This window comes from Magnolia sinica, chromosome 18, assembly GCF_029962835.1.
Source record: "Magnolia sinica isolate HGM2019 chromosome 18, MsV1, whole genome shotgun sequence".
Taxonomy (NCBI): domain Eukaryota; kingdom Viridiplantae; phylum Streptophyta; class Magnoliopsida; order Magnoliales; family Magnoliaceae; genus Magnolia; species Magnolia sinica.
The window spans coordinates 56,661,615-56,732,985 of record NC_080590.1 but is presented as its reverse complement, the minus strand read 5'-3'; the positions used below and the strand labels follow the sequence as shown (position 1 = coordinate 56,732,985).

At 39.6% G+C, this 71,371-nt stretch overlaps 2 protein-coding genes and 1 long non-coding RNA gene across 7 annotated transcripts in view; all 3 read left to right on the top strand.

The window, feature by feature from the left end:
* Positions 1-4,149, top strand: part of LOC131233470 (uncharacterized) — a 4,978-nt gene extending 829 nt beyond the window's left edge. For 2 of the 5 annotated variants that reach the window (XR_009165257.1, XR_009165254.1), the window contains 3 exons: positions 295-384; positions 3,269-3,410; positions 3,981-4,149. This is a non-coding gene — a long non-coding RNA (uncharacterized LOC131233470). Of the gene's footprint in view, positions 1-294; positions 385-1,724; positions 1,854-2,091; positions 2,828-2,957; positions 3,098-3,268; positions 3,411-3,980 lie in introns of those variants that run through there. The other 3 variants (XR_009165258.1, XR_009165255.1, XR_009165256.1) reach the window with 3 other exon arrangements.
* Positions 4,150-35,356: 31,207 nt separating this feature from the next.
* On the top strand, positions 35,357-36,388 carry LOC131233705 (blue copper protein 1a-like). Its single transcript, XM_058230491.1, has 2 exons — positions 35,357-35,519; positions 35,715-36,388. Exons 1-2 carry the CDS (start codon positions 35,357-35,359, stop codon positions 36,008-36,010), a joined length of 459 nt encoding a protein of 152 aa, XP_058086474.1. The 3' UTR covers positions 36,011-36,388.
* A 9,723-nt stretch (positions 36,389-46,111) lies between these two features.
* On the top strand, positions 46,112-46,950 carry LOC131233704 (blue copper protein 1a-like). Its single transcript, XM_058230490.1, has 2 exons — positions 46,112-46,274; positions 46,470-46,950. The coding sequence occupies exons 1-2, from the start codon at positions 46,112-46,114 to the stop codon at positions 46,769-46,771; spliced, it is 465 nt and encodes a 154-aa protein (XP_058086473.1). The 3' UTR covers positions 46,772-46,950.
* Positions 46,951-71,371: the final 24,421 nt, after the last annotated feature.

Below are 71,371 nucleotides of genomic sequence, written 5' to 3'. Positions count from 1 at the left end.
CCCAAAAAAAAAGAAAGAAAGAAAAAAGCAAAAAGAAAAATATGTAGATGCATGCTGCTACAAGCTCACTGTATCTAATTGACTCCGTGTCTAGAAGTCATAATGGTAGTCCAACTCTAGCCACCTTAAGGAAAAGATGTCTGTCTAAAACATTTTTGTGTCAGTTATCTTGGTGTGATTCCGCCTCGTTGCACATCTCCAAATGCAGCCTTAGTGCTTTGTTTGAAGTTTATGAATTTGAATGAATTAGAGATAGAGCTCTAGTCCGTTGGCATCTCTTCTTTTTAATTTCAGAAATGGCTGTTTTGGAAGTTGGTAAGATTGGCGAACTCGAATCAATGGGATTTCCAATGGCTTGCGCAACAAAGGCACTCCATTATTCTGGTGAGGCAATTGATAAGAATTCTCTTTTCATCTCTACTTTGCATTTTGTAATAGTAAAGATACTTCCATATAAGAACGGACAAGGCTATGATGATGAAATTCGTGTTTGTATCTCACTAAGAAGTTCAATTTCTTCTTCCCAAATCACTATTGTTGCCGTCATGAGTTTTTGTTTGATGATTCTCTGGATGTCTATGAACATATGCACTATTAAGGTTTTGAAAAGCTGGCTGTTTTTTTCCCTAAAGAACATCACGACAGTGATGTTTTTTTTTAAAAAAAATTTAAATATATCAAATATATGATAGCTTGACTAGTACAATGGCTGTGATGGTCATTATATCAGCTCATAACAGGTCCAACACTTCATTTTATTTTATTTTTTGCAGCTAATGATGTGATATATAGACTCGACCCCACCATGTAATGACTTCCCATTACCAAAATATCCAAAATCAGCACAAAATGCTAGACTCTACCTCCGCAATCTTCTCCATTCCATGATGTTTCCCATATATTCGACTGTTCCAGATGTATGTGTTTTATCCACCCAATCTATCCATTTTGACAAATCAGTTTAGGTGATGTCCAAAAAAATGAGGAAATTGGTGGACCAAGTTGTAGGATCAATTGTCTTACTTGGCCACTATTGTTGCATTAAAAAGTCCCCTTTTGATTTGACTTTCAAAGTCATTATATTGTTAAACAGTGTTGTAATGTGGCAAGTTCCTGTTTTATATTATTCCTTGATTTATAGTGGCTAGTGGGTTCCTTGTGTTGGAAAATTCTTAGAGAATGATGGTCGAGGATCTATTTGAATTAAGGATTATTTTGTTGGAACTTTTAGGTTATGATGTATGATATTTAAGGTTGTTTACTACAGGACTTTTATAGTTTTTGCTATTGAAATGATATTAGAACCTTTGGGAGTAGTTCAGATCTTGTTGATTCGTTAACTTTCTTGGTTTTCCTTTATCATCCTTTGTGTTTCTTGTTATGTACATTGGATGGATAAGAATTCATGTGACTTGTCAAATAACTTGACTATCCAAATATTGACCATTGCAAGGTTCTAATATGTACTTGTCTTACCATTCATCTCCAAGCATCTTACACATGCCATATTGTATTTATTTGATTGGCTTGTATTGGCTTTGTGGTGTAACTTTGATTTGTGCAGCTATGGTAGTGGATCATGTGGCTCTATTTTGTAGTTTGTATTTTGTGTTCACCGTAGATCTTTTTTTTTTTTTTTTCCTTTTAAAGATATATAGCTCTATATTTTTTAACCGTGTATAAGCTTTGTAACTTGATAAGCTCTTCTTCTTTGAAAATTTCAGGATTGCAATTTATTCATACAAATATAAAGAAACTACTTAAAGATGAAGATGGTCGCTATCCTCGTTGGTTTGCCATTGTTTTCCCCACCAAGATCGAGCTCGATGACAACTTGTTTCTTGTTGCTTCAAGTAAGATCCATAGCTTTTATGCTTCATGACTAGAGCAACTTCTGGATTGGATATTTTTTATTTTTGCAATTGTATGTATACTGATGCACGAATTTTATTTATCCGTGCAATATGCTTGAAGGAGCTAAAACTTTGACTTAATGAAGGACATCGGAAGGGATTTTATCCAAAAACAAGGGTTCGAGTGATTTCATTGGGTACATGTTGTTGGGCTTCTGTTCGACGAAGCTCTCTCTGCCTTTTAGAAATAGAGAAACTTTAATACTCTGGCAGAGCAAGATTATTGATACTTTATTTTTCAAAACTAAAAGAAATTAAATTCGAAATAGAATTCTTCTGAAACTTAGCTAAATGTTTTATTAATAATAAAATTAAAGTGGTGCTTAAAATCTCAAAAACTAGACCATGAAAAGTATAACTAACTAGAATATCATGAAAATTGGGAAATAAAAATACTAGTGAAACTACTGGGCAAGGTAGGTAAGGCTTTGTGGAGAATGGCTCCATTGGTGGGTCTGTGGTTACTTTGGAGAGAAAGGTAGTCGTTGCTTCAGAAATATAAGTGGGCAAATTTTGGAGGGTGCTTGAGAAGGCAAAATCAAGCATAATGGAATGGGCAAAAGCTTCAAATGTAAGTGAGCTTTAGACAGGGACTATGTTGGATATGTGTATTTGGCATGGTCACTTTAATGTGTTATGTGTTTTGTTTTTTTTTTTTTTTTCCTTTTCACATGTATTTATTGTATGGTTTATATATGAAATGGTCGTTGCTAGAATGGAATGGCGGAAAAGGATTAATGTAGCCGACCCCAATTAGTTGGGATAAGGCTTAATGATGATGATGTTGATGATTGAGATGTCTTTGTATGAGGTGATGGTTCTTACCATACAGGTTTGCCATGCACGCATTTCTACCTCTATTGCTCAACTAGGTTTGACTGAGCTTCACTTTGGACTTATTCCTGCATTAGGAGGTATTGTTGTATGAAGTATTCATTAATAAAGTTTAGTATAATGGATCTTTTTTTATTTTATTTTATTTTATTTTATAGTCGACATATTATTATAGACAGGACATATCTGTATTTGGCAATGATAGGGTATGTCAGTATATTGTTTCCATGTTCAACGCCACATATTTCAACAATGTACAATGTTTTTGTGACAGTTGAATCCATGGCCTGCATCACTTAGGTCATAACTAGGGAGCTTGGTCATTATGATTGGTAGGAGTTGTCATTAAGGTTTGCTTTTCTCCTCCTGATCAAGAGCCGCATGTTTGTTGTTTGATTTGGTTGTGCATCTAAATGTAGTCCAAGTGTTTGAATTAATGATAGTTTTTCGTTACAACTAAATATCAGCTCGCAAACTTGTTTTCTGAATGTGTTCTACATTACTATGCCTGAGTATTGCAGAGTAACTCTTTGCTCCCCATCATGCATGGTTGTATACTTGTGGAGTTCCATCCATTGACTTGACTTGCTGCATCAGTCGTGCCGGTTTCCAACTTCCTTGCTAGATGGATAAAAGGCCATTGCAAGAGCTTCAAGAAAAAAGGTATGTGCTTTGTTCTCACATCAATGCTACCATTTCATTCAGCTATTTGTTTTTTATTGGCATCAATGCTGCCATTTCATTCACTTATTGCTTAGAGCTTTTTTATGTCAAGTTTATAACTGGCGTGGTTAACCTATATTTGAAAAATCAAAATCAACAAGGAAATCTACTAGGTAGATTCAATAGAATTCAGTAAAAAAAATTTAAAAATAGGACAAGTTGGATTTTTTTAGTAATTACATTGATTTTTATTACTTTCAATTCTCAGATCCCAGTTCAATTAATTAACTCAGCTATGTATTTTATGTTCATGCAATGAAGTTAGGTTTTGTTGTACTCTATGCTACTTCTTTGTACTCTATATGCAATGATGTCTTCTTCTTCTTTTTTCTCTTTCTTTTAAGGACTGTTCAGAATTAAGTTTTGAATTAAGGGCCACAGAAGTTTTGAATTAAGCTTACATTTTTTTACCTTCATCCACACAAAATTAGTACAGTTGTTCCTCCATCTATTTACATCAATCTGGATATCAATCAAGTGTGCTAATTTTGGTTGCATGTGTTTTTTAAGGACTGCTTGGAACAGACCATATTCCTACAATTGTTAGGAAAATGGACATTCCATATTTCTTGTATGAAATGGGATTAAGTCTCCTACTAGTTGGATGAGTTGGTGAAGATTGCATAGCGTGTGTGAGCGATTCAGGGGTGCAGTTTTTGGTAGTATTGAAAGGTAAAATGTGTGTGTGTGTGTGTGTGTGGGGGGTGTGTGGGTAAAAACTGCACTTTTGATTGCATTGGCTTCCTCTAGAATTGCTATGATAAGATGATCATAACCATGTCATCTACTCAATTCCTTTTTGTAGCCAATTGGAGTTCACTAGTGCCCATTTAGTGGACTGACCCAATTTCCATCATCATTTGAGTAAGCGTCATTGCCCATCTATATTAGTTCATATTCCCATATTAGTCCAGATTAAAGAGGTGATTCATGGCACAAGGCTGACTTGACACATGTCATATTCATATTCCCATAACCATGTCTTCTCAATTGTTTTTTCTTTTTAACAAAAAATCACACCCCACCCACACACATGCACTTGTTCATACCCAGAAGTGAAATCATTTCCTATTGAAGAGTGGGTAGAAAAATCTGATTGTGCTAATTGTTTTAATTTTCTTAATCTAATTTTTAAGCTAAATTTTGTAGGTTGATTTTTATTATCTTTCATTGAATTATATATATTATTACATTATCTTCCTTATCAGATTCAACATCTCTTATAGCTCATAGACCATCTTCTAAAGAAAGAAATTCCATCTTGTAAAAATTGTGGAATTCTCTTCCCTAAAGGCTGAATTACTCTAACTAAAGTAGTTATATTTGGCCTATTAATTTACTTTATTTTTCAAAGACCTGGTACCTTTTATTGTTGTAAGTTCCTAATTAGTTTGTTTATGTATTTATGTCGGAGCTATCCAGATATTGAGCGGGAGTCCCTAGAAGGTGGGAACCACTGTTATGACCATGATAAAGTTGTCCATTTCTTATGGACATCAATATCGGTGGCCTGGCCATTTGGACAGGCCCGCGTTTATGTATTTTCTCGAAATTGATGAAGTAGATCCGGATGTGCGTTGGAGCTATCCAGATGTTGAGCGGGGGTCCCTGGCACTACAAAGTTGGTTCTTGATTATGTGAAGATCCATGCTTGTCCAAATGACTATATCTTGTACTGGAAAGAGAACGAGATGAAAACCAGTTGTCCAACTACAGATCAATGTTGCCACTACAAGGTTCAATATTGAAATGGTAAAGTTTTTAACTATTTATTTTATCTTTGAAATGGTTATTTTTTCACTCAGATGTACTCAAAATTTAGCTCTTTATTTATATTTTCGGATACATAATTTTCTAGTTGTTGCTTCTGTGTTGCAAATTGGCATTCAACTTTTACATCCAAGTAAATTTTTGTTTTATTGGTGTTGTTTATTAATCTGTCCTGCTAGTGCAGATAAAACCTTTGGTGAAGCCAACCAAAGACATAATGAAAGTTTGTCGCATTAAATATGCTTGGCATGAGTTTTTTCTTGAGGGTACTCATCTTCCTCTTGGTCCATGATATCCGGGCTTTTTGTCATTTCATTCGTATAAAATTTTTTTTTGTTCTGTCAATGCAACTAGGTACAACATTGGTGCAGTTATCTTGCTCTGGGCACTTGTAGTCTTGCTATGTCTCATTGTCCTTCAATAATTTAATATATCGAGATTTCTTTCCCATCATCATTTACATTTTTCTTCTTAATCGATACTTGGAAGTTAATATAATCATTTACTCTATTTTACAATCTTTAAAATCTTTATATGTAAATTTGTGCCCATATGCATTTTTGGAGAAACTAAAAAACTTACCCATTCTCAGATTGCATTGTGGAATATGCATCCATTATTTAAAGAAAGGGCGACATTCTAAGCACCCACACTCTCTCCTTGCTAGGTAAATTGGTGAGTCTTCTTTCCTTCATACTATATGATTCATTGATGAAGTGGCCTGGCCATTTGGACAGGACCATGTTTATATATTATCTTGAAATTGATGAAGTAGATCCAGATGTGTGTCGGAGCTATCCAGATGTTGAGGGGGGTCCCTGGAAGGTGAGAACCGCTGTTATGACCACGATGAAGCTATCCATTTCCTATGGACAACAATATGGGTGGCCTAGCCATTTAGACAGGCCCATGTTTATATATTATCTTGAAATTGATAAAACAAATCCGGATGTGTGTCGGAACTATCCGGATGTTGAACGGGGGTCCCTGAAAAGTGGGAACCACTGTTATGACCATGATGAAGTTGTCCATTTCCTATAGACAGCATTAGAAGGGTCTGGTCAATTGGAACATGCCGTATTTATATCTGTATTTGCAGGGACCATACCCTTAACCTAAACCACACCCTAAACATATAACATAAACCTAAACCTTAACCCATAACCTATAACCTGAACCTAAACCTAAACCTATAACCTATAACCTAAACCTAAACCAAACCTAAACATATAACCTATCACCTAAACCTAAACCTTAACCTAACCTAAACCTATAACCTTAACTTAAACCTAAACCTAAACCAAAACCTATAACCTTAACCTATAACCTATAACCTAAACCAAAACCAAAACCTAAAGCATAAATGTATTCTCAAATCCATAAACCTAAACCTACACCTAATCCTAATCTCAACTACTTCACCTAAACCTAAACCTAAACTTGAAAACCCAAACCTAAACCCGATCCCGAACCCGAACCTGATTTCCTAAACCTAAACCCTAACATATTCTCAATTCCCTCAAGCTATAACCTATAACCTAAACTTAAACCTAAACCTAAACCTAAACCTTAACCTTAACCTAAATTAACCTAAACCTATAACCTTAACCTAAACCAAAACCTATAACCTAAACCTTAACCTATAACCTATAACCTAAACTTATGACCGATAACCTAACCTTAACCTAAACCTAAAATCTAAACCTAAACCTATAACCTAAAACCTAAACCTAAACCTAAAACCTAAATGTATTCTCAAATCCCTAAACCTAAACCTATACCTAATCCTAATCTCAACTACTTAACTTATACCTAAACCTAAACTTGAAAACCCAAACGTATACCCGATCCCGAACCAGAACTCGATTTCCTAAACCTAAACCTTAATCTATTCCCAATTCCCTAAAGCTATAACCTATAATCTATAACCTATAACCTAAACCTACACCTAACCTAAACCTATAACCTAAACCTATAACCTTAACCTAAACCTAAAACCAAAACCTAAACCCAAACTAAAACCTATAACCTAAACCTAAACCTAAAACCTAAATGTATTCTCAAATCCCTAAACCTAAACCTATACCTAATCCTAATCTCAACTCCCTAACCTAAGCCTAAACTTGAATACCCAACCCTAAACCCGATCCCAAACCCGAACCTGATTTCCTAAACCTAAACCTTAACCTATTCTCAATTCCCTAAAGCTATAACCTATAACCTATAACCTATAACCTGCACCTAAATCTAACCTAAACCTATAACTTAACTTAAACCTAAAACCTAAATGTATTCTCAAATCCTTATACCTAAACCTGCACCTAATCCTAATCTCAACTCCTTAACTTAAACCTAAACTTGAAAACCCAAACTAAACCCAATCTCAAACCCGAACGCGATTTCCTAAACCTAAACCTTAACCTATTCTCAATTCCCTAAAGCTTTAACCTATAACCTATAACCTATAAACTAAACATTAACCTTAACCTAAACCTATAACCTAAACCTAAACCTAAACCTATAACCATAACCTAAACCTATAACCTTAACCTAAACCAAAACCTATAACCTAAACCTTAACCGATAACCTATAACCTATAACCTAAACTTATAACCGATAACCTAACCTTAACCTAAACCTAAAATCTAAACCTAAACCTATAACCTATAACCTAAACCTAAACCTAAAACCTAAATGTATTCTCAAATCCTTAAACCTAAACCTACCCCTAATCCTAATCTTAACTCCTTAACCTAAACTTAAACTTAAAAACCTAAACCTAAACCCGATTCCGAACCCGAACTTGATTTCCTAAACCTAAACCTTAACCTATTCTCAATTCCCTAAAGCTATAACCTATAACCTATAACCTATAACCTACACCTAAACCTAAACTAAACTTATAACCTTAACCTAAACTTAAACCTAAACCTAAAACCTAAATGTATTCTCAAATCCTTAAACCTAAACCTACACCTAATCCTAATCTCAACTCCTTAAACTAAACCTAAACTTAAAAACCCAAACTAAACCCGATCTCAAACCCGAACCCGATTTCCTAAACCTAAACCTTAACCTATTCTCAATTCCCTAAAGCTTTAACCTATAACCAATAACCTATAACCTAAACCTAAACCTTAACCTAAACCTAAACCTATAACCTAAACCTAAACCTTAACCTAAACCTAAACCAAAACCTATAACCTAAACCTTAACCTATAACCTATAATCTAAACTTATAACCTATAAGCTAACCTTAACCTAAACCTAAACCTATAACCTAAACCTATAACCTCAAAACCTAAACCTAAACCTAAAACCTAAATGTATTCTCAAATCCCTAAACCTAAACCTACACCTAATCCTAATCTCAACTCCCTAACGTAAACCTAAACCTACACCTAATCCTAATCTCAACTCCCTAACCTAAACCTAAACCTAAACTTGAAAACCCAAACCTAAACCCGATCCTGAACCCAAACTTGATTTCCTATAAACCTTAACCTATTCTCAATTCCCTAAAGCTATAACCTATAACCTATAACCTAAACATAAACCTAACCTAAACCTATAACCTTAACCTAAACCTAAAACCTAAACCTAAACCTATAACCTTAACCTAAACCTAGGTTTTGAGTTAAAAAGTCCATCCAAGGTTTAAACACATTACTCATGTTGGATTTTGTTATAGTTTATAAGATTTGTAGGTACATTTTTTATTTCTTCATATATAAGTATATTTTTTTTTTTTTGTCTTTCTTCCTTTTGAGATGTGTACAAAGGCATGCTTCTTTGATTGTCTGTACAAATACTGTTTTATACAGGCTGACAAGCTAAAGAAGTTAGTGGAGGATGAAATTCATTTTCTCAAGGGAAGGGTTTTAGAACTTAAAAGTGATCTTGTGCCGACGTCCACAGAAGTTACATCTGCAGTTTCAAGGAAAGAAGAATCTCTATCTTCTGCATTTGCTGAAATTGACTGTCTGAAGGAAGAAAATTGTGTAAAAATGTGAGCATTATTGAATGCGTATCGAGGGTGTTTACTGTTTTGGAGTGCATTTGTTTCTTGCACATGAGGGCACGCCTTAGTTGAAATTCTTATGATAGGTTGAGCAAAGTGAAGTATTGTTTATTTAGAAATGTGAATGTAGGATGCATTGTATGATTTGATTGCCATTTGTAATAAATGCATCGTTTTTTTTTCTGATTGCATTTTATGTACTATTTCTATCAGCGTTAAGCATAGATGAGTTATCAATCACAGCAGATTCTTGCAATGGAAACAGGTCGTATTATTATAATTTTTTAAAAAAATACCTACAAATATAATCCGTAGCTATAGCTACGACTTTTGTTCGTAGCTATTGGTATCTATTGCTATGGATATTATTGGTGCTATTACTATCTATTGCTAAAGATAAAATCCATTTTGTTACGAATATGATCCGTAGTATGTCCGTCGCTATTGGTAAGGTAGCTAAATGTATTGCTACGAATTATATCCGTAGCTATTGGTATCTATTGCTACGGATATAATCTACAGCGATTGGTATCTATTACTACGGACTATATCCGTATCTATACCTTTAGCTACCCCACCAATAGCGACGGACGTGCTACGGATCGTATCCGTAGCAAAAGGGCTTTTGCTACGGTTTTTTACCGTATCCTTTGCCCATTTTTCTTGTAGTGGAAGCAAATGACACTAACACCCTAGAACAGGTCACTGCTAGAATCAAGCGATAAGAAGATGAACTGTTATGTTATGACCATATTCTCAACACTCTCTCCGATCGGTTGTACGATCTGTACACGAGGACCACATCAGCTAAAGAAATCTGGAGCACGCTGGAATACAAATACAAGGCTGAAGAGGAAGGTACACAGAAATTCCTAATTGCCAGGTATTTCGACTTCACGATGATAGACAATATGCCGCTGTTAGCCTAAATCCATGAATTACAATTAATTGTAAACAAAACAAAGGCTTTAAAAATAGACCTACCTGAATCCTTTTAAGTCGGAGCTATTATCGCAAAATTGCCTCTAAGATGGAAAAGCTACAGGAAGAAGTTACTGCATAAATTCGAAGAATTCACCCTAGAACAAATCTAAAAGCATCTTCATATTGAAGAAGAATCTCATAACCGAGACAGGAAGGATGACGTTAATGGTGCATCCTCATCTAAGGTGAATGTAGTAGAAAGACCATCACAAAATAATAATTATAAGAAATTTGATTCCCTTAAACATAACAAAGATTAATGGAAATTTAAGAAAATCCAAAAGAAGAAAAACGGCAAACCTAATGGATCTCACTATAGGAAATTGCTCTTTTACCGATGACATAATTCGTCGTTATTTTATTTTTTTCATCGGTAATAAAAGATCGTCGCAATAAGACCGTGGGTAAGGGCTTTTCCTGACAAAATAAGATTTCGTTGGCAATGATAAAACAAATACCGATGATTAAAATCGTCGGCCAAACATGTTACTTTAGTAGGAAAAAATAAAATATTTCGTCGGTAAACACAGTTTATCTTCATCGGTAAAACTGTGGATAGACGACATTACCGACAAGTAAGTTCGTCAGCATAAGCCCAGATAAATGACATTACCGATGAGTACGTTCGTCGGTAAAACAATAATACCGACGAGTATGTTTGTCGGCATAAGCCCGCTATTACCAATGAAATAATTCGTCGATATATCTCATATATAGATCGTTGATATAAATTTTTGTATTAATTTGTACCTATGAAATATTTCGTCAGTATAAGTTTTCAACCTACTATTACCAACGAAATATTTCGTCAATAATAGTCTGTTTCTTCCTGGTTTCATTTATTTTCAAAATTCAAGAAAAAAAATCCTGATATACACCTGTTACAATACATTTTCATCATATTAACATCTATATCCATCCAAACACAAAGTACTTCCATCCAAACACAAACCACATCCATCTATACACAAAAAATCCTATCCACATCCACATACAACCCACATTCATTCACGCACAAATACACATAAGTTTAACATATAAGCGGATTGTGTGGTGTGATAGGCGACCTATTGTCGAACCTGACATCGTTCCTAGCTTTCCAAATCTCCCACAGGATGAAGGCAGGAGCTACGCGAAAGCACACCTGGCTACCATAGTGAGGGAGGGGGCGGAACCACCACCAGTGGAGACGGTTCTGGATTGAAAGACTGCCCGAAAAGAGACACACCAAAGAGCCCTGCAGCCTGTTTCCACATATAGTCAGCCAAAGCGCCCTCCAAGAAGAGGTGGGAGAGGGATTCTGCTTGCGGACAGGGAGTAGGGCCATTTGTACAGCAGTTACACATTGAAGCCAGCTGGACACCCTTCTTTTGGATGAGGGTGTCGATGGGCAAGGAGCAATTCAAGAGCTTCCATAAGAAAAGGGACATTTTTGGGGGGATTGGCGAGTGCCAGACTATCTTCGTCCTGTATTGCCGGCAAGCTAACCCTAAATAGAGGAAAAATGAAATTAGCAGATTCTTACTTGCTTTGAAGAGTCAAGTGGACAAAATTCACCTGTAAGTCGGCCTGATTAAAAAACTAAAATGCACGCAGAAAATAGCACATAGCAGAAAAACAACTAAGGTGCCCGAATCATATCCTTCATCTAGCACTACCTTGAGCCTCTTCTCCGATTTTTACACAGCCTACTTCACAACGCTCATGAAACCATAATTTTTAATTTTTTTTTTTTTTTTTAAAAAAACGAAGCAAGCATTAACATGAAGAATCAGATAAAAATGGGTGTTGCAAAAGAGGAGAGAAACCTGTTATGGAAGATAACCTACCTAAATGATTTTCTTTTAACCATCCATCATTAAATGGACGGTAGAAAGAAAATGGTCATCAATTTAAATTTCGAAAGTGCAGATCAGATGGATTAGATGGCCCATCAATGTGAAGGCACAAATGTAGAAAGCAGAATGAAGGAAAAGGAGATCAGAAGAAAAACAGTTTCCATTAAATTGGACCATATTGGCATCTATAATTACCATTTCATTCAAAATAAAGATGAGAGAAATGCAGTAACCTCAGGAGGCATGCTTTTCTTTCTTCTATCCATTTGAAGTTACCAGTAACTCATTTTGAAAGCCTTTGTTTGTACAGGCAAGAGAAATCAGTGACTCTTATGCATTTGTTTGTACATGAATAGTTACTTCAAAGATATTCACAATAAATTCACTTTTAAAAAATAAAAAACTAAGAACAAAAACTTCATAAAGAAATTTGATGAGAATCCCGCAACTAAAATAAAAGCATAGAGTTCTTATCCTCAATTTTAGCTTGGCACAAGACTACCTATGCAAGTTTTCCACGTACGAGCATATAAGATTTAGGTGATATGTTTACCTGCAATTTAGCTACTAGACAAGCTATGCTCAATTTAGCTACTAGACAAGCTATGCTATTTGGGACATTAATGGGCAATTATGAAGCAACATGAGCAGAATGTTCGGGGCGTAGGTAGGGGTGTCCTTCTAACATTTGGAGAGCCATCATTATTTGTTCAATTTAAAACTGATGGGAACATACACTTCTATTGATCTTAGAAGAAAGGTAGAACTAGACCATATCCATTTATGCATCTCTTTACTACATATTATATTGATACATATTCCAATATAGTTATAATGTCATAAATATAAGAAATAAAGAAAAAACACACTAAGACCTATCTCCACTCAAAATAAGGATCAAATGTTTTTACTCTTCTTTGATGTCAGCCTTCTGACTGGACGAATGCCCAAGGTCTATTGAGGACTATATACCCATGAAATTGTTATACATTGTCCGATTAAAAGAAAATTTGTGCCAATTAAGTATACTATTTAAAAGAGTGGCTAGGATCACCTTTTTGATATGATTCGACCCAAGCCATTTAATGGTGGGAGACCCCCTAGTTGGCTACCCTAGATTGACCAGCCCACCTGCCACACATCATATATTAGGCAAAGACCCTAGTAAAGTTCCAACATATGCATAGAGTAGCCTCAATACACCATTGTAAGTTATAGTGTTCTTAGGTTCCTTAGACATTGGACAGTCTACTGGATTAACCCAAACGGTCTATTATGTTCAGCATACAATTCATAGGCTACCACACAAAAATCACACCAATTCAATAGTAAGGATGAAACTTACATATTGAATGAATGTAGTTACACTGGATGCAAGACAATCAAATCAGAGAAGAGTATCACGAAGGAACATTGAACTAAAACCAAGATAAAACCGACCTGTGTTGTGTTAAAATTTTCAAGGGAAATTTTCCTTCCAAGTCATCTGATCTATGTTGTAGACCATGAACAATTGAAGCAAAATTCAATTGATAAGAGGCGTGTCATAGTCCATTGTAAGTTGCTGAAAATCAGCCTGAATTCAAACCGAAAACCTGTCCAATACAACTAGCAGATGGGCCATAAATGTATGGAAATAAATGGCGGACATGTCGGCCAATAGTCCGTCCATTTATTTCTATACATGTGGCCCACCTGTTGGTTGAAAGGTACGCTCTTTCCCTCTTTTCTTTTTTCTTTTTTTTTTTTGTTTGCAATGGGTGGCCCGAATACAAAATGTGTATCAATGCTGTATAGTTCCCCACCACCATTTTTAAGCTTGAAAATTCGATCGAATGAACATACGGTCTAGACGGAGTTGCAATCTCAATCCTATCAAATTAAGAAAAATGCTACTAACCCCGGCTGCTGCAATTGCATGGATCCAGACTGTAGAATCAGTGGCTAACATCTTTGATGAACCACAGATAAAAGGAATTCCTGATTGAAGTTTCATTACAGATGAATCTCTATCACCCATTTGAATGTTACAAACATTTTATATTAACGATCTAAACAAACTCCTGATTAGTTTAACATACATCCATTTGAAAGGTGGCCAATAAACTGATTGGTCTGGATCAGTAAAAGCCTACTTATTGTTTTCATTCATAGGTTTAGGTTTAGGTTTAGGGATTTGAGAATAGGTTTAGGTTTAGGTTTAGGTGTAGGTTTAGGTTTAGGAATTCAGGTTTGAGATCGGGTTTAGGTTTAAGTTATAGGTTTAGGTTTAGGGATTAGAGAATAGGTTTAGGCTTAGGGTTTAGGGATTCGGATTCGTGTTCGGGTTCGGGATCGGGTTTAGGTTTAGGTTTTCAAGTTTAGGTTTAGGTTTAGGTGTAGGTTTAGGTTTAGGAATTTAGGTTTGAGATCGGGTTTAGGTTTAAGTTATAGGTTTAGGTTTAGGGATTAGAGAATAGGTTTAGGCTTAGGGTTTAGGAATTCAGATTCGGGTTCGAGTTCGGGTTCGGGATCGGGTTTGGGTTTAGGTTTAGGTTTTCAAGTTTAGGTTTAGGTTTAGGTTAGGGAGTTGAGATTAGGATTAGGTGTAGGTTTAGGTTTAGGGATTTGGGTTCGGGTTCGGGATCAGGTTTAGGTTTAGGTTTTCAAGTTTAAGTTTAGGTTTAGGTTAGGGTTATGGGTTTAGGTTTAGGTTTAGGGATTTGAGTTTCCGTTTATGTTAGGGTTTAGGAATTCAGGTTCGGGTTCGGGTTCGGGATCGGGTTTAGGTTTAGGTTTTCGAGTTTAAGTTTAGGTTTAGGTGTAGGTTTAAGTTTAAGGATTTGAGTTTCGGTTTAGGTTTAGGTTTAGGAATTCGGGTTCGGGTTCGGGATCGGGTTTAGGTTTAGGTTTTCGAGTTTAAGTTTAGGTTTAGGTTAGGGATCTGTTTGACCTTATCAACATGTTTGATGCCAAATAAAGATTATAGTGGGCCCGACGAAGTTTTTAACGTTGGGCATTTAATCACCATTGTTTTCTTGTGGTGTGATCCACACTTGATCTTTGGATGTGCCTCAATTTGGGACATCCTCTAAAATGAGCTGCTGCAAATGCATATGGACGACATAAATGTACAACACATAGATCAAGTTGGATCCCACAGTCAAGGCCTAACCCACTAAGCTAGTTACACCTAAAATCGGATTGCGTCCTAAGTTACTCAGTACGCTCAGTTGGGCCTACTGTAAATATATGTAGTTTATCTACACCATACATTTGCTTTTCCAGATCATTTAAGTGGTTGAAACCAAAATTGAGTCACATCCAAAACTCAAGTGGTCCATACCACAAGAAACAGTGGGTATAATGATTTTCATCATTAAAACCTTTCTAGGGCATGTAGTGATGTTTATTTATCATCCAACCTATTTACACGATCACACAGACATTGATGAAGGGAAAAAATAAATATCAGCGGTTCCCACCTTCCAGGGACCCCCGCTCAACATTTGGATAGCTCCGACACACATCCGGGTCTACTCCATCAATTTCGAGTTAATACATAAACACGGGCCTCTCCAAATGGTCAAGCCACACCCATATTGTTGTCCATAGGAAATGAACAACTTCATCTTAGTCATAACAGTGGTTCCTACTTTCCAGTGACCACCACTCAACATCTGGATAGCTTCGACGCACATCCGGGTATGATCCATCAGGTGGGTTATGCTCTTTCAAAACTTAGGTGGGCTAAAGCATATAGAACAAATGGATGGACAGAAAGCATCCATTTGATTATCAGTTCACTTTTCATATTGTGGCCCACCGAGGAGTAAAACTACCTGACTTTTGAGAAAAAAACTGCCTCACAAGTCACAACTATAAACTAACAAGTTACAATAATAATCTAAGAAAAAAATGTAATACGTATTAAGCTAACTATATACAATATACAATAATGAGAAAAGCGAAGAAGCAATATAATACAATTAGTTAATTATACAATTGGTGAGATTTGGATGTCTAATTTACGGGCTTGGGGTTGGCTTCTTCATGGATTTTGAATTGTTTGAGCTGGGCCTGATGGGCCAGTCCTATTCAAAATTTTGATTTTGGCGGGCTCAAACATGGCCCATTGACAATAATTTTATCCCTAAAGCATTTGTCAAACAGATTATTGGGAGATGTTACAGTACTTTTAGATCACTATAAGTTTCAATGCTCTGAGTTGGAGTAGTACACTTCAGCAGTCTATCTATCTAGATTTTCAAGTAGGTCCAACACACATTTCAGGTACTCAGAAATTACTTAGAAATTGCATTGGCTACATATAAGTAGTTCAAATCAAACAGTCCAGTTTAGATGGATCATTCTATCCAGGGAATTGATGTTTAATACTGAGAAATTACTTACAAATTGCATATACAGCATACAAGTAGTTCAAATCAAACAGTCCATTTTAAATGGATCATTCTATCTAGGGAATTAGTGTTTAATACGGAGAAATAACTATGAAATTGCATATGCAGCATACAAGTAGTTCAAATCAAACAGTGCAGTTTAGATGCACATGTAGCAATTTTAAGTGCCTACATATCTAGCGTCATATACAATCAAATACATATCTAGCCCGCCTCTATACAATCAAATACATTGATAATAAATCAAGAACCATCTTAACTATAGAATTAAAGAGATGACACAATTGTCTCTACTCTCGTAATAGTTAGGCATACCTCTAAATGTAAATCATCCATCTTCGGTTTTGTGCAAAGGGTTCCAAGATCACATAGACCGTCCAATCCTACGGGCCTACTCATTTAGATTGTCTTTTAGTAGTATCAGAGCACCATCAAACCGGATCTTTTATTTATGTGGAAGAAATCGTGTCGAGGTGAGTGCCTACTCAAACCTCAAAATTTTATTATTTTATTAATATTTATATTTAATTAATATATAGATCCTATTTGTCTCTTTTTATCTTCTTATCAAAACCCAATACTAATAATGTGATGAAGCGATCATCATTTTGTACAAATAGTATGCCACCAATTCGATGAGAAAATTGAAACAAAAAGAGAATCGTGTAAAAAAAAAATAAGAGAATAAATGCGGGATGAGGGCTCTCGCGATTGTAATATATAGCTGGGATGAGGGCTCTCGCGATAGTAATATATAGCACCTAACAGTAGGTCTCCCTCTTTTTTTAAAATAATAATAATAATAAATGATGAAAGAAGGAGATAATATGGGGTTCAAGGATATGGGATTCTTAAAATTCTACGGAAGAAAATAAAAAAATAGAGAAGAAGATGAAAAGGGGTTTAAGGCTGACAGCCGGGCTAAATGGGGTTAAGTGTTAAACCTGGCATGCTGGCTTGTTTTAGGGCTTCAAGGAGTGGGTTTTTACAATCACAGTACAATCCAATAGATACACATAATGGGCCGAGTAAGCAAGAGAAAAATATGAAATGGATAATGGGCTTGGTTTTCTTGGCCTAGTTTATAGGGTATAAAGCATTGTCTGGATATAGGCTCATTTGAAAAGGTTTTTTTGCCAACTTTAAAGCTCTAATTTAATGTATCTGTTGGGCCTTACTCCATAAAGCCCTTGGACAACCATCATAACTGTCTAATAGTTGTCTACGTTCTCTTTTAGGACTTGCTTGTATGTGGGCCCATTTGAAAGAGATCGTGGCCAACTTTAATGGTCAAATCTAATGTATTTGTTAGGCCCTACTCTGTAAAGCACGTTGACAACCATCATAATTATCTAATAGCTGTCCACATCCTCCTTTAGCAAGTAGGCCAAATCTGGGCTCAGGCCTATTATTATTATTATTTTAATGGTTTTAGTGAAATTATCTTGTTGTTGTTGTTTTTTTTTTTGTATTTTTTTTTTTTTTTTTCATTCTTTGTGCCAAAACGTAAGGATCATTATCTGTTGTCCACATGAATTTGAAAAGCGCAAATGAGCCCCACATTGGTGTGTAAATCTTGATGGGCCCAAATGAAAGCCTAAGTTTCTTCTTAATAATATTAGTGTATCTTATTAAGGACCCTTTATTGATCATTCATGGGTTAATTTAAGCCAAGCATTGAGAAGTGACTTATGAATTTTCAGCGCTATCTAAATGATGGTGTGGTCCATTTTGATATTTAACAGTTCAAATCTCCTATGATTAGACTATACCTTGAACCTATTCAGCTCACATCGACATAATAATTGATATATGAATTAAAATAAAATACATGGAATAATTAAATTTTGAATTTAATCATCATGTTTATAGTCTTGATATTGTGATTAGGTTTTATAATATCATTTTATAAGGTTGGCCACACATTTTAAAAGTTGATAACAAAATGTGTGACTTTATGTGTTTTATAATAACAAATTGGACGAGTGTGCACATGTATGGGCACATTCCTATTGATAATCATTTAATTAATATTGATCCTTGATCCATAAGTGATAGAGTCCATTTTCAACGATGATGATCAATGTTGATAATAGGATCCATCACTAGCAGTGATCATTATCAATAATGATCAAATTTATCATCGATGGTGATAATTGGTTTGAATAGTAGAACTAGTATAAATTTTCATTGATTATTTTAATATACAATTATATCTGTCATGGTTGGCTTGATGTGCATTGAAAAATCCCCCGTTCTTTACTAAAACATTGAAAACATAATGCTAGTGATTCCCTATGATTGAAGTTGTTCATAATCAGACATGTAGGGTCCCAATTCATCAGGATGCATATATTGTCCTGATGGACCCATGTTGCTACAAATCGCATCCATCCATGGAATGGCAATCTAAATCATCAGTTTCGTGGGCTCCTGCCATGATTTGGGCCAGCATAAAAAAAATTTCCCACTCGAAAGACCAAACCATACAGAAAACATGGACAAAGATTGGACGATCATCTAATCTTGAAGGCTCTCCAGAAATGGTCCATCCACAACAATGCCCATCATATTAACAGTCTGGATCACCAAAAATGGACCCCATATCAAAAAAAAAAAAAAACAAAGAAGCAATGCATACGAAAACATAAACTAACCAGAATAATGATAGTAGTGAAATGCATAGCTTCCATATGACAAAAGAAAACAGAAAAAAGACAAAATCAAAACGCAGATAGAGGATAACCAATGCGTGAACAAGGGCAGAAATCCTATTCTTTTACGGGAAGCGGCATAAAAGAAGAGGGAAAAAAATCCTAAAACGTGGGAAGAGCATGATAGAGATGAGAAACGACTCAGATCTGCTCACAGAGGAGAAATACTACCTCTGGATATTGATGAAGTTTGCGAGAAATCCATCCTCAAATGCTCTCCTCTCTTCTCCAAATCTGAGAATGGAAAACCCCTAAATTGGCATTGAGATTGAGAGAGAGAGAGAGAGAGAGAGAGAGAGATACCTCAAATTTTGTGGAGTTTTAAGCCTTCAACCACATATTTAGAGAGAGTGAGAGGGCATGCATGGGTAGAGCGGTTGGCAACAGAATCTTGGGTAGGGATATAGAGAGAGAGAGAGATAGTGGGAAGAGAGATCGAACAAGGAAGAGAGAGAGAGAGAGAGAGAGAGAGAGAGAGAGAGAGAGAGAGGGGGGGGGACTAAGGGCGAGAGAGGGATAGGGGGAGAGGAGAGCGTACGAGAGAGAGAGAGAGAGAGAGAGAGAGAGAGGGTAGGGTAAAAAGAGAGAAGGGTAAAAAATATTTTCAACTTAAAACATAACATTATTACCGTAACGTCCCGTATTTTTTTTTTGCCAACTTAGAATTGGACGTCCTTAGGCAATAAGTCTATCATAATGCCTTATCTACTTAGTAAGGAGCGATCGAATTTAGCGACGTTAAAGGGCCTAGGACCAAACCATCCGGCTAATCTAAACACTAAAATCTTAACCTAGGGTTTAGCTATAGAAGAGACCCCTCTTTGCTCTCATGAATCACATAGAAGCCCCAGGGGCTTCACCTAGGGCTATTTCTACTTTATCTATACCCCATTTCTAGTCTGTTATACCCTTTTCACTCTCAAGTCATCACCCTATTCTCTTCCCAAGCTCTCAAAACTCAATCTCTAAGTTTTAAATCCCCCTTTCAACCCTTCTCCTTCGAAAATTTCACCTTTCACCACCTTATTCTTCAAATATTTCTAATTACTTTCATATTAGACACAAATCCTAAAGCTTAAAGGATGAAGAACTATAATTAAACTAAATTTTACTATAAATAGTAAATATATAAATAAAATAGATTTTTAACCATTAAACTTATGTTATCTTACAAAATAACTAAGTTATTTGGATAACCTAGCTTCTCCTACCCCAAAATCATATATTGCATGTCGAATAACTCATTCTGGATTGAGAGATACACAAATTTTCAAATATTAAGTGGCAGAGCCACCACCAGACACCACAGAGTATGGCTGCGCCACCGCCAGATTAGCGGCGTGCCATTGCCTGCTCCAAGGACTGCGAAGGCACTTCCAGATAGTCGGCGCACCGCCGGTGCACCAGATTTCAATGGACCACTGCCGGAATTCTTTGCGTTTTTAGACCAATTTCAAAAAGTCATATCTCTCTCAATATAACTCCGATTGGGGTAATTCAAAAGCTAGATTTAAGCTTGGTAATCTAGTTTCATATAAAAATAGATGAAAAATAAAATAAAATTTTCAATATAGTTAAAACTAGGATGATATGACAACTGTCTAAAAATGATTAGTTTCAAACAGCTGTTACTTCCAGAATTTTTAGAATTTTTCTAGAACACGAAATTTAATAAAATTTGGTAGAGATAAAGTAAACTTGATGATGAACTACTAAAAAAATAGTAAAATAATATACTAACTAAAAGTGCCAAAAACATTATATGAAATAAAGTTATTGAAACTGAAAATTTTCTACAACTACATGTGGTTAATGGGCCGCGCGTATCTTTTTCATGTTAGAACTTTTATATTTGGCATCTTCATAGAAATTGCTTCTAATCATACTAGGAATCATCCTATATGATTAAATTTAAATTTTTTTTATTTTTTTATATTTTACTAAATTAGATAATTTCAAGTATAGTTGAATTAGGGTTCTTAATTAGGGTGATTATGACCGAATCATCATTCTCACTAGTTGCGAATAGTCTACTCTATGGAATTAGCTAATCCAAATCCTAATCATTTCTCACAAGAAATCCCTATACCCAATTTATTCCAGAAATGCTTCGATGACCTGAAAAAGCTCTACACTGCTCGTTAGTAGGCCACTAGTTCCAAAATTGGAGAGTAATGTACATCTCACTAGGCTTGATGTCTCGCGCGGACACTAGACCTTAGAAGTGCCCGGAAATAGTCAAATTGTATTACCCAACCGACAGTTGCAAACTATGAGTCACCTGGCCTAATTTGGGGAAAGTCTGAAATTTACCTATTTAGCCCCATAACTGACGTTGCAATTGCGGGCTTTCTGTCCATCGGATCTTGCCAAATTTACACCAAAGGCTGGAAATAAATTCAGGACCACGCCTGCAAAATCTGGCCATTAATTGTGGAACGGTGACTGTTGATCGCAAATCGGGCCATTCCGGCAAAACCCCTCATTCGTTTTCGATTAAACTTTACTCAACCCTTTATCTAGCCATGAACCACTTATCCTATAAATTTCATGGCCAAGGGGGCATCAGAGCAACCCCTCTAATCCAAATCAGGCCCCATTTGGCCATTTTGGGGATTTTTCAAACCTTGGGGCCAACTGAAATAATCCCACCCATATAAGCTCCAACCCTTCTCTCTCTCGGCCGTCTCCAGCAGCTGAGAGAGAGAGAGAGTGAGTGAGAGAGAGAGAGAGGAGAGAGAAAGTAGGAGCCACCACCTTACATGCACCCCCGGTGACCGAATCACACCATCCAATCCCTATGTTTGCCAGATTTGTACAAGACCTCGTCTCTATTCCCAATCTCATGTCTTCCACGGATGAAATCCAAAGATTTTGGGTCAGATTCTTCACTCACTTGCTAGGTAAGAGGTTTCCATACATGTCTTTCATTTCTTTCATTTTGAGTCATTAGGGTTAGAAACCCTTTTCTTTTTGTTTCTGTCAATTCTTGCAAACCCTAATGACCTATTTGGGAGCGTGGATTCAGAACCCTCAGGATTGGAAACTCTATGGATTGGCAATCCTCCCGGTGTGTTTGGCACCTTGGAGTGTGAATCAACTTTAATTCAAAAAATACCAATGCATGGTATATTTACAGGGGTTTGAATTTAATTACTAAATCAACTTTGCTATCCCTAATTAGTGAGATATATAATTTTTGACACTATGGTTGTGATAAGCCCACTGAAATATATACTTTGCCTGAAAATGATGAAATTCCAAGTCTCGGATGGACCGCAAGCACAAGATCATGTCTGAGTGACTAGCCAACGATTTTTAATCGTTGATTAATGTGGACAATGTTTGGATGGTGTTGATCATCATTAGTGCGCCATGTGCCTAATAGAATAATAGTGTATAGTGACATGCATGTTACACATGCAACTATTGAAATGATTTTAGGTGTAATCCAAGCTCTCATTGTGGATTGGAAACCCCCTCTAATCCTCTCCAATCCATGGTGCCAAACAACCCCTAATATTAGGATTGAGTATGCTAGGGCTTTACGCCACAATTATCAATTGGAGCTGTCCATACTCTTGCGAGAGCCGTAATCGGGCCCCATTCCATTACGGTTTAGGTTGTGCACTGATTTCGAGTCCTTATTCGTCAAACCGAGTTGATGGATCAATCAAATTGAGTTAGTTAAGCCATAATTCATTATTTAATATTTAATTATGAATAAATTCATGTCATTAATAATAGTCATATACTTTAATTTAGGTTTGGAGCGTTTTCCCAAATTCCCGACGCTAGGGCCACATTTGAGCACTGGATTTTAACTCAAAGGTGAAGATCTACCCCCAAGCTTCTACTTAGCATTTTAGAATTATTAAATAATTTATTTGCCTTTTGATTTATAGCATACTCGATGAAATGCTTGGATGATATGAAACTCTTAATAATATAAAATTCTTAGATGTTAAATGTTGGGAAATACTAGAATTATTGAATTGTATTGTGGTGGTGGACCGAACTTTGCAAATTATCCAAATATTTGGATAGCCCACTTTAGGGAGGCTATCCCAGGCTTATACGGCCGACCAGAGTTGAATACGGACGATCGACGGTAGTTGGATCTACAGGGGATGCTTTGCACCCAATGTTGGTTTGCCTGAGGTCCTCCGTAGTCATTTGCATCAGTCTAATGCAAGCTCGATCATCCTTGTGCTTGGTGATTGTATAACATTCAACAGAATCTGGGATACCACCATTACCATTGATTTAGTCTACTCATAACCGTTATTGATACGATCTCAAGACTCATGAGCTGGGCATGGTAGTATGGGACGCCGTGTCCAAGCTGTCGGCCGATATTGGGGTGACGAGCCTCCCCGTAGTGACTAATGAGCAACTAAGACTCATGAGTCAGGCATGGTGGTATGTGACATCATGTCCGAGCTGTCGACCTATGCTAGGGTGACGAGCCTCCCTATAGTGACTAGTGAGCACTAATAGAGGTGACAGGTCCTTGTTCGAATGGCCCCCGTCAAATTACCCGGTTGATGATTCTGTGCCAGAGTACCGTTCGAACGACCTGGGCATGAATGGAATTGGGTGACGAGCCCCTTTCCTTTGTATTGATTTGGTTTAATGTGATACGCCCGCACCTTAGCAATAACCAGTAACACCTAAATTTGGATCAAGCGACACTGGTAAGGAGTCGTTAAGTGCGGCAACGAGCCACGTGATCCAGATAAGGACTCGCGATATAATGTCAGTATCTTAGCTTCATCAATATGCTGAATGAATTAAACTTAATAATGACTCGACTAACATAACCAGGCATCGCACTGCATAAGTTAGAATGTGTCAAAAAGGCGTTGGAGTTGCATCATTTGAGGAAGTGTTGTCATATGCGAAATAGGCTGTCGGAGTCACATGTGAGGGAGTGTTGTTTGGAAAGGGGATGCATCATGTCATATCTTCATATACACATTTAATAAGAGTATTTAAGAATTGTTTGATTTCTTGTTTATCATTAACTACGCAAATTGTGTTGATAACATGTGTAACTTGTCTAATAATTGTGCATTAAAGATAACATGCTTGAGTGTATAAATGTATTAATATATATTTGTTATGAACCTGTTAATCACTAAAATGTCCCAAGTAACAATCTTGGGGATATTTCTTCACTATGTTGGCATTTGACGCCTTCTATTTGACATATGCAGATAACTCAGCATAGGACCATTCGGTGGTGCGCTCAGGGGGCCCAGTAGATCTCTAGCTTCTTCTCACTTGGTAGTTGTTCTTCTATTCCTATTGCAATTATTGTGATTTATATAATTCTCATTTGGGAGAACACCATATTTTATTTGTATCTTTACTGTCGACCCCATATTTATTTATTTTTGTTATCTCAACCTCGCTTTGGATCTGCGAATTTAAATTGCGCTACTCTGATTGCTCATGTGTGGAACTGATGTGAATCTGAACGAGGCCTCATGTACATTTTCATTTGGTTAACACTTGAAAACTCGGGATCGGATTCTATGTACTCGGGTGCCGATTTACGGGGTGTTACAATTACCGACGAAAATTTTCGTTGGTGATAGTTTTCACAATTCGTTGGTAAAAGGATTCAAAAATATTTGGGCCCACCCGTGCTCTATCGGCCTCATCCACTCCGTGCATATGTTTTTAAATATACTTATTAACTACACCAAAAATAAAATTTACAACACAACATCTATGATCAACCACACAAAGTGAAATAATATGTCTACCATTCATTTTGTCCAACGATGTATCTATTTCATCGATAAAAAACTCCTTTACTGACAATTTTTTCATCGGTAAAAAGTTCATTTACTGACGATATTATATAACGTCGGTAAAAATAACCTCTCCGCCATCAGAAAGGACACCAAGGGATCTTTTACCGAGGAACTATTTGGTTCGTCAGGAAAAATTACATTTATCGACAAAATAAGAAAATAGTTTTCATCAACGATACATAATGTCATCGAGAAAAGTTTCCAGGCCGTTATTGTAAATGGTGGCGGGAACATATTTGGTGGTGGCGGGAATCTTTTGCCGACGAAATGTGATTTCAACGGGGAAAGTCATGTTTACCGACGAAATTGATTTCGTTGAAAATAAGTTCGTCGATAAAAAGCCAATTTCTTGTAGTGTCTTCCTATGTCTGCGGCAAGACCGAATATTATGCCCAAGTCTATACGGACTACAAAAAGCCTAAAAAGAGGTTAATGTAGTAGACGATGATATCGTAGCAATGGTCATAGAAGTGAACTTAGTTAAAGAGAAAATTCTCAGTTGGTGGTATGATACAGGTGCACAGTATGTATGCAATGATCAATCCGCTTTCAAAACCTATGAAGATGTGACCAATGGTTAAGAGGTTCAAATAGAAAATGAAGGTCGATCAAAAGTTATATGCAAAAGAACCATGTAATTACTCTTTACCTCTAGAAAGAAGGTAATCATGGCCAACGTACTGTATGTCCCAGACATAAGGCGGAATTTAGTCTCAGGAGATCTCTTAAGTAAACCTGGGATTAGGCTTGTCTTTGAATCGGGCAAGCTGATCTGGTCCAAGAATGGAAACTTTATGGGTAAAGGTTATGCTTGTAATGAGATGATCAAATTTTCTTTTGAATGAAAAGATTTTTTCTGCTTACATGATTGAGTCTGTTACGCGATGACATGGTAGACTAGCCCATATTAGCTACAGTGCCATAAAACTCATGGCTAAGAACGGCCTAATATCATATAATGATAGTGATAAAGATAAATGTGAAGTATAAATATGGTCTAAACTAACTAAGAAACCATTCCTTAGTATTGAGAGATCATCTCAAATATTAGACCTAATGTATACTAACATATGTGAACTAAATGGCGTTCCTACCCATGGAGGGAAGAGGTACTTCATAATATTTATAGATAATTGTTCAAGATATGTATATGTATATCTGTTAAAATCAAAAGATGAAGCATTTAATTCATGTAAGATTTATAAATCCGAAGTAGAAAATCAATTAGTTAAAAAGATTAAAATCCTTCGTAGTGACCGAGGAGGAGAATATTTCTTTAATGAATTTTCTACCTATTGTGAAAAACATGACATAATACATTTGTGTACAACACCCTATACACCACAACAAAATGGTGTAGCAGAGAGAAAAAAATAGGACCTTAGTTGAAATGGTCAACTCAATGTTAATACAAGCACAGTTGCTATTAAACTTATGGGGAGAAGCACTGTTAACCACATGTCATGTTTTAAATAGAATCTCATCTAAAAAATTCAACACCTCTCCATACGAAATATAGAAATGAAGAAAACTAAACATAGGGTATCTTAGAGTGTGGGAGTGTCTCGCATACTACAGAACTCCAGAACCCAAAAGAACTAAGTTGGACCAAGAGCTATCAGGTGCGTCCTTGTAGGATATGCACAACATAGTAAGGCCTATAAACTTCTAGACTTAGACTCCAATGTAATCATAGAGTCTAGAGATGGAGAGTTCTTTGAGAACTTTATATTCACAGAGAAAAAGAATATTGAGATTCAATCTCCTAATGAAACCATAAAAGAAACACAACTAGAAATAGAAACACCAAGTGAACCTCGTAGGAGTCAAAGAGCAAGAGTAGAGAAGAGTCTTGATCCTGATCAAATAGACTCTCGCCGACTCTTTTTTCATCTAGTTGATGGTAAAAGAGAGAAGGTCATTAGGAAAATACCTATGGTTTTAACTATAGAAGATGAACCTAAAACCTTTAGTGAAGCTATGACTTCAAGAGACTCCGCTTTTTGGAAAGAGGCCATTAATGATGAGATGGATTCAATTATATCTAACCAAACATGAGAACTGGTAGATCTACCTCCAGGTTCTAAACCAATAGGTTGTAAATAGGTATTTAAGAAAAATATCATACTAATGGTATAATTCAAACCTTTAAAGCATAATTAGTTACTATCCGACAAAAAGAAGGAATCGATTATTTTGACACATATTCACAAGTGGCTAGAATAACATTAATTAGGATCTTATTTGCTTTATGTCACGCCCCAAATTTTCGATCGCCGAATCCGGTGCCGACAGCCTCTGTAATACCCCATTCTCAGCTCCCAGTACCTATACGCCAAATTCTGATCCTGGGATCTTACAAGGAGTATTTTCCAATGTACATTTAACTCGTAATAAGTATAACCACAAGTCTACCTAAATCACAAAGGCAACATCATCATCACATAACCACTAGTATAAACAATTGAATACAGTGCTAAAAGGGAAATACATATATCAAAAATCAAGCTCTAGAAGACGGTTGCACGCTCCAAGCTCAACACTGCTGCAACCTAATGCCACCTACACGCATCTATCGTGTATAAGCTTATAGAAAGCTTAGAGGGTGGTGTAAGTGTGTGCAATACACATGTCAAGCATATAAATATCAAAGTAAGCGAAAATACTGGTAATCCATAAATACCATCAGCCTTATTCAGGCTATGCAATGTAAAAACATAATAAGCCAATATCATATACTGAGGAAGCGATATAAATCAGTTATCTAATGCAGAGACATAGTAAGCCAAATATTAGATACCAAGTCCACGAATACCATCAACCTTAATTAGGTTATACAATACAGAAGCAAAGTAAATCAAATGCTATGTGCTGAGAATGCAATGCAATATGCAATGTGAATGAAATGACCAAGCTAGAGTGTGAAGTCGGGATGATAGTACATAGTATCGCAGGCTACGGGGTCCACTACAAGGGACTTTTATCCAAATCAGTCACATACCTGATTTAGATAGTTAGACTCAATGTGGTAAACTCCTAATCTTAGGTTAGTCATACGCTCCAACCGAAATCCTAGCTATTGTGAAGGTACATGTAATAAATAGTTACGTACCATCAGCTCGAGTGATGATGAATGAATGAATGAATGAGTATGCAACTCCTGCTTAGTAAGTCTACATATCAGTATCGTACATCTATGAGAGTATCACCGGGGTCTATTACATTCTACGGTAGCTTGCCGCCCCTATCCGAGCGCACAATTGGGTAAGTGGAAGAGACCTCACTATCTGCCTTCCAATATCGAGCCTGGCTCGTCGATAGCGGATCCATTCCTCAAGCTGGTCAAACTCAACCTAGATATTGCCCCTTCACTCCGGCGGGTAAGGTCACACCCCCTCCCAACCGACCATGACACAGTGAGAGATGCAGCCTACTGGTATACGACCCTCATGCGCTCATATATATCCACTCGGTGGGGCGTCTCTTGGCCATGGGGGTTTAGAGATTTTCACCCAGGCACATCTATGGTGCCCGTATGCTAGAACCAAACATTTTCGGTATCCCATCTGGCCATCCACGACATGCTTGCGGAGGCCACGACCTTGATGTCACTAGGGCGTACGGTAGTCATATCACAAAATGTAAAATGCAAGAATCACACAGTCCAATCATGCATCAATCCTGCACATACCGCGCGCTCATGTAGACAACTCCTCCTATCATAGAGTCCCATAATAATCTGCCCAATGACATGTGTTATGATAATCACTCATTATATCAAGCATACATATGATGCACATGGGCATGAATCGTGACGCTATACTAAGCATGTTATAAGATGATGGTATACTCTTCTCATATTAAGGATGTGCCTAGACAACCTACTCATAACAAGAATGGGCCTCACAATGGGCCCAAGGGAAGGTCACAATGTGGACATTTAACCATCATTACCCATCAATGTGGACATTTAACCAATATCGCTCTCAAGCAGTGGCCCACATAAACATCATTACATACATTATAATGAAATCACACATTACATCGGTCCGTAGATTCATCGCATTGGGCCTCACTTGAGGGCCACACATACACCACATCGGGCCTCGCCACACGGGCCACAAATACATCGCAATGGGCCTTATTAAATGGGCCACAAATACATTACAACATGCCACATACCTGGGCCTAATACACATCATAATGGGCCGCAATACATGGGCCTTATATACATCAAATGGGTCTCATACAAGGGCCTCAAGTACATCACAATGGGCCACATCCTAGGGGCCTCAAATACATCACAATGGGCCCCACATAAGAGCCACGTGTTCATCACAATGGGCCTCATACACGGGCCGCATATGCATCACAATGGGCCTCAACCCATGGGCCCCAAATACATCACAATGGGCCACATCCCATGGGCCTCAAACATATCACAATGGGCCTCTATCCATGGGGTCTCAAATATATCACAATGGGCCCCACTCATGGGCCTCAAATACATCTCATTTGAGCCTCATTCAAAGGCCATAAATGCATCACATGGGCCTGATGTAAGATGGACAGCGTTGATGAAACACATATATCACGATGGGGTCCCATGTCCAGGTGGACGGTGAGGATAAAATGCATATTATGGTGGGCCCACCGTCCCATCGGACGGTGGAGCTAAAACGCATACATCAGTGGACCCCACACGTCCAGATGGACAGACAGTGTATATAAGACACATACATCATGTGTGGGGTGCACACATCCTAAACGAAAAGGATGGACGGTCTGGATTTCACGGTCAAACCCACAGAACTTGCTCCATCAGTACAATAGCTATATAGTTAGTGTAAGGTACACTAGCCAATCTACATCCACTGTCCACGGATTGGACGATGTGGATGTAACACACCAATTCAAGGTGGGCCCCACACGCTACTATGATGGGGTCCACGTCCAATGAATGGACGGTGTGTACAAGACACGTACATCACAGCAGCCCATAGGGCTTGCTAACATCAATCAGCTATACAGCTGGTGTGTGATAACCCAGCTATTCCGTTTCACGGTAGGTGGGTCCCACGTGGGGCCCACCATAACGTTGATTTTCCATCTAATCTATTCATAAGATCACAAAGACCTGAATAAAGAAGTGAAACAAATTTCATATCGATCCGCAACTTCTATGACCCAAAAAGGGTTTCAATGGTAGACGTTTAATCCCCAGCTGCTTCTTATAGTGTGGACCACCTGAGTTCCTTCTACGGCTAATTTTTGAGGTGACCCACTGATTAAAGGGGACCTATCAAATGCACGGTGTTGATGTTCAACACACATCATGGTGGGGCCTGAGGTGGGGCCCATTAATCCTGCCTGTTCCAAGCACAACGTCTTTTAGACGCTGTCAACAACAACGTCCAGAGCTATTTTAAAATTTTTTTATTCTAAGGATTTTTATAGGTGGGGCCCGCATCAGGAAAATCCATACCATCTCCCCAGCTCGTAACAGATCTGACAGTCTAATATACAATATTTTTTGGCGTATAGAAACATCATAGTGGGCCTTAACAGTTTAAATCACCCAAAACCATTGTTTCTTACATTATGGCCCGCCAGAGATTCGGATTGGCTTCATTTTCGGCTCAATGCCTAAAATGAGTTGGGAAAAAGGGTGGATGGTGTGGATCGGATACATACATCAAGGTTGGGTCCATGTGAGTGTGACCCGCCAGCTTTTGAATAAAGCTGATAATTGTTTCCTTTCATGTAGTCTAGCAACCTCCACTATTGGACAATCTACTAATGGACGGTGGACAAATATGTCCATCAAGGTGGGTCCATATACACATGGCTCACCAGCTACATCCGTCCAGGTGGGCCCATACAGCTTTGTATGGCGGAGATCAAGTGGGCCACACCATTCGCAAGAGAGAGAGAGACAATGAGATAGAGGGACCCCTCCACTATGGGCCCCTCTTTACTTACAATCACATGCATGAAAATAGGTCCCATCACAAATGGACTTTATATCAAATATTAAGATCTAAGGCATGAGCACCCACCTTTGATCTCCTCTTCCTTTTTCCACCAACGCGTTCTAGAACTCCAAGGGATGCGATTCAACGGTCGAGATGATCTTTGGAGGGTGAGATTGGGTGGTAGGAAGGTGGGCCAGACTTGCTTTTCCTCTTCTCCCATGGAATGCTTGGACATTGGGTTGCTTGGGAGAATGAGAGAGATGAGAGAGAGAGAGGTTGTAAGAAAGAGAGAGATGGGGGAGTGATGGGTGTACTTGATGGGTAAGGGTTGTAAGAGAGAGTTGACTTTGGAGATGGTGTTGTACTTGACATTTGATGTGTGATGTGTACTTGATTGATAGGATATACTCTCTTGGGATTGCATTGCGGGGCATTTTCCTTGAACTAAACGCGGGTCCACATCTCCTGGCTCGGGTATTACCTCGGCACGCTAGACGCTGCGACAGAACCGCGGGGACGGCGCGGTCGCAAGGGTACAAGTATTGGGTCAAGCCGACTCTGATATACGAGATGCGACTTAGGGTGGCGTGCAAACACCGATTACAGGTCGCGGTTCGCCGGAATTCGACAGGGATGATCGCGGAGGTCCACGGAATGGTACAGACTAAGATACGGGCCTTACACTCTAGCATCTGTACATCATCTTCATATCCATCAAATGAATGTGAAGACAACATTCCTGAATGGTGATCTCGATGAGGAGGTATAGATAGAGCAACCAAAAGGGTTTATTCTACCAGGCAATGAAAGAAAATTGTGTAGACTTATTAAGTCTATGTATGAATTAAAACAAGCACCAAAACAGTGACATGATAAATTTGATTTTAAAGTTCTGTCTCATGGTTTTACAAATACTCAAAAGTATATAATGATTATATTGTAATCATATGCTTGTATGTAGATGATATATTAATAATCAGTAATAAAATGGAAAGTGTAACTGTAACAAAGAAGTTTCTCTTTTCAGTCTTCAAAATGAAACATCTTGAACAAGTGGATAGTATAATAGGTATCAAAGTTAAAAACATAGTGGGGGTTTCGCATTGTACCAGTCTCATTATATTAAGAAAATACTAAACAAGTTTAATCACTTGAAAATTAAAGAGGTAAAAACCTCATTTGATCCAAGTATCAAGTTAAAGGAAAACAGCGGAAGAGCAGTTGCACAACTAGAGTATGCCAGTGCTATAGGCAGTCTTATGTATGTGATGCAATGCAGAAGACTGGATATAACATATACTATGAATAAACTAAGTAGGTTTACGAGAATCCAAGTGTTGAACATTGGAAAGCTATAAGTAGAGTTCTGAGTTATCTAAAAGAAACCAAAGAACTAGAGCTATTTTACTCATAATTTCCAACAGTGTTGGAAGGATATACCGATGCAAGTTAGATATCTAGTGCAGGGGACAATAAGTTCACTGCAGGGCGGATATTCCTATTAGGAGGTGCAACTATTTCTTGGGGATCCAAGAAACAAACTTGCATAACACACTCAACAATGGAATTTGAGTTCATAGCTTTAGCTGCTAGACGCAAAGAGGCGAAGTGGTTGAGGGATCTTCTATTAAAAATCTCATTCTATACAAAGTCTATATAGCCTATTTCACTAGATTGTGATAGTGAAGCCACTCTAGCAAGAGCCTACAGCGGTACCTATAATTGGAAGTCTAGACACATAAGTTTGAGACATGATTATGTAAGGCAATTGATTTAAGATGGAATCATTACGATCTCATTTGTGAAGTGAAGTAATAACTTGGTTGATCCTTTTACTAAACCTCTGACGAGAGAGGTAGTATGGACAACATCTAGAGGGATGGGATTGAAACTCTTTAATCAAAGTTCCACCAGTGAAAGAAACCTAACTCAAAATTAGAAAATCTCTAAAGATTGGGTTCAATGGGTAACAACAAATCACTGATAAGTGAAAAGTTTCAGTACTAAATCTAAATAGCCTCATCCATGATAAAAGTGATGGTCGTTATAAAAGAAGGTTGAGTATTAAAACTATTAATGAAATCCAGTCAAATAAGATAAGTGTTTAAGTAACGGAAAACACTGGAAGGATTTCACCTATGTGAACGTAGAAGTGGTGCCACTTCTCATGGGAGTTTTAGTTATCTCAGGATCATTCATGAAACAGGATATGCACATGGCTATTAAAAGTGCTAAGCGAGTAATATGGAGGAACACATAACATAGAAGCTATTATGTGTGTAGTATTTTCGGTTATGTCATATAGGAATAACTGGTTCAATGCTGCAATAACCAGAAATTTCGAAATAACTTTAAGATACTTACACTAAAGAAAGATTCAAATCACAATATATCTTTCTTTATGCATAATAACTATTATTCAATCTCTGGCAGAGATTTTCTATTGTTTTAAAAAAACCAGTGGGGGATTGTTGAAATTTGTGGTTTTTTAAAAATATTCAAAATTTCAAAATTTTGGGATTTTACTACCAAAACGGTTTTTGAATATTTCAAATAAAAAAGTGCGATGTGTGCTTCTAGTCCCACATCGGAAATGGTAGAAAGGTTTTTGGGGTTTATATGTGGATGTGTGAGTAGTTTTCTTACTTAGATATTTTGGAGATGGAGATGGAGATGCTTGGGTTGTGTGTTCCGGTGCGTATCACTAGAGCACACGCACACTCGAGCTTGGTCTCAAGCACGGGCACGGTCGAAGGTGAAGGTGAGGGCGTGGGCAGTGTGGCTGTAGTGGCACTTGTTAGCGCACTTTAGATTCGTATGTGCGCATCGTGTCGCAAAGTAGTCACTCCCTCATGACCTTACGCGAACCGTCGCGAGACGGTGTGATCGCGGTGCGAGAAGTCTGGTAAGAGACTAGGTACGATGGGTCTGAAATGAGTCAGGGCTTTATAGGCAACTGAGAATGGTTAGAACATAAATCTAAAATGTTTAGTAGTTTCTGAAAATGGCTAACTACCTTGAAAGCCACAACGGTCCGAAAACGGACTGGCTGTGATGATCCAAAGGTCAGATCTTGTGATCAAACGACCAGAAACGGCTGGAATTAATGGTCAACGGTTAGAAATATTTTTCAAATGTTTTGAACCATTGATATCCACCTAGCAACGGTCCACTACCTGGTACTTATATAAACTGGACCATTCCGCTCCAAAATCAATCATCTCAACCCCATCTCTCTTATCAGATACTCCAGATCTCGTTTTTAGAATATTGTTAACATTTCCACTATCGGATTCTATCAAAACAGATCTACTGCGTTAAACTGTTCCAAAGTGAACCCATCGTGATTGCTGCATGCTGGATCCAGACAAGCTTGTCTTATCCTAGAAGCAATTCGCCTGCAACCCATCAGCAATTGATAAGGGGGTGAATCACACTTTAAGGACAGCATATCGTTTTACGTGATTCAGCATGATGAAACGAAATTCATATTTTATTTTATGTTATTTTTTGGTGTATCCAACAGATTATTTTCTAACAATGGGAGCATTGGAGCAGTTCATTAAAATTATAAAATTACTTAATAATGCTCCCATACACTCTAATGTGCAATCCATCATCAATCTAGAGTGACTACTGGCTCTAGTCTATTCTTCGTGCCTCACTGTGGGAAAGTTGCAAATAGCAATGGATACTGTCCGTCCAGGTTATTAGCCTGGTTCGGGACGAAATAAAAAACTTTACAAAAAGAGAGGTCAAAATTTCCAATGACAAGAATCCAATTGGCCGGTCTTACATTTGATCACCTATACCTATCAAGAATAACTTCGACAGGAAAATGCCGACCTCGAGATCTCTGACTTTGGGCGGCAATAACAACATGGTTAGTATTAGAATGATTAAGATCCCCTCATAAGTATTAATTTTCCACCACGGCTTGTAAAGACCATGCTATATAACTACTAACCGGTCCAGAACAATGGTTAGCCTGCCTCATGTCCTGAAACACAAAGGTTCTTCTAACGTTCAGGTCGAATCAAGTAAATATGCCTTTTCCATAGTAAAAAACAGTTACATAGTTCTACAAACTAGAACATAATAAAATTCTTAATCATATTTTAATAATTCTTTGTTATGGTCATGGAATTTATTTATTTATTTTTTTCTGTTTCTTAATTTCTTTCGCACACAATCCAACCACCGCCTGAAGCCGGCTTCTTCTCGATGATTCGTTCCATTTTAATCACTGATTATAATTGTTATAAAATCACTCTATAAATAGACTACTCTACGCTCCTTGCAATCAATCAGTATATATTAGAAGATATGGAGATTTAAGAGATAAGCACTAAGCTCGGATGGCTACTAAGCCAGTGTCAGCCATTCTTGTACTTGTCATCATGGTTCCTACCGTTGCTTTGCCGACCGAACACATGGTTGGAGACAACAGTGGTTGGACGATTAAATTCGATTATGAAAAATGGGCCAATTGCAAGGAATTCCAAGTTGGAGATAAACTCAGTAATTAGCTCACTAACACTAGTTTTATTTCTATTATTTTCTGTTACTTTCACAGCCCACCCAAGTGACACCATGGTTTTCCTAACAACCACTTTTGGCCCATCCCACCATGGTCTATGGACCGTTCATTGCACAACTAAGTGATGTTTTTCATTTTAGAAAGACACTTAAAAATTATTATTCGATTTTTTGCAGTTTTTAAGTACCCACAGGGAGTTCACAATGTCTTCAAAGTGGACGGTACAGGCTTTAAGAACTGTGTGGCGCCGTCGGACAATGAGGCTTTATCAACCGGAAATGATGTGATTACCCTAGCGGCTCCTGGAAAGAAGGGGTACATATGTGGAGTTGGCAATCACTGCGAGTCTAGGGGACAGAAGCTGGCCATCAACGTTCAAGTGGCAGACCAGAAATCAGCAGCGAATGGGATCGTGACATTTGGATATCAAGCAATCACATTGGCAGGGATTACATTCGCAGTGTGGGTCTAGTTTGATTAGCGTCGTCGACTTCACTTTGATGAAACAGAAGATTCATGATTTTTCTTTTTCTTTTCTTCTGTTTTCATTTGTTTATTTTATTTTTTAATTTGGTTTTTTTGTTTTTTGTCCTGGAATTGATGGGTGGGTTCCCTTTACATGTATCAGTGTTACCCAAGATTTAAATGGCATTATGAAAATTTACCAAAGTTCTACTGATTCCGTCACAGTCAATCCCCATGTTGCCACACGTATGCATATACACAGCGCCATGCCTCGAATACTTGTTTTCTTGCGGTCGAATCTTGGGTGCGTCACACTCCCACATTTGAATGTAGACTGTTGGAGAGTTTATCTAATCTTCCATTTTAGTATACGTGTGGCTCATTGGTCGATCGTGACTAATCTCATAGAACTATCCTCAGTTGTAAACCGTGTGGCGTTGATGTAAAAAAGAGAATGAATAAAAATTCTCTAATGATTTTTATTAGGTAAAAAACCTTGACTAAAATAGATACAGCATACATGATTTACAGGCAATAAATCTCAAAATGATGAAGATGTGACTTGATTAGGCATGTACATAGAACACCAAATTGGATCCGGAACACTAAATGGCGTGAACGAAATCCAGGCCCCAAACAGAGGCCAGGGTCCAAGATAATATTTCCAACCCAACTCCAAAGCCTGGTCGGGCTTGTTGGGCTAGGACGCCCCACCCATTGCCAACCTTATGCAAAAGTCCAAATTCCAGGGCAAAAACTTCATGGACTACGACGTCCCATCCTTGCAATGTGTGTACTCTGGTCTATCAACAACGGTTAGCTCCCGCATCGACCCTTGATATGGCCATGAACCGCAAGGACACGCTTATAAACGATGGGCCACTGACTAACATTTCACTGGTCGCCATTTGCAATGGATATTGAAATTATCAATTACCCATTCCAAAGTAGCTAAACGGTTGATGCTGCTCCAAATTGCATCACTTCACTTGTCCATCAAATCCAAAACATATTTTTATAGGCTGCCGTGCAAAAAATCACGATGATAAAATGATCTCATTATTAGATGCTCACTTTGTTTTCAATTATGCAGGGTGTACCAAAATCGGTACAGCGACTCAATTCAAACCGGTCGACTTTGACCCCAAGCGCCAAAATAAACTGATACATCCAATATAAACTTATACGACTAGATTCTTTGAAGATTGACTGCTTACTCAGCCAATTGCAAAATTTAGTAACGATCATGCAATGATCAAAGGTGGGATTCTTCTTTCGAATATGAGTTACTTTGTTCTTTTGACAAGAAATGACTTTCAGAATACTAGAGCAAATCAATTAAAAGGAAAAACTCACCATCAATCGATTGCGAGAAGCAACTACAAGAATACATTTCTTGATAGAATTGCTTGGTATTGGATAAAGAATAAATCCAGCGTATGACCATAGATTTGGATTATAACTAAAGATTATGACTAAGAATCACCACTACTCCTATGATAAGTTGAGATAAAAGATAAATTAATAGATTTGATTGATTGTTATTGGTTGGGTATATTTTCTCTATTGGATTCCTCTGCTTTTATAGAGTTTTATTGCAGCTTATTTTTCCAGATCATTCCTCAATTATTGCAACAATTATAGTAGTCGAAAAGTCTTTCTATAGATCCTTATTTCTAATATGTTTCTTCTTCCTGACTGTTCTTTTTCTCTCGACCAAGCTTTACTTTGGTCGTTAATTGTTCATTGAGCACACATCGACTGCATTGCTTTCGTCAGTCGTTTGATGATGTGAAGTATTAATTCTTCTAAATGTTTCTACTTTTAATATGATAGCTAAAACCATTTCCATGTAGTCTTCCAGATCCTTCTATGTATTGATTTTATTGGTTGGGTATATTTACTTTGTTGGATTCCTCTGCTTTTATAGAGTTTTGTTGTAGCTTATTCTGCTAGATCATTCCTCCATTACTATAACAATTACTGTAATCGAAAAGTCTTTCTCTAGATCCTTCTTTCTGATATGTTTCTTCTTCCTGACTGTTCTTCTTCTCTCAACTAAGCTCTACTTTAGTCGTTAATCGTTCATCAGCCATACATCGACTGCATTGCTTTCATCAGTCGTCTGATGACGTGTAGTATTAATTCTTCTAGATGTTTCTACTTTTAATATGACAGCTAAACCATTGCCACGTAGTCTTCTAGATCCTACTATTTTTCTTAATATGTTTCCTACTGTCTTCTCCACTTTTAAATGCGTCTTGACTGCTCATTTCACTTCTGTCGGCCAAGGCTTTGTTGTCCTCGATTGCCTTTTATATCTTAAATAGGTCGACCGCACTTCGGCCTCTCGACCACAATCTACTTAAGAATTAATCTGATCTGCTTTCATATGCTTCTTGGCCACTCGATCTGCTTTTGGACACCTCTTGGCCTCCTCCTGAATGCCTTTCTGCCACTTGATTTGCTTTTCCAAGCCATGGATGAGATGTTTACGGTTATTTAACAAAAGTAATTCCTATAAATCATAAGAAATCTATAATAGTTCCTAATAAATAAACCTATCATATTGTTAATTGGACCTATTTTTGTGTGAATTGTCGTGGCCATTCATATTAAAAACCATGGATGAAATGGTTAATGTTTGTTATAGAAATGTGCATTGGGCATAATGAACAATACACTAGATCAATGGATCGTACTGGCTAAGTGTCCCATTGAAATTAAGATCACTGTAAATTATAGTGACATGAGAACACTGGAACACAATTCACCTTTAACAGTATCAAATTACTGAGTATTGCTCCCATACAACCACGTGTACAATCCATCGTTGAAAGGCCCATTATTGTGGGCCACGGAGAGAGTTGCAAATAGCAATGAATAATGTCCATCCAAGTTATCAGATATGGATCTAGGATAACAATCTAAGAGCACCAAGAAAACACAAAAGAACACAGAGATTTAACATGGAAACCCCTTGCAGAAAAAAACCACGATACAAAGTGACAGAAAATTCCACTATGAAAGCATAGATTACAAAGATGGAGGCCATACCTGGCTTGAGTAATCCTCAAACCTCACCTTCTTTCCATCCCTTAAAGCCCTAACACTCTTTTAGAAATACTTAGAACCTCTTAAGATACTTCCTAGTCTCGTATCCACCCCAATTTATAGACTTAGAAACAACTGGAAACGAAATAGGAAACAAAATTCATAGAATCTGTGTTTCCGCAAACGAATCTGCATAAACTTCGATGATATCGAGTAATCTTCGATGTCATCGAAGAAGGACCAAAACTGCCTATCGACCGGGGCCTAAATTATTGAAAATTTTGATTTTATCGAGTTTTCTTCAATGACATTGAAGATGGTACGATGTCATCGAACAAGGATTTACAAATTTAAGACATTTGTCAGTAACAATCTCCACCATCTCTTCAATCTCCAAACATATAGCTTCTTGTCCCTTTCTCTTATCTCTACCTCACATCATAGCTTCATCAACGCTTCTCGTGCACACTCTGTCCTTTTATTATGTCATTGCCAAGCCCAGATGAGTTGCACAGAACTTGAACTTCTCTTTAGGAACAACCTTCGTGAGCATATCAACTGGATTCACGTTGGTGTGAATCTTTTTCAGAGTCATTCCTCCTTCTTCAAGCCCCTATCGAATAAAATGGTGACGAACATCAATGTGTTTAATACGTGAGTGATAAACAGAATTCTTTACCAAATTGATAACGCTCTCACTATTACAGTTAACTGGCATGGCCTCCTGCTGATGTCCCAACTAATTTATCATGCCCCTGAGCCAAACACCATTTTTAAACGCTTTCGTTACTGCCATATATTCTGCTTCGACATCCAACTGATTGCTTCACCTGCTAGTACAAACGAGTAACCTAAAGTCGACTTTTTAGAATCTAAACTATTTACGTAGTCTGAATCCACAAACCTTACCAACTTTGTCACTGTCTTTTCAAAAGTTAAGACGTAGTCTTTCATACCTCGAATGTATCGAATTAACCATTTGACCACTTCTCAATGTTACTTGCCGGGGTTTGACATGTATTTGCTCACAACACCGATTGCTTGTGAAATATCTGGTCTCGTACAAATCATGACATACATTAAACTGCCAACCGCATTTAAATAAGGCATATAAAATATAACCTGCTTTTCCTCATTTGATTTAGGACATTGTTCTGAGGAAATCTTGAAGTGAGCCACGTTAGGAACGCTCACCAGCTTTGCTTGGTCCATCCCATACTTAATCAACACCTTTTTAAGGTATTCTACCTTTGATAACTAAATCCTATTATTCTTCCTGTTTCTATGAATATCTATGCCGAGAAACCTTTTTGCAGCCCTCAAATCTTTCATCTCAAATGTCTATAATAACTGAGTTTTTAGTACGTCGAATTTAGACATATCATGAATGGCGATCAACATATCATCAACATACAATATTAGGATGATGAATTTTTCATCACTTAGTGTCTTTTAATAGACACAATGATCATATTCACTCCGAGTAAATTTCTGACTCAACATGAAAGAATCATTTTTTTATACCACTGCCCAGGCTATTTCAGGTCGTACAACTGCATTAACCTACAAACTTTTTTCTCTACCCCTTTAATTTCGTACCCCTCTGGTTACTTCATGTAGATCTGCTCTTCCAACTCCCTGTGCAGGAATGTAGTCTTGACATCCATCTGTTCTAGATCGAGATCGTAATAGGCAACCAACACCAACACGAATATGATAAACACCTGCTAAACCATTGGCGTGAATATATCTGTGAAGTCAATTCCTTCTCTCTAAGAATAACCCTTCGCTACCAACCTTACTTTGTATCTATCATGTTTCCTTTTAAATAACCATTAACATCTGATCATTTTTCGACCCACTGAAAGCTCCACTAACTCCCATGTGTGATTTTTATAGAACGAGTCCATCTCATCGTACATAGCCGTCTTTCACTTTTCTATATCAGGCTCACTAAGAGCCTCCTGAATAGTAGATGGGTCCCCCTCATCTGTAACGAGGGCATATGCTAGAGTCGTCCTTGTATCTTGTCGGTAACCTGCGATCACACTGTGGGTTCCTTTTCACAGGTGGTTGCTCCACCTACTCTTGTACCTCTGTTTGTGCATATGTCTCTACCTGAGTATAATTTGTGTCAATTTGGACATTTACGATCAACCTTTCTAATTCCTTTTGCTTCTCTTGATCATTCTTACAGAATAGAGAGCTTTCAACGAATCTGACGTCAAGGCTAGTGATGACCTTACGTGTGACCTTATCGAATAACCTGTAACCTTTCACATCAATACTATACCAACAAAAATATATTTTTTGACTCTATGGTCTAGCTTATCTCTCTTAACTGATGGTACATGAGAGTAATCCTCGTAACCAAATATGCGCAAATCTGAGTAGTCCAACTTGTGACCACTCCATCCTTCCTCTGAGATTTTACATTTAATTGTCGTTGAAGGAGACCGGTTCACCAAATAACATATCGTGTTGATAGCGCCATTCCATAAGTTTTTGCCCAACACAACATTACTTAACATGATTGGGCCCTCTAAAAGAGAGTCTGATTCATCTGCTTAGCCACACCATTTTGTTCGGGTGTGTGGCGCACTGTGTTGTGCCTAATGATCCCTTCATCATTTTGATATTCATTAAACTTAGTGGAAGTAAATTCTCTACCATTATCAGTCCTTAAAACTTTTATTTTTTGCCCTGACTGTTTTTCTATCATTACCTTCCATTGTTTGAATATGGTGAAAACTTCAGATTTACGTTTCATAAAGTAAACCCGAACTTTCGTGGAGTAGTCATCAATGAATAGAAAAAACCATGACGACCCCCCAATAGAAACTTCTGGCGATGACCCCCATACATCAGAGTGCACTTAATCAAGCACTCTCTTACATACATGTTTTTCAGTTTTAAAAGATAATCTAGATTGTTTACCATATATACAATGCTTGCTTATATCTAAATTAGAATTTTTAAAAGCTGGAATCAAACATCGATCAGAAAGTACCTTCATGTCTCGCTCGCTCATGTCGCCAAGACGGGAATGCTACACACGTACAGATGTGGAATCTGCAATATTCACCGCCGCTCCACCCTTTGAAATGCTTCCGATCAACCTGTAAAGGTTTTCATACGTTTGTGCTTTCATAATCATAAGTGCCCCTTTTGAAACTTTAAGGACACCATCAATACCAGTGAACTTGCACCATATAGCCTCAAGTGCACCAAGAGAAATTAGACTTTTCTTCATATCAGGAATGTGTTTGACATTAGTCAGGGTACGCTCCATCCCATCAAACATCTTGATGCTCATCGTACCAATAGCCATAACATTACAACCTTGTCATTGCCCATAAAAACCATATAGCCTCAAGTGCACCAAGAGAAATCAGACTTTTCTTCATATCAGGAATGTGTTTGACATTAGTCAGGGTACGCTCCATCCCATCAAACATCTTGATGCTCATCGTACCAATAGCCATAACATTACAACCTTGTCATTGCCCATAAAAACCTGTCCACCATCGCATTCCTTGTAATTGGCGAACCAACTCCAATGAGAAGTCATATGATATGATGCTTCTGTGTCAAGTATCCACTCGTCTTTATGATTGTCGCGTAAGTGACTAATCATGGAAACAGACAGAACATCACCACCACTTGTCTCTTCATGAGATGTGACAACATTGGCCTCATTGGAAGAAGCTGCTGAATTTTATTTCTTCACTTTAGGATTTTTACAATCCTTCTTCATATGTCCAGACATCTTATAGTTCTAACACTTTAATTTTCCTTTGTGCTTGCCCTTGGATTTGGATCTAGGTCTAGAAGATTCTATACCTCGCTTAAAATCTCTACCCCTCATAATCAGTGCATCGGAAGATGACCCAGTCACTGTTTAGCTTTCTCATGACCTTCCCTTAAAGGGATGATATAACGGTGTCGGCACTTAAGGTTTTATTTACGGTGCACATCGTGTCCTTGAATATCTCATAAGATGCAGGAAGAGAACTCAACAATATACATACATGTTCCTCATCTTTGATCGCTTCCTTCATATCCAGCAATTTACACATCAATTTATTAAAATTGCTTACGTGGGCTTCCAGATCTCCACCATCTGTCATCTTAAAGGTATAACACTGTAGCTTTAAGTGTAGGCGATTTTCAGAGGACGTTTTCGCATAAATGTTCTCTAACTTCACCCACAAACTAGCTGTAATTTTTTCCCTCAAAACATTATAGAGAACCTCATCCATTAGACATAAACGGATGGAGGCTAAAGCATTACTATCAAGGGTTTCCCATTCTTCATCTTTCATATTAGATTTTTACACCTCAAGAGCTTAAATCTCACCTTGCTTGGTTAATAAGCTAATCATCTTAACCTTCCATAACTCGAATTTTTTTTTTTCCGGAGTACTTCTCAATATCAAATTTGGCAATACCCATTATTATTAATCCTTCAGATTCAGATATGTGCCCAACAATTGCTCTAATACCACTTGTTGGGATTTGATTTGCAGAAGCACACAAATATAGATCTAGGATAGCAATCCAAAAGCACCAAGCAAACTCAAAGATTTAACGTGGAAAAACCTTGCGGGAAAAAATCTTGGCACAACGCGACAGAAAATTCCATTATGAAAGTACAAATTATAAAGATGGAGGATTTACCTGTCTTGAGCCTCAAACCTCACCTTCTTTCCACCCCTTGAAACCCTAGTACCCTTTTAGAAATACTTAGAACCTCTAGGATACCTCCTAGTCCCGTATCCACCCATATTATAGACTTAGAAACAAGTGAAAATGAAATAAGAAACAAAATTCGTAAAATCTGCATTTCCGCAAACGAATCTGTGTAAACCTTCAAGACATCGACCAACCTTCAATGTCATCGAAGAAGGACCAAAACTGTCCAGCGACCGGGGCCTAAAATTATCAAAAGTTCGATTTCATCGAGTTTGCTTCAATGACATCGAACCATGATTTACAGATTTAAGACATTTGTTAGTAACACATCCTACCTTTTCTTTTTCTTTTTTTTTTCCAAAAGAGAGATAGTATTGCATTACGAGGCTATACAACTCTAAAACTAATTTGGGCTAGGCCATCAACAAAAGATAGAAGGCCCGCCTATACTATGTGAACACGAAAGAAAGGGGCAACAACTAAGAGGGATGGACCTCCCTTAGGTATCCCAAACCTAATCTATCCAAGAATATGTTACCCTTGATGGCAGGGGGAGGGACTCGTTAGATCTGAAAATCATCTCTAATTGGGTCTCACTCCCCAGCCTGGCTAGACCATCCGCTACCATGTTAGCTTCCCGAGGCGTGTTAGATATACGAACCTCCAAAGTGCGTCTTAGCGCCTCAATCCTTTTCCTCCAGTATCACAAAGCCCATGACCCACATGTCTCCTTTGTGAGAGCTGCTACCACATAACTAGAGTCACTAGACACCTCAACTCTCGAGTACCCGAATTCGGCACACTGCTCGATGCCATCTAGAATCACATTAAACTCCGCCATAGTGTTAGAACCTCTCCCATACCCAAATGCGAAAGCAAATAGGAAGGCTCCACTTCAGTCTCTACCCACTCCACCACCCCTAGAAGGACCCAGGTTCCCCCTCGCCGATCCATCGACATTCACTTTAACCCAGCCCCGAGGCAGCCTAGACCACTTGACGAACAATGGCGCTGGCTGTTTGGGCAGAGGGATGCTAATTCCAAGCATCTCAAGCGAAACACGCATGGGAAGAAGCGGGGATTTAGGCGTTGGGAGGTCCTCAGCTGAAAGCCTGACCCAACGTAGGACGTTCCCGATAATCATAGGCACCCGCATTGCTTGGTTGTCCAAGAGTGCCTTGTTCCTAGCTATCCACAACTCCTAGAAAAGTGCCTGGTTGTCGAAGAGTGCCTTGTTCCTACCTTTGATCCCCTATACCTATCAAGAATAACTTCAACACAAAAATGCCGACCACGAGATCTCTGGCTCTGGGCGGCACGCAATAACAACATGGTTAGTGTTTGAATGATTAAGATCCCATGATAAGTATTATTTTTCCACCATGGCCAGTAAAGACTATGCTATATAACTAATGGACTGTCCAGATCAATGGTTGGCCTGCCCCATGTCCAGAGACGCAAAGGTTCTTCTAACGTTCATGTAGAATCAAGTAAACCGGATACAATATACCTTTTCCAGTGTAAAAAACAGTTACAACAAACTAGAACACAATAAAATTCTTAATTATATTTTAATAATTCTTTGATATGGTCCAGAAATTTTTTTAGTTTTTTTAAAAGTTCTTTGGCGCGCAATCCAAACTACCGGGGTTCTCCTCTGAATTTATTAAATTACTGAGTAATACTCCCATACACCCAGATGTACAATCCATAGTCAATCTGTAGAGATCACTGGCTCTGGCCTATTCTTGTGGGCCACTGTGAAAAAGCTGCAAATGGCAATGGATACTGTCCATCCAAGTAATCAGCCTTTGAGAAAGATGGTTTGGAACGAAATTAAAAGACTTCGACCCAACAATGCCAACCACGGGATCTCTGGCTTTGAGCGGCAATAACTAAGATCCTCTGATGGGATTATTTTTCCACCATGTCCTGTAAAGAGCAGGCTATAACTAATGGACGGTCCAGATCAATGGTTGGACTGTCCCATGTCCAGAAACACAAAGGTTCTCTTAAGGTTCAAGTAGAATCGGGTGCACAGGATCACAAAATACCTTTTCCATAGTAAAAAACAGTTACATACTACAAACTAGAACATAATAAAATTCTTAATTGTATTTTAATAATTCTTTGATATGGTCATGGAACTTTTTTACTCTTTTTTTTTTAAAAAAAATTTCTTTTGTCTGCAATCCAAACTACCGCCCAAAGCCGGCTTCTTCTCAACGATTGTTTCCATTTTAATCATTGATTATACTTGTAAAAATCACTCTATAAATACACTACTCTACGCTACTTCAAATCAATCAATACATATTAGAAGCTAATAGAGATTTAAGAGATAAGCTCTAAAGCTCGGATGGCTTCTAAGCTAGTGTCAGCCATTCTTATACTTGTCGTCATAGTTCCTACAGTTGCTTTGGCAACCGAACACATGGTTGGAGATGACAGTGGTTGGACGATTAAATTCGATTATGAAAAATGGGCCGAGGACAAGGAATTCCGAGTTGGAGATAAACTCGGTAATTAGCTCACTAACACTACTTTTATTTCTATTATTTTCTGTTATTTTCACAGCCCACCCAAGTGACACCATGGTTTGCCTAACAACCACTTTTAGCCCATCCCATCATGGTCCATGGACCCTTCATTGCACAACTAAGTGATGTTTTTCGATTTAGAAAGATACTTAAGAATTATTATTTGATTTTTTGCAGTTTTTAAGTACCCACAGGGAGTTCACAACGTCTTCAAAGTGGACGGTACGGGCTTTAAGAACTGTGTGGCGCCGTCGGATAATGAGGCTTTATCAACTGGAAATGATGTGATTACCCTAGCAGCTCCTGGAAAGAAGTGGTACATATGTGGAGTTGGCAACCACTGCGAGTCCGGGGGACAGAAGCTGGCCATCAACGTTCAAGCGGCAGACCAGAAATCAGCGGCCAACGGGATCCTGACATTTGGATATCAAGCAATCACATTGGCAGGGATTGCATTCGCAGTGTGGATCCTAGTTTGATTAGCGTCGACTTCACTTTGATGAAACAGAATTAGACTTATGATTTTTCTTTTTCTTTTCTTCCGTTTTCATTTGTTCATTTTATTTTTTAATTTGGTTTTTTGTTTTCTATTCTGGAATTAATTGATGGGTTCTCTTTACAAGAATCAGTGTTACCCAAGATTTAAATGGCATTATGAAAATTTAGCAATCTACTGATTCCATCACAGTCAATCCCCGCGTTGCCACACGTGGCATATACATAGCGCCATGCCTCAAATACTTGTTTCTTGCAGTCGAATCTTAGGTGTGTCACACTCCTACAGTGAATGTAGACCGTTGGAGAGCTTTATCTAATCTTCCATTTTGGTATACAGATGGCTCATTGGTCGATCGTGAATAATCTAATAGGCTACCATGCTGACGCCGGAGAATAACGATTATTCCGTAGGCTAGTTTCAACAGATAATTCACAGTGAAGAACACAAGAGAATCGCCCAAAAAAAAAAAAAAAAAGAATATCCAAAACCAGCCCACAAGCCGGGTTGTATAGCTAAAATTCGTCCTTATCAGAAGTTTACCAAAAAAAATAGCAAAATCCCAATAATCAAGCCAAAATGAAATACGTAATAAAAGAAATAATCTGTCAAGAATCTGCCTCAAATCAGATTCAGAATCACTTCCTAAACGATAAATGAAATATTACCATAAAAGGAAAAAAAGAAGATAAAAAAGATCATGATCACCTGCCATTTTTACGCTAATCTGCCAACTCAAGGTATCTCACTGCCATCAACATGTCATCTGACAACTCAGCATCATCCAACTCGGATCCTCCTGCATCAGTCACCTCGGGTTGGAAAGAACTCGTCCTCGAGTTCACAGTAGCATCATCGGAGTCCATGAAACAACGACTCACGTGTTTCACATTAAAGACATCAGAAGTCCTCAAATGAATAGGGAGGTGCAGCCTGTAGGCGTTATCATTGATCTTCTGCAGTATCTCACAAGGTCCAATCTTCCGCTCTTTAAGCTTATTATACTCTCCGACAGGAAAATGATCACGAGTTAATACCGCCCAAACAAAATCACCAACATCAAAAAGTACCTGACGACGATGACTGTCGGCCCGAACCTTGTACTTGGCATTGCTCTCATGAATGGCCAGTTTCACCTGCTCATGGATGCCCCGAAGATGTTCTACCATCTCATCTGCCTTAGGATTCAAACGACCTACACATGGAATAGGGGCTAAATCCAGCACCCCGGATAGATTCTGACCATAGACAATCTCAAATGGGCTCATTCCTGTCATCCTGTTCTTCGATCTGTTATAGGCAAATTCTTCTTGACGTAACGGAAAATCCCACTGGTTTGGTTTAGTTCTTGCCAAACACCTCAAAAGGTTGCCCAAACTCCAGTTTGCAACCTCGGTCTGACCATCTGTCTGGAGGTGGTAGGCATTGCTGAAATTCAACTGTCCCCGGTTTCTCCCATAAACTCCTCTAGAAATGACTCATGAACTTGGTGTCATGATCTGAAGTGATCGATCGAGGAACACCATGTAAACGCACAATCTCCCTGAAGTAGAGATGGGCGATCCGGGCGGCATCCATCGTTCTCCTACAAGCTACAAAATCGGCCATCTTGGAAAACCTGTCAACCACAACCAAAATAGAATCCAAGGCCCGTTGAGTACGGGGTAAGCCCAACACAAAGTCCATACTGATATCGAACCAAGGGGCCTCAGGAACAGGTAAAGGAGTGTACAGGCCCGCATTAGTGAGAACTCCCTTGGACCGCTAACACACATAACAACGCTCCACATAATGAGCCACGTCACTGGCCAAATTGGGTCAATAATAGTCAGAAGAAATCAGGGCCAACGTCTTATCTCACCCAAAGTGACCCTCGTTATGAAGTTCACTAATAATCTGCCGCCTTAGGGAACAATCTGGAATGCACAACTGTAATCCATGAAACAGATAACCATTATGCAAAATAAAATCATGACGTTGACCATCAGTTACGTCCTGTATTATCCTCCCGAAGGAAGGATCTGTTGCATACATATCAGTGAAAGCCTCAAATCCTGCAACTCTGGTGCTCATGGTGGTGAGGAGTAACGTACGACAGCTCAGCGCATCTGCAACATGATTCAAACTCCCTACTTGGTGCCTCAGCACAAACGTGAACTCCTATAAGTACGCCACCCACTTGGCATGCCGTCTACTCAGCTTGTGTTGGCCATTGATGTACTTCAGGGCCTCATGATCAGTGATAAGAATGAATTCCCTCTGTATGAGGTAGTGACGCCAATGTTTTAAGGACTGAACTATAACATAAAACTCCAGATCATAGGTGGAATAATTCTTCTTTGATCCCGATAGCTTCTCGCTGAAAAAAAGCTATGGGGCGCCCCTCCTGACTCAAAACACCACCAATGCCAACCCTATATGCATCACAATTTACCTCAAACACCTTTTCAAAATCAGGAAGTGCAAAAACTGGTGCCTCTGTCATCTTTTGCTTAACCAGTTGAAAACTAGCCTCTGCCTCCTCAGGCCACTGGAAATCATGTCCCTTGAGGCACTCTGTGATAGGGGCAATCAGGGTGCTGAAGTTTCTGATGATCCGGCGGTAGAAGGACGCCAATCCATGGAAACTTCTGACATCGTGCAAGGTCTTTGGTTTGGGCCACTCCAAGACTGCATCTATCTTTGATTGATCTGCATGAACACCATCAGTAGATACAACAAAACCAAGAAAGGTTACAGAAGTAGTGAAGAAAGAACACTTCTTCTAATTGACAAACAAGCACTCCGTCCTCAGCATATTAAAAATAGCACGGAGGTGCTCAAAGTGTGACACCCATGTCGGGCTATAAATGAGGATATTGTCGAAGTAAACTACAATGAATTTCCCCATAAAAGGCTGTAAAACTTGATGCATAAATCTCATAAATGTACTGGGCGCATTAGATAGCCCAAAAGGCATGACCATCCACTCATACAATCTATGTTGCGTCTTAAACGCTGTCTTCCACTCATCTCCAGGACTTATTCTGATCTGGTGGTATCCACTTTTAAGGTCAATTTTTGAGAAAACCTTAGAACCAGACAGCTGATCTAACATATCATCCAGGCGGGGAATTGGAAATCTGTATTTCACTGTAATCATGTTGATTGCTCTGCTGTCAACACACATACGCCAAGAGCCATCTTTCTTTGGCACCAGCAGGGCAGGGACTGCACATGGGCTCATACTCTCACAGATTTAGCCCCTCTCCAACAAGTCTACCACATGTCGCTGCAACTCTTCAGATTCCTTAGGACTGAGGCGGTAGGCCGGTCGATTGGGCAAACTCGAGCGTGGAACAAGGTCAATCTGATGCTGAATATCCCTCATAGGCGGTAGCCCAGGAGGAAGATCCTCTAGCATCAAGTCAGAAAACTCTGTTAGCAGCTATTGCACATCTGCTAGTAAATCTGGGTTCACGTCTGCTGTACTATTCCCACAAGGTAGCAGAGCATAGACCACGTCTCCATGCTCAATCTCAACTAAAAACTTGGATATAGAAAGCAGGTTAGTATTATTTGTTATGCCCTAAACTCGGAAATTGGATTCGCAGGAATCCTGATCACCGAATCCGGTACCGACAGCCTCCGTAGTACCCCATTCTCGGGTCCTAGCGTCCATAAGCCAAATTTCGATCCTGAGATCCTATAAGGAGGATTTTTTTTTTTACATTTAACTCATAATAAGCATAACCACAAGATTACCTAATTCACAAAGGCAACATCATCATCACATATCCACTAATATAATCATTTGAGTACAATGCTGAAAGGGAAAATACATATATCGAAATCAAAGCTCCAGAATACAACTGCACGCTCCAAGCTCAACCCTGCTGCAACCTAATAACACCTACATGCATCTATCATGCATAAGCTTATAAAAAGCTTAGAAGGTGGTGAAAGTGTGTGCACAAGGTAAGTGTCAAGTATTCAATACAATGTCATCATCATACAATACCGAAAATACTAGTAATCCATAAATCGTACATAATCAGAAAAAGCAGAAATACTGACAAGATCATGAATTATTATAGTAAGCAGAAATACTGACAAGATCATGAATTATGAATTATCAGAGTAAGCAGAAATATTGACAAGAGCAGAAATTATCAGAGTAAACAGAAATACTGACAAAGTCATAAATCACATGATAACAGAGTAAGCGAAAATATTGATAAGTGCATAAATCATACAATATTAAAATACACAATACAAATCAGTATGCAAATGAAGAGTCGTAGAGAGCCAAATATCAGATGCAGAGGATGCAATGCAATATACATTCCTGATAAGTAAAATGAATAGCATCAACCATATCATATGTTGCGGATGTAATGCAACATGCAGTGTAAATGGAATGACCATGCTGGAGTGTGAAGTCGGTATGGTAGTACGTAGTATCACAGGCTATGGGGTCCATCATAATGGACTTCTATCCAAACTAGTCCCGTACCTAATTTGGATGGTCAGACCCAATGTGGTAAACTCCTGATCTCAGGTTAGTCGCGCGCCCCAACCGAAATCCTGGCCATTGCGAAGGTACACGTAACAAATAGTTGCGCACCACCAGCCCGAGTGGATAGTGAATGATGAATGAATGAATGAGTATGCAACTCCTACTCACTAAGTCCACATATCAGTACGGTTCATCTCTGGAATCATCACCGGGGTTTAGTACACTCCAAATGGCACTGCCGCTCTCCCAGCCGCACAGTCCAAGTGAGCGTAAGAAACCTCACTATCCACCTGACCAATAGTCTGCCAATATCTATCCGGCATGTCGATAGCGGACCCATTCACGAGCTGGTCAAACTCAGCCTAGTATTGCCCCCTACCCTCGGGCGGGTAAGGCCACACCCCCTCCCAACCGACCCGACACAATGGGAGACGCGGCCTCCTGGTATTCGACATTTGGGGGCTCATGTATCCACTCGGTCTCGACGTTGGGGCGTCTCCTGGCCATGGAGGTTTAGGGATTTTCACCCAGGGACATCTATGGCGCCCGTATGCTAGAACCAAACATTTTCGGTGTCCCATTTGGCCATCCACGATATGCCTGTGGAGGCTACGACCCTGATGTCGCTAGGGCGTACAGTAATCATAATGCGAGATGCATGAGTCATACAATCCAGTCATGCATCAATCCTATACACACCGTGTGCTCATGTGAGAAAACCTCCGCCTATCAGGGAGTCTCATAACAACATGCTCAATGACATATGCAATGATCAACCACATCTCATAACAAACATGCAGATGATGCGTATGGGCATGTATCATGATGCTATGCTGTCACATACTCATAATCGGTATCAGCAACCGACATCGACAATCGACCTCGACAATGTGGACATTTAACCAACATTGCCCCCAAGGAATGGCCCTCATGGATCCAAACATATAGTGGACCCATGACCTCACACAAGGGCCAAATATAGAACACCATGGGCCTTACTCAAGAGCTTAATACATATCATGATGGGCCTTTCACATGGGCCTAACATACATCACAATGGCTCCATAGCCTAGCCCTCAAACACACCACAATGGGCTTCGTACAATCATAATGGGCCGCGTCACATGAGGCTAATATGCATCACATGGGCTACATATACATCACAATGGGCCACGTCTATGGGCCTTTATACATCATAGTGAGCCTCAACCTACGGGCAAAATATACATCACAATCGGAATCCACAATTGGCCATGATGATTGGCCTTGATCGATAATCGGCCAATTGACCACAACAATCATAATCGGTAGTCGATAATCAGAATCGATCAATAATCAGCCTCGTTGATTGGTCGAACATGGCCTATGGGAAGGTCACAATATGAACATTCAACCATCATCGCCCATCAAAGTGGACATTTAACCAACATTGCTCCCAAGTAGTGGCCCATGTAGAGTCAAACATAAGGTGGGCCCAAATATCCAACAGGTGACCTCAAATAGTCATCACAGGTGGGCCTTACACATGCAGCACGTGGGCCTATGCATCACCGTGGGTCAATACATTGGGCCGCACCATTAGCCTAATATGCACATCACAGTAGGTCGCATCATTGGGCCGCATCAATGGGCGTCAATCCAATAGGTGGGCCGCATCAATGAGCCAAAAATACATCTCGATGGGCCTCATCACATGAGTAGGAATATTTCACAATAGCCTCACTAAATGGGTCGGAAACACATCTCAATGGGCCACGACATATGGGCCGAGTATATATCACAATGGGCCACGACCCATGGGCCGCAACCCGTGGGCCTCAAATACAAGTGGGCCACATTAATGGGTCCCATATATAAACATTAGGTGGGCCCTACTCATGGGCTTCAAATACATAATATGTGGGCCCTACCCATGGGTCTTATACGCATCAAATGGGTCACGCGTCATGGGCCCAATACATGTCACAATAGGCCTTGCATTAATGGGCCGCACTAATGGGCCTCGTACACATCAAGTGGGTTGTATCAAATGGGTAGCACTAATGGGCCTCGACCCATGAGCCCTGATATATATCATAATGGGGTGCCTACCCTGGATGGCATGGATAAAAATACATCAAAGTGGGCCTGACAAATGGGCCACAACATACATCAAAGTAGGCCTCATAACATGGTCATACATACATTAAATGGGCCACACCAATGGGCCCCATGTATATCAAATGGGCCACACTCAAATATAAGTGGTGATAATGATTTCCACTACTAAAATTTTCAAGGCCCGCCATAACATTTATTTCCCATCTAATCTAATTATAAGGTCTCAAGATTTCAAAGATAGTCGTTCAATCCTCACCGTGCACGATGGTCCACTTGATAAATAAATTTGTCTTATTTTCATCCCAAACCTTAAAAAATGGATCATTTTCCAAAAATGGTTGGACAGTTGGATGAAACACATGCATCATGGTGGGTCCCATAGGGGTGGAAGGTATAGATAAGTCACATGTTCCATGATGGAGGTCCACAATTGTGGACACAACACATACATAAATAGGTCTTAAGTAAGACCCACCAAAATATTTATTTTCCACCCAACCTAGGGCCCAACATACTGTCCATCCAAACTGGGCCAACATGAGGTTGATCTTCCATCCAAACTAGTCATAGGGTCACATGGGCCTAGCGCCCACTGTAATATTTATTTGCAATCCAATCTATTCATAAGGTCACGTGGACCTTGGGCCCACCGTAATATTTATTTATCATCCAACCTGGGCCACTATAATATCTATTTGCATCCAACCTGTTGATAAGGTCTTATAGACCTGAGGCCCACTACAATATTTATTTTTCTTCCAACCTGTTGATGGGGTCACACAATCATGGAACCCACTGCAATGTTTACTTGCATCCAATCTGTTGATAAAGTTACATGGGCCAGGGGCCCACTGCAATGTTTACTTGCCATGCAATCTGTTTATAAGGTCACGTGGACTGAGCCACTGTAATGTTTATTTGTCCACTAAACTTTTGGTACGGTTATGTGGTCCTGGGGTCTACCATGATGTAGTTCACAAATCCAACCCATTCATTGTGTGTGTCCCACCAATTTAAGGGTCCAAACCGAGTTTCAGGTGGATCTAAGCTGCATGTGGACTCCAGCAGTTGATTCCATGTGGCTTGGCATACCACCGCATGAAAGGTGATGGTGTGGGACATCCGAGAACTTTTTATGATTGATTTTTGGAACCAACATATCATAAAAGGGGACCTATTAAATGAACGGCATGGATGTAGAACATACATCATGGTAGGGTCCACAATTGGGGCCAAGGGGGCCCTCCCTATTTAACGTTGGACGTCCAGACTCGTCTGGACGTCAAGGTATATACATGTATATTTATTATTATTATTATTTATTCTTTTATCCTAGGTGGGACCCACATTAACCAGATCTACTCCGTCCATTATATGTGTCCCATAAAATTAGAGGTCCAAACCAAGTTTCAATCACATCCAAAACTCGGGTAGGCCCCACCAAATGATATTATATGTTTAGGCATGTTTTCACATGATTTTAGATGGTGTGGTCCGCCTGAGTCCCGTATAAGGCTGATTTTTGGGATGGACACATGGTTTGTAGCGACCCATCAAATTCATGGTGTTGATGGTCGAAACGCATCACGGTGGGGCCCACAGCTGGGGCCGTGAGCCCCAGCCCGTTTGCCCGTCGTCAGCCGCAAGCAGCGCCTGTTGCGTGCTCTGACAGCAGCAGCTGCTGCTGCTTTACCTTTCTTTTTTTTGATTTTTTTTTTTTATTTTGGGAAATTTTATAGGTGGGGCCCTCATCAGGGAAATCCGTCCTGCCCATTAGCTTCTACCGCTCAAGACAAGCCAAACAATACCAATATACAACATATTTGGCAAATAAAAACATCAAGATGGTTTCTTTAACAGTAACCACTACTATTTCCTATGGTATGGCCCGCTTGATTGTCAGATCAGCCTCATATTTTGGATCAATGTCTAAAATGGGCCGAGAAACGAAATGGACGGCGTGGATTTTATACATACACCAAGGTGGGGCTTGCATCAGCAGCCCATCCCAAAAGCCCCTCTTTTTTTTTCTCTAGATGATAGTACACCCACTGTCCTCATACTTCACAGTGGCAACGTCCAGTGTCCCTGGACACTAGACAGTTGCCGAAGACATGCATTTTAAGGTGGGCCCCACCTACGGACATGTTGTCCAGGTGGGTCACCCAAATAGTTGAATGATGTGGGTAATACACACATCAAAGTGAGGTCCATTTGATGAGCGGTTTGGACATTCACAACTCATTAAGTGGGCCACACAATCACATCTTCATACACAAAACAAATGAACAAGAGAGGGAGAGAGAGAGAGAGAGAGAGAGAGAAACACCCACTTGATCTTCTCCTTCTTCTTCTTCCCATGGGTTTATAAGCCTTCCAGGACTCCTTCCAATGGTGGAGGTGGGCTTCTAAGGGTTAGATTAGGAGGGATCTAGAGGTAAGAGGGTTGGAAATGGAGCTTGCTTAGGACGTCCATGGCTAGCAATGGAAGTGAAGAAGAAGAGAGAGAAAGTGAGAGGATAGAGAGAGTGAAAGGATGGGTTGTAAGAGGTGTAATAATGAGTTTTGAAAAAAAAGAGAGCATTTATGGGGTAGGCTAGGTAGGGGGGTAGGTTAGGTTGTAGAATAGGGTGATGTCATCCCTAGGATGACATCATCCTCATTATGATTATGGGGAAACGTGTACACCATGGCCTGCAATGTGCGGTCCACCGCTATGATCGTACACGGGTCATATCTTGGGATCTAGACGTCGGATTGATGCACGAGACGTGGCATTGGAATCGTAGCGACGACATGGTCGCAATGGCATAGGTCTCGGGTCGAACCGACTCGGGTGAATAGGGTGTGACTCGCGGTCAAGCGCAAATGAAATCTACAGGTCGCGGGTCGCCAGAATTCGACCGGGAGGACCGCAGAGGCATACGGAATGGTATGAGCTAGGATACGGGTCTTGCATTATTGGCTACCGGGGTAGGAGTGGTTCTTTCCCGATGAGGCACCAACACAATCTTCTTCCCTTTAATGCTAAGGGAATATGTATTTTTCCACCCATCATGAACAACACTACGATCAAACTGCCAAGGTCTGCCCAATAGTACATGACAAGCATCCATAGACACAACATCACACCAAGCATTATCAAAATATTTTCTGTCGATTGAAAAAGACACTAAGCATCGCCTATCTACTTTTACCTCACTGCCTTTACTCAGCCATAACAATTTGTATGGCTTGGGATGATGATCTGTTTTCAACTGCAATTTTTGGACAACCTCTTCAGACACTACGTTCTCACAAATACCACTGTCAATGATCATCTTACAAACTTTATCTACAACTGTACAGGTAGTGTGGAAAATACCGGTCCTCAACCAATCGTCCCCTAAATCACCCTTGGGAGTCAGTAGGCTCTTGCGAACGACCAGAGTCTCATGGCCATCTCCATACAACACATCTCCATCGTCATCATCGTCATACACAGGCTCTCCAACCTCCTCAGTTTCGTTTACCACGTCTTCCTCAATCAGGAGATTTTTACCCTTCTGACTGGCAAGCTTCCTGCACTCAATCACTCTATGTCCCTGTTCACCACATCTGAAACATCTAATATTAGAGTTAGAATTACCTTGCAGTTGTTGTTGGGTAGGACGACATTCTTGAGGGCAAACTGGCCGACTGCTTTGATCACTTCTGATCACTGGCTTCCTGTTTTGTTGTTTTTCCACAGCAATTACACGCTTGTATGCTTCAGAAACGGTCCACAGCGAGTGAAGGCTGAGGGCATCCTGCAGGGGCTATCGTAATCTCCCTAAATACCGCGCCACCACCTGCTCTTCCGTCTCAGATAAATCATTCTGGGCTATCAATTGATAGAACTCTTCCGTGTATTCATCAACCGATCTCGTGCCTTGCCTCAACGAATGAAGTCGTTGAAACAAGGTTTGAGTGTAACCAAAAGGAAGGAAGTGACCCTTCATCTTCTTCTTCATCCTCTCCCAATCAGTGATCTTGGCTTTGCCCTGCCTCTCTCATGATCGCCTCAACTGCTCCCACCACACAAATGCTCTGCCTTTGAGTTTTATAGTGTTCAGTTTCACCTTAACACGATCTGGGACTTCCTTATAATAAAAAATAAGCTCTACTTCATTCAACCAATCGATGAATCCCTCAGCCTGTAGCGTACTAGAAAACTCGGGCAGATCTACTCTGAAATCGAGGTCTCCATATCGATCCTCCTGAACACGGTGTTCACAGAATTGAGCACGATTGTGATATGGGTTTTCGAAACTGGAATCAGAATCGTTATCTTCCATCTCACGATCACCAAAATCTTGCGTCGTTAGATGCCGGGTTAACTCTGCAACTTGCCTCTGCAAATCCTCAATCATCACATCCTGAACGCTACGATCACAGTGCAGGACTTCCTCGTTCGGAACCTGCCCACGACGACCACGACCACGACCACCAGCCATTGAAACTGATGAGATCTCACCCTAGGAAGATGCTAATGCTTTGATACCAACTGACGTCGGACATAATAACGATTGTTCTGTAGGCTAGTTTCAACAGATATTCACAGTGAAGAACACAAGAGAATCGCCCAAAAAAAAATAAAAAACACAGAGATGCTCCTCTGATGTTCAATTCAATATCATTAAAAAAAAAAAGGAATATCCAAAATCAGCCCACAAGCCGGGCTGTACAACTAAAAATTGTCCTTATCAGAAGTTTACCTAAAAAATAGCAAAATCCCAATATTCAAGCCAAAATGAAATACGTAATAAAAGAAATAATCTGTCAAGAATTTGCCTCAAATCGGATTTAGAATCACTTCCTAAACAATAAATGAAATATTACCATAAAAGGAAAAAAATAAGATAAAAAAGATCACGATCACCTGCCATCTTTACGCTGATCTGCCAACTCAAGGTATCTCAGCGCCATCAACATGTCATCTGACAACTCAGCATCATCCAACTCGGATCCTCCTGCATCACATGCTCAATTGTAAACCATGTGGCATTGATGTATATAAAAAGGAGAATGAGTATAAATTCTCTAATGATTTTCAATAGGTAAAAAAAAATAATAATAAAAAAATAAAATAAAATAAAATAAAATAAAATAAAATAAAATAAAATAAAATAAAAAATCCTTGACTAAATAGATACAACGTACATGATTTACAGGGAATAAATCTCAAAATGTTGAAGATGTGACTTGATTAGGCATGTACATAGAACCCCAAGTTGGGCTCGAATAACTAAATGGCGTGACCCAAGTCCAGGCCCGAAAATTGATCATGCAATGCATGCCAGGCCCAAACAAAGGCCAGGGTCCAAGATAATAGTTCCAACCCAACCCCAAAGCCTGGTCAGGCTTGTTGGGCTCGGACGCCTGACCCATTGCCGGGATGTATTTGGCCAATGGAATTAGATGGTATTAAGTGTGATGGAACTTTAAATCCCTTAGTTTGAAAAAATCATCCATGTTTGGTTCATTATATATTTCCAGCATTGGATCCTACATATGGAGCAGGGAAGGTTAGGGAGGGCTTTCGGTAACTCAATCAAGATTTGCGTAATCCATGGGATTTCCTGCTAAAAGAATGAGCTAGGAAGTTCTTACGCTGGGAAGAGAGGTGAGGCCCACCTTGATATTTTTGAGGAGTCCACCCCATCTATCTGTTTTATAAGATCATTTTAGGGTAAGTGACCACAAATGAGGTAAATTTAAAACTCAAGTGGACCACACGAGAAAACAGTGGGGATTGAGTGACCACCATTGAAATATTCATATGGCAACAAAAGTTTTGTATTATGATAAAGTCTTCTATGTTGTCAGTTCATCCCAGCAGGAATGAACTTATAAACGGTTGGGATGACATATAAACATCAAGGTGGAGCTCGGGATGGTTTCAACAGTAGGAAATTCTTTCCTCGCTCTTTCCTCTCGTATGGCCCACTTGAGTTTTGGATCTGTTTTCCATGTACAACCAAACATTACATGAATCAAAATATGTACTTAAGCCATACATCCTACATCATCCAAACACCAAAGTGAATAGGCTTACTCCCACATCATTAAGAGACAATCCGCCAGCAAGTGCATTTATTGCCAAAAAGCAATTCCATTCCACTTAATACCGTCTAATTCCATGCGCCAAAAACCCTTGCAATATGTATACTCCAGTCCATCAACAACTGTTAGCTCCTACGTCGACCATTGGCATGGTCATGAACCCTAAGGACACGCTTCTAAACGATGGCCACCGACTAGCATTCCACTGGTCGCCATTTGCAATAGATATTAAAATTATCAATTAGCCATTCCAAGGCAGCTAAATGGTTGATGCTGATCCAAGACACAAGTACCTCTAGACGTGAACAAGTGAGAAATTTGAGAGGTATGTGTGACATCAGTGCTGTGCATCTTGTGGGTGTCAGTGTATAGATGATCTGGCCTGAGCAATCTACTAATCAGAGGGCCACATGTACTACCTCATCCGTTCATTCTTTTCCTCCATGCATGTTCAGCCACTAGATGAATCAACCAGCGTGTTTTTTGGGTCAAGTCATCTACAAAGTGGCTCCCACCTGATGCGTGTGACTTTGATATCTGCCACACATGCCAGGTCGTATTGCGTGGCAATCATGTAGAAAGTACGCGTGAGCTTATCTACAATAGAATACAAGGATTCCGATAGTAACGAAACTAACTTAAGTGAGCCAATTCATGATTGTGGGTCAGGCTCTTAAGCGTTTGACAGTGACACCAATGATTGGGATATAATATCAACCGTTCATTAGGTGCACACGTGCCATTCTTTTAGTAAGGGTGGCTGGAACGTCAGTAGAAACGCATAGATAGGGACAAGCATTCCTTTCACAACTTCAAGACACCCAACAAGGGTCAACATCAACATCTCCTTCTAATCACTATAAGTTTTGGTGCTCCTAATTGCATCTTTTCACTCATCCATCAAATATTCAAGACACATTTTTATAGGTTGCCATGCAAAAATCATGCTAATCAAATGATCCCATTATTGGATGGTCAGTTTGTTTTCAATTATGCGGGGTGTACCAGAATCGCTACATCGACTTGTTCCAAACCGATCAACTTTAACCTCAAGCACCAAAATAAGCAAATATGTCCAATATGAACATATATGACCATATTATGAGAAGAACAGCCGCTTACTCAGCCAATTGTATAATTTAATAATGATCACGTGATAATCAAAGGTTGGGTTCTTCCTTTGAAGATGGGTTATTTTGTGCCTTCGACAAGAAATGAATTTCAGAATACCAGAATACTACAACAAATCAAACAAAAGGAAAAACTCACTATCGATCACTAGGAGGAACTCCAAGAATGTCTTTTGAAAGAACTACTTGATATTGAATAAAGAACAAATTCAGCATATGAACATAATCTTGTATTACAATTAAAGATTATGGTTAAGAGTTACCACTACTCATAGGATAAATTGAGATACAAGATAAACTAATAGATTTAATAGATTCTTGTTGGTTGGATTGGTTTTATTGGTTGAGTATATTCTCTCTATTGGATTCCTCTACTATTTATAGAGTTATGTTGTAGCTTATTCTTTCAGATCCTTCTTCTATTAGTATAACGGTCACAATAGTTGAAAAGTCTTTTTCTAGATCCTTTTTTTTTATTCGTTTTTTGTTACTCATTGTTCTTCTTCTCTCGAACAAGTTTTACTTTGGTTGTTAATCATTCATCGGCCACACATCGGTTGCATTGCTTTTGTTGGTCATTTGATAATGTGTAGTATTAATTCTTCTAGATGTTTTTGCTTTTAATATGATAACTAAACCATTGGCACATAGTTTTCCAGATCTGCTATTTTTCTTGATACATTCCCCTCTATTCGTTCCTCTTTTGAACACCTTTCGGTCATTCATTTCATTTATGTCGACTAAGGCTTTATTGCCCTCGGTTGCCATTTATATCTTAAACAGGTTGACCGCGCTTCGACCACTTGGTCATAATCTACTTCAAAACGTTCGACTATACTTTAGCCTTGTTTTTCTTTTGTACGCTTCTCGGCCGTTCACCTCTCGGCCGCCTCCTGAATGCCTCTTGGCCACCTCCTGAATGCCTCTTGGCCACGTGGTTTACTTTTTTAATACCCCTTAGCTGCTCTATGAATTATCATCCTGTCAACTATGATTATGTAAAAAGCCCTAAGTATTGTTGAAAATCTTTAGCATGCTATATATTTCCCTTGCTACAACTACAAGAAAAGAACCTTTTACAAACAGTCAAAAGCACTGGTAAAAATCCAAAAAAGCGACAGAATACCTTTTACTGGGGCGCTAAGACAAGCGCTGGTAAAGGGGTGCGTCAGCAAAAGCTTTGTCGATGCTAACCATCTTTTACCAGTGCTTGTTTGAGCACCAATAATTAGGTATACTTTTCCATTGCTCATTCTCACTTCATCGACACCTTCTAATGGCTACTAGTATTTCTGAAGAAGCATTGGTAAAAGTTAAAAAAGTGTCGACAAAAGTCTATCCAAGCACTGGTAAAAGTTTTCCAAAGTATGGTTTCTAGCTGCTTTTAATCATGGAAAAACGTCGATAAAATTGTATACAAGCATCAGTAAAAGTCTTTCGTAGGGCTGTATAGATTTAGGAGGCCCTGGTTAAAAGTCATGCAATCTGCAACACAGGCCAGTATATATATATATATATATATATATATATATATATAACCTGTACTTTTTTAATATTTGGAACATAAAAAATGTTGCAATACAATTAAAACTAAATATTAAATAAAAATTATATTACTTCACAATAAAAAAATATAATATTTACAACAATAAGTTGAAAATGGTCTTGATTAAATTAAAAAAAATAAATCCTCCATGTGGTCCACTCCTAACACGAGTGACGTCAAAAGGATGAAGTGCTTGTAGGCCTAAATTTAGGCGCAATTGATCAAAATCCTGCACACATAAAGAAAAAAAAAGTCAAAAAAGTAGCATTTTACCAAGATAGAATAAATGAATTAAAAAATAAGCCATTAATTGCAAGGTTGAAACAATATAACAGAGTTATCAATGGCTAGATGGGCCATTCAACAATTAAATATTTGTTTAAACTACTCATCCATTCATTCAATCCACTCATGAAATAATCAATCATGAAAGCACAATACCAACAAAACAGTTAACAACTGTCTATTTAAAGTTTTTGAAACAAACTCAAGCAGACCGTTACACGACATTAGGTTCCACAAATAACACAAATTTATAGACCTTGAAAGCAATCACATTTCTTGTTATTAAGCTTGAAAAAAGCAGCATTAAACCTGGGTGTGGGATAGTGAAAGAGTGTATTTTGAACATTAACAAGTATAAAATGCTACAATGTACATATTAGTCTTCCAGGTGGAATATTCATATTAAGTTCTATAAGTCCCCATCTAAGCGATAAACATAAAGCAATTTCAACAATAAAATAGTGGGCATCACACAATATTAAGCTATAAGTCACAACTTCCTCCTTTCCTCCTTGGTTACCTAGTCCACAAATAGTTGTTTACCCCTTCACATTCTTCCACTTGTGTCACCTTTCTGGTCCCTACTTCCACCTCCCCAACTTTACTCCATCAATTTTACCTATGTCTTTGGCCTTTAGAATATTTGAGAAAGACATAGCTCCTCTCATACCTTCTTGTTGCTTTGTCTCCCCTGAGTGGACAACTATTGGAGTTTAACCCAGATTTTCTGGCCACTGTTGAGACTCTAGCCTCTGAAGCCATGGCAATCAACAATTTTGACCTCCCACCACCTCTGTCAAACTCCAGCCTGATCCTCGCAAGTTGATCCCAAATTTTCCAACCACTGCCATTACACAACTTGACTAACTTCTCACCTTCATCTAATGACTCATTTCTCATGAATGGAACACTCTGCTGGCATTGTTTTATTTTATTTATTTATTTATTTATTTTTTAAGGCGTATGGCCTTGAATTCATTTCATATACAGGGAACCAACTTACATTCGGGCATGCCCAGGAAAAAGGTCAGGCAAACCTATCATAAGACCTAAACAAGAAAGTGAGAAACTACATACAAAGGTTGAGAGGCGTAAAAAACAACTCTAATCGCCCCAAACCCGGTTTTATCAAGAAAGATCGGCCCTTTCATGAGGGGAGGAAGCTCACCTAGCGACAAGAAAATATGGCTGTCTTGAGATTCACTACCTAGCTAGGCCAGTGCATCCACAAGTGAATTAGCCTCCCTGAATGTATGCCCAAACCGCACCTGACCTCGGCTCTTGAGATTGCCTATCTACCTGAGCCAATAATCCCACCTCCACCCTAGGCTGGATCTACCATTCAGGATATCCACCACTAACTAGGAATCGGATTTCACCTTCACCATATTTAGGCCCCTGTTTTGACAGAGGGAGAGCCCATCATAGATGGCTCGAATTTCTGCACCTGTGCTGGTGTCGCGGCCATAACCACAAGTGAAAGCAAAGAGAAACTCTCCTCTATCATTCCTGCAAATCCCCCCACCTCCAAAGAGACCTGGATTCCCTCGAGAGGATCCGTCTACGTTAATCTTAGCCCACGTGGAAGCAGGTTTGGACCAATAAACAACTGATGGCTGGCCTGCAGCTGTTCCAGCTGAAACATATGTGAGAGGCAACGTTGGGGAAGAATCCACGTTGCTGCTACCATTGATGAAGCTAAACCACCCATACACCTTAGAAATCACAATAGGAATGGAGACCTGCCTACCGTCAAACGTTGCAGCATTCCAGGCTTTCCAAAGTTCCTAACAGATACAAAGAGGGGCGAATTTCTGAGCATCAGACCTCCTGGAAGATAAGGCACTACTCCATTACGAAAACCTTGTTGAAATGGAGGAAGCAGGTATTATGATTACGCCAAAGCTGGAACCAATGTGATCCCACACGGCCTGCGCCATCGTGCTTTCCACAAACAGGTGGATAACAATTTCCACTGATTTTGTCGAACAGTTGTTGCAACAAACACACGTAGAAGCCAGTTGGACACTACGCGCTTGGACCTCTCCATCCACAGGGACTGCATTTTGAATCAGTTTCCAAGGAAACAAGGATATCCTGGGAGGGAACTTCGTATTCCACATCTTCTTGGACCAATCTACCGGTGGGCGAGGAGACCTACAAATGTTCCTAACAGACCGAACCGTGAAAACGCCGGACGGGGATAGTGGCCAGAAAAAAGGATCAAGGCCATTAGCAATACAAATCCATCCCGAAAAATGAAATCGATCATCTCCTGAGGTAAATACCTGAAGACCGCTATTGGAGGAAGCGGCCCGTTTGGGCCAATAAACTGTCTAACCTCCATATCCAGCAACTCTGTGGGGATGGGACTCTCAGCCAAGCTGAGAAGAGGGCTAAGCCCTATCCAATTCTCCTTTCAAAGCTTACAACTACCTTCCCCAATCATCTGTTGAACCATGGGAAACATTCATTGAAACTATGCCTAAATGCGCTTCTACAAGGGAGGACACAAAAGAACAAGATGGAGAGGCCCCGACCGCCTCCCTGTCATGTCGATACTTGGCGGCCATGAATGAGCTCCACAAAGAGTTGTGATTGGAGGACAGGATAACCCACACCATCTTCATTCGATAAGCCTTCATGACTTCCTCCAATCACCTGAAGCCTAATCCACCCTCTACATTAGGAACCGCAAGCCTCTTCCAACTGATTTAGTGCATTTTCCACCTACCCTACGACCAACCCCAAAAGAAATTAGCGACACTCGCTTCTAGGGCTTTCAGAACCTGTATTGGGACATGGGTAGCTGCTAGTGAACTGGTATACTAGTCAGCACATGTTTAATTAGAGCTGCTTTGCCTGCCTGTGAAAGAATCTTGGCATACCACCCACTAATTTTGCCTTCGATTCTCTCCATCAGAGGACGAAAAGCGCTGGATTTCAACCTACCAGCTGAGATAGGAACCCCTAAGTACATAAAAGGGGAGGAGGAGGCCTTGGAAATACCAATGGTTCTCTTAATCGCTCTTATCCTGGACGCTTGCATTTTCTTGGAACAGACAAAAGAACTCTTGTGGAGGTTGATGAATTGCCCTGACGCCGCCTGGTCTGAGTCCAAAAAATCTTTCGTCGCATAAAGGGTCGCGAGTCCCCCATTTAGGAAATGCAATATATCATTGGCATACAAGAGGTGGGAGATTGAAGGACGTCCCATGTGGCTCTTAAACGGCGTGCATCGGCCCTGGTCCAATAAAAGCTTGAGACCCCTACAGAGAACCTCTGCCGTGATAATGAAAAGGGCTAGGGAGAGCAGGTCTCCCTGTCGGAGCCCTCTAGATGATTAAAAGAAACCATTGGCCTCCCCAATAACTAAGATTAAGAACCAATTGTTACCCCAACACCTTTCAACCATCTCCACCCAAGCACTATTGAACCCGAAATGGTGAAGCACCTTCTTCAGAAAACCCCAATCCACCTTATTGTAGGCCTTTTCTATATCAAGCTTGACCACCACATCCCCCCCCTCTCCGCCCCCCCCCCTTCCCCCCCGAACTTTCCTGGTGATGTCTCTTAAAAGTTCAATGTTCTCGGATATGAAACGACCAGAGATGAAGGCCCCTTGCTCCTTTGAAATCAGCGGAGGTAGGATTTGATTCAGCCTAGTAGCAATGATTTTGGCAAAAATCTTATATAGGCAATTACAGAGACTGATCGGGCGGAAGTTGGCAAACCTCTTTGGTGACTGAGACTTAGGAATAAGAGATATCAGCGATGTTGTCACAGCTCTTGGTAGATTACCCCCTGAAAGAAGAAAAGCACTACTTTATGAATATCCTGGGCCACCACATCCCAGCAAGAAGCATAAAAAGCTGCTGAAAAGCCATCTAGGCTGGCGGCTTCATCAACAGGCATGGCTAAAACAGCCTGTTGGACCTCCAACAGAGTCAATGGGGCCGACGGCAAGAGATTATCCTGCTGCGTTACCAGTCGTGGAATGGTCCCCAAAATATCAAAATCAGATGCAACTGGGATAGTTGAAAACTTCTGCTCAAAGAAATCCACCGCCGCTTGCCTTAATGCTGTCAGGTCCTCTATATCCTGCCCCAAGTCCAATCTGATTGAGCGGATGAAGGCTCTGCGCTGTTTAGCAGTGGCTGAGGCATGGAAAAAGTGGGTATTTTTGTCCTCATCTATCAGCCAATTCACTCTTGACTTTTGCTTCTAAAAGGTTTCATGCATCTGCTCTAGGCAAATGAGTTGATTAGACATGATATTTAACTCATTCTGTAACTTCGTCGACGGTCCAGAGCCTGCTGCCATACCCTGACACCTAGCCTCCAGGTCAGCTAGGTGGCGCTCAGCCTGACGGACCTGATAAAAAATATTACCAAAAACATTCTTGTTCCACACCTTGAGATCCTGCTTGACTGCCTTGAGCTTCGCTAGCACATTATATACTGGGTGGGGAGATGCTGCATTTTTCCAAGTTGTGCTAACCACCTGATGAAAAGAGTCATACTGAATCCACATCCGTTGGAATCTGAACGGCTTTAGACAGCTGGCCACAGCTGATGGAAATTCTAGGAGAAGCGGGGCGTGGTTCGAATTGATCCTAGGGAGATGTTAGACCTGAAACGTAGGGAAGGAGGACCAACTAGCATTGATAAGCGCCCTATCCAGTTTCGCCCACACCCTAGACAAGCTAGCTTCATTGTTGGTCCACGTAAACTGATTCCCAGTGAACCCCGCATCAATCAGCCTAGCATTGTTGATCGCCTCGGAGAATTCGGAAGAGCTAGCAGTATCCATCTACGTGCGGCTCCTTCTTTTTGAAGCCCCAACTACCACATTAAAATCCCCACAAATAGCCCAAATCCCCACCACAGAGGTGGACAGAGATGCTAGTTCCTCCCACAGATTCCTCCTGACACTGCGAGCACAGCTAGCATAGACAAAAGTTAGAGAGATAGGGACTGCAATATTCTAAAGGGTGAGAGGGATTGATTAGACATGCTGAAAATAGAACAAGTGATTGTGTTCTTAAAGAACACCCAAAATTTACCCCCCCTCATTCCCATTAGACAAGGATGAATGATAACCCAAGGATAGGCCTAATTCCCACTCTTTTCTCCTGTTTGAGCATCTGTTCCAGAATAACAACTGCCCATGGATTGTAGTCCCTGACCTCCGCTTAGCTGATCTAATGGTGCGCTGATTACCAATGCTACGAGCATTCTAAACAAGGATTTTATCCATCCGTAACATAGCCAATGTTCACAGCACGTCGCTTCAATCTACGCAATCTTGATCGCTAATCACCCCTAGTGTAGTGGATCTTGGTTCTTCTAATTCTCTTGTGTAACTAGGAAGTACCCATGGAATCCTTCCCGATCTTTCCATTTTGATCTTCATAACTTGTTACCTGAGTCGTCTGATTTTTCTCTTCTCTGCCATTTATATGATTTAGATCTAGAGATTGCTCCTCCTCTCTTACCTCATGAGAATTTTCCTGCATTACACACACTCTCTGCTCATTATTACACGGTCCGATCTGATTTGGGACATCCCTGGTTCTTTGCCCCATTCCTTCTGTAGCCACGGAGAAAAACGGAGACAGGTCGACTTCTAAATCGACCCTCCCTACATGAGTGGGAGAAAAGGAATTGGACAACTCCACCTGAGCACAATTCCAAGGGGACCACTCAGTTTTATCTGGTGGTTCTGGATCCTCATAGTCCGAGGAATCAGAGCTATTGAGGGCTTTCTGAGCAAACTGATGACAATAGAGGTTAGGGATAGGGAACAACTCGGGTCCCTCAGCTTCACCATTACCTCTAGTAGCCTCCTCCTGAATCAATGGGGAGCAGCCCACCGATTTGGAGGAAATTCCTCTCAAATGGTTAGTGTTTAGAGACGGCCAGAATGGCGCGTCTGACTTATCTGGAAGATGGATTTCTCCTACTAAGGTCAGGTCCGTGGCCAATCTCTGAAATACTCTGTCCACTGCAATCGCATTTTGGGGCTTGATATGGTTCTCACTGACCTTGCCGATGCTGCATTCCACCCTGTTCTAGAGGACGCCGCTGTGTAAATACTGGTCCAATTTGGCCTGAATTGGGGGTTGGATTCTGTAGGGTGGAATTTGCATCATATCGAACTGAACATGTTCAATAGGTACAAGGCTGTTTTGTTGAAGTTGGGATATGTGAGACATCTTCTAACAGCTCCGCTGAGACCGCAGCACAAACAGTTGATGGGTGAGTCTCCATCCCTGCTAAAGCTATATTAATGGCCTCTAATAGCTCCCCTAAGACTGCAACACAAACGGTTGATGGGCGAGTCTCCATCCCTCCTAAATCTATATTAGTGGCCTCTGGAAGGTAGAGCATAGGGGCCTGCAACCTTACCATAAACTCCCCAAACACATCCTCAACCCGATTGGAGCTGGGCTGAGCATCAACATTCTGCTTACAAAATGCACTAAAGACCCAATCCTTGGTCCCTTCATTGCTAACAGACGGACTCTTTGGCTCAGCTGGAGTGGGAGTTGTTGGCTCCCATAACAGCCTAGATTCAATTTCGGCAACAATCGGGTAATTCTTGCCTGCCACATGGAGAGTCAGCACTTGATACAAATTGATTCCCAAGTGCAGGATAACCTTAATGCAAGCATGAACCTGAAACAGACTATATTTACTGATTTCATCTGCCTGGGTTACCTTCCTAAAATAGCTACCAAGGTCTAAAATAACCACTTCCATCCAAGCATGCGCCGAAATACCATACAACCTAATCCAAATTCCCTCATTACCTGCAAATTCTCCAGGACTCCATGGGTAGACCGAAATAATCCCCATCCGGCGGTGTAAATCACTGTCTTTCAGGAACTCCTCAAATTCTGGTTTGCTTTTCAGATGATTAGGAATTTGATTGGCGAGATCTTGATAACATCCACAGCAGAAGACTTGAACGTAGATTCTCTGATTGCTGTTATCACCCTCAATACCGAAACCAAAGGATCAGATGCCACTCCGACAAGAGCGAGGCTTAGCACCTACAGGCCGTGCGCGACCGCTCTCAGGTCTGCCGTAGAGGTGAGATTAGGGGAAATGCCTGGGTCACCCAGTGGGGAGCCATGAACCTTTCTATCGTTTTATCCAAGACGAATACCCGAAGCCACCGTAGTATATGAGTTATTGTCATGGGCTCCGACCTTCTTGACCCCTGCCGCCCGAACAGGGGAGGGGTTTTCCTTTTCAGTCATTGAGATGTACCGTCTGTTCTTTGCCCATATGACTGCTATGCTTCTACCATCGATCCATCCGTCATTTAAAACATCCTTCGCCGCCATAGCATCCTGTTCATATCTGAATCTAACAAAAGCATATCCCCTAGGTTTCGCAATGCCTGGGAGAGTGGGGATGTAGATGTCCAACAACCTTCCATATTTGCTGAAAATGCCCCAAATATCCTCCCTGGAATAATCAAATGGAATATTTCCTACAAAAAGGCTAAAATCTGACCTGTTTGAGGTGGTTACTCTGGCAGAAGGTTGGCATTGGGTGGGTTTTGGGGACTCCCGACGAGGAGGACGAATGGGAGCCCCCTCTTTTCTCGTTGGTGACTTACCTCTCATGGGAGGTAGGGCCACTAGGCCGGCTTCTCTCTTTCCGCCGGTTAGTCTTCTTCCGTCAATCTTCTCTCTCTAGAAAGGTATTTCCCCAACTTGTGCCTGACTAAGAGAGTTCTTCCTGATGGGTATCAATCCTTTTACTTGTTCGGTGACTAAGAGAGTTCTTACGCTAGCATTGGTTTCTTTGCCCCATGCTTGTGCCAATATCTAACAAATTGTGTAGGTCTGGCATTGTGATTCGGTTAGGTAATTTCTAAACATGAGAGTGTAAGCTCTGAATGGTCCTGCTACCATCTTTTTTTTTCTTTTTTTTTGGTTTTTCAATCTCCAGGTTTCTTCATCTTGGGGACACTAACATCTCTTCCAATATTTTCATAGTATTTGCAGTCGATTGATTTTTTATTTTATTTTTATTTTTTTTATGGTTGATATTTAGAGACAGAGATTTTCTAGAAACCAACATACACAACTGTATGGTGCAATAGGGTTCTACCACTTCACAAATTACAAACACTTCAAAAGACGTTGTAATTAAACGGAGAGGCCTTTTAAAGATTATGGTTGGACCTGTGGGCCTCACAGCCCAGATAGTTAGCTACCTATGCATCTTTTGCACACTTTCTAATGCTTACCATGAAGGATAAAAAAAAGTCATTACCCACATGTTTATCAATTTTTGTTATGTAAAAAGGCATTGCAATTTCTTATTAGTTTGATTCAACCCTAAGATTATCCAATCACTTCATTAAAGGAAAATGATCCATATTTTTTAGAGTACTTGGAATTTCTTGGGTCATATTAGGAACCATTGAAAGTTTCTTTTGGGCATGTTGTTTTTTTTTTTTTTTTTTTTTGGGGGTGTAATGGTAAGGAAGGGAAGGCAATATGGGAGGTAACTCTGTTGGCAAGAACCCGAGCTTTGTGGGAGGAGAGAAAGAACATGCATTTTTGGAATCAAAGTAGTCAGGTAGTGGATATATTCAATAGGGCTAACTTGAATGTAATGGGATGGGCAAATGCTTTTAAAACAGCTAGATAGCTTCTATCAGTTTCCTCTCTTTTGATGTATATTGTATTCTTTAAGCTCTGGCCACTTATCTAATAAAATTATTGCCTTTCGAAAAAAGAACAAAAGAAAATGATCAATAACAATACTACATAATATGCATGCAGTTATACGGACCTTATTTAAGAACCTATGTGCTTCCAAAATTGACTTCGTATTCAACATTGGCTCACCCATTCCCATGAACACAACATTTGTCACCCTGTGCTTGAAGAGCTCCTCGATAGCCAGACCTACA

Bases quoted from the DNA above. Each gene is read 5' to 3' on its own strand.
- LOC131233705 (XM_058230491.1), top strand. From the start codon at position 35,357: ATGGCTACTAAGCCAGTGTCAGCCATTCTTGTACTTGTCATCATGGTT. The intron at 35,520-35,714 runs GTAATTAGCTCA...GATTTTTTGCAG, and splicing joins CCAAGTTGGAGATAAACTCA to TTTTTAAGTACCCACAGGGA.
- LOC131233704 (XM_058230490.1), top strand. From the start codon at position 46,112: ATGGCTTCTAAGCTAGTGTCAGCCATTCTTATACTTGTCGTCATAGTT. The intron at 46,275-46,469 runs GTAATTAGCTCA...GATTTTTTGCAG, and splicing joins CCGAGTTGGAGATAAACTCG to TTTTTAAGTACCCACAGGGA.